Below are 72089 nucleotides of genomic sequence, written 5' to 3'. Positions count from 1 at the left end.
TCTAAAGAAGAAACACAAAAGGCCAACAAATAGGAAAAATGTTCAACATCTCTAGCAAATCAAGACTACACTAAGATTTCATCTCATTCCGGTCAGAATGGCAGTTAAAAAAAAAAAAAAAGAATACCTACTATAACTCGAGCCGGTGGCACACACCTGTAATGCCAGAGACTCAGGAAGCTGAGGCAGGGGAATCCAGAGTTCAAAGGTAGCCTTGGTAAAAGCGAGGCTCTAAGCAATTCAGTGAGACCCTGTCTCTAAATAAAATACAAAATAGGGCTGGGGAGCATACTCCATAGCTAAATATTCCTGAGTTCAATCCCCAGTACCCTAAAAACAAACAAACAAACAAACAAAAACAAAGAACAATAATAGATGCTGGTGACAATGTGGGAGGAAAGGTACACTCATACTGTTGGGAAAACTGCAAATTAGCGTAACCCTCTGGAAAGCAGTATGCAGATTCCTCAATAAAACTAGGAATGGACCTACCATATGACCCAGCTATCCCACTCCTCAGCATACATCTAAAATCAGCCTACTACAGTAATATAGTCACTTCAATGTTTATAATAGCACAATTCACAATAGCCAAATTATGGAACCAGCCCAACTGCCCATCAATGGAAGAATGGATTAAGAAAATGTGGTAAATATACATAGTGCAGTTTTACTCAGTCATAAAGAAGAATGAAATAATGGCATTTCCTGGTAAGTGGATGGAACTGGAGAATATCATGCTAAGTGAAATAAGTCAGACTCAGAAAATCAAAGGTCAAATATTTTCTCTCATCCGTGGAAGTTAGAGCAAAACAAAGAAAAAGCAGGGAGAGGAGGAGATTGGATAACATAAAAATATAAGAAAGGTCAGTGAAATAGAGGAAGGAGATCAAGAGGAAGAGAGGAGGGACTGGAAAGGGAAGGAAATGCAGAAGGAATTTAACAAAATCACTCATTGTGCACATCAAATATGCCACAGTGAATTCCACCTTTATGTATGGGTATCAAGCACTAATGAAAAATTAATAAATAGGCACAAGTCTGTGATGCCAGCAGCTCCAAAGGCTGAGGTAGGAAGATTATGAGTTCAAAGTCAGCTCAGCAAAAGCAAAGTTCTAAGCAACTCAGTGAGACCCTGTCTCTAAATAAAATACAAAATAGAACTGGGGATCTGGCTCAGTGGCTAAGTGTCCCTAAGTTGAATACCCAGTACGGTCCCCAAAATAAATAAATAAACAAATGAGTGAAAGGAAGATCAGTAGTCAAAGGAGAAGAGGGGGAGGGAGAATGGAAGAGAAAGTGGGAGCACCAGGAACTGAAATGTAGTAAATCAAATTCCATGCTTGTTTGATTTTGTCAAAATGAATCCAACTTGCTGGGCAGGGTGTTGCATGTCTGTAATCCCGGCAGTTCCAGAGGCTGAGGCAGGAGGATCAAAAGTTCAAAGCAAGCCTCAGCAATGGTGAGGTGCTAAAACAACTCAATGAGACTCTGTCTCTAAATAAAATACAAAATAGGCCTGGGAATGTGGCTCAGTAGCTGAGTGCCCATCAGTTCAATCCCCAGTAGCCCCCTCAAAAAAATGAGCCCAACTGCTATGTATGACTATAATGTTCTAATTTTAAAAAGTTATAAAAAAATACCATTACCACCTAACTCTGCTTTTGTACTGCTAGGTGTCTAGTCCCAAAGGTTTGAAAATTGGGACTCATAAAAAACACACACTGAGATGTTCATAGCAGCACAATTTGTGAGAGCCAGAAGATGGAACAACCCGCGTCTATCAATACATGAGTGGATAAACAAAATGTCATATATGCATACAATGGAGTACTATTTCTGCCACAAAAGGGAATGAAATAACTGATATTTGCTACAATGTGAATGAACTTGGAACACATTATGCTAAGGGAAAGAAGCCAGACACACAAGGTCACATATTGTATTACACAATTACATTTATGTGAAGCATCACAGACTGCTGGCTGCCAGGAGCTGAGGTCAGGTTTAGGGATGGACTGGCAAGACCCAGTGGAGAAGATGAAAATGTCTCAGAACGAGACAGAGGTAGCCATTACACAAAAGAATGAATGTACTAAATGCCTCACATGTTCCTTTTAAAATGGCCAATTCAAAAGAAAAAAAAAGCAAAAAGAAAATAAAGAAAAAGTGTGTCAAAATGGAAGTATAAGATGTAAGAGGACAAATAAATTCAAATATATAAGTAATTATAAGACAAATAAAATTTTTATTGGATACTCACTTTGACATAATTGTAAAAGCATGGAATGTAATCTGCTCTAATTCAGTCCCCACTATTTCCCTTCTCCCTCCCCTTCTCCTTCCCTCATTCCTTTATCTCTATTCTACTGATCTTTCTGATAATTACTTACAGTTTTTTTTTATTTGTGTCTTGTGGATGAACAAGATGGTGAGATTCACTCTGGTGTATTCATACATGTACACAGGGAAGTCAGATCAGATTCATTTCACTGTTCTGCCCTTATCCTATCCCTCATCCCTCCTCCTCAATCCCCTTCCTCTACTGCACTGATCTTTCTTCTATTTTGATGGAATTCACACACACACACACACACACACACACACACACAACTTTTTTTTTTCTTTCTGTTTTCCCTTTCTTTCTTTCACCTTGGACTAGCTTTTGTATACCAGAGAGAACATCAGACCTTTGCCTTTCAGAGTCTGGCTTATTTCCCTCAGCATGTAAATCTCCAGTTCCACCCATTTACCAGCAAATGCCATTATTTCATTCTTCTTTGTGGCTGAGTATTATCCCACTGTGTATATATACCACATTTTCTTTATCCATTCTTCTGTTGAAAGGCACCTTGGCAGGCTCCATAGCTTGACTCCTGTGAATTGTGCTGCTATAAACATCAATTAATTTTGCATTTAAAAGACTAAGATGCTCAAATGAGATTTTTTGCTTCAAATTAGTTCTGTGCTTTTTCAAGAGATCCATGACACAAAACCATAGTAGCAAAGTCTGGGGAAGAAATACACCACTTATACACAAGCCACTTAAAAGCAACTGTAGCTGAATATTAAATTATTTAGATTTAAATATTCAGATTAAAATATTTTGGAATTAAAACATTATTATTGATAAATCTACTGATTGCAGAAAAACAAAAGGAAAAATTCAATAGGAAAATTTAGCCATCACGAACCTCCATGCTCCTAAGAGCAGAATCTTAAAACATATAACCAAAAAGTTAGAATGAAACTGTCCAATCCTCGAACATGATAGGAAATTTTAGCATGTCTCTGTCAGAAACTAATAGATCAAGTAGAAAAAGACATGAATAAGAATAAAAATGATGCTTTAATGTCTATTTTAAGGTTAGCTTTCTCCCTGCACATTATTGTACACGGTAATGCATTTTGAAGGAAAATCAATAAAAATGCTTAGGAGTTTTTTTTAAAAAAAGAATAAAGAAATAAGAATAAAGAATAAAGAAAATAAGCTAGATCCAATATACGTGACTGTTAAATAATACATATTCTTGACAAGAACACATAACATACTTATGAAAGGTGGTCATATAGCAACCCACAAATCATGTCTGAAAAAATTTTCAACTACATGTTTGATTGCAAAGAAATTTTTAAAAATTTGGCAATAAAGACAGAGATCCTCTACACTGCTCCCCAAAGAACCTACATATCAGTAAATGTTAAGAAATAAATAGCAGAAATTGGAAAACATTTCAAAATGATGGGCATTAAAAACACAACTTATGAAATCCTGTGGGAGGCAATTGAGGTAGTACATGGTAACACACAGCACAGAGATGCCTGTTATTGTAGAGAGTGAAAAGTGAGGAGCAAGGCTTCCCAATCCAAAGATAGCAGGGCAAACCAAGAGAATAAAAAGGAAGGAAAACTAAATGCAAGATAAAAAGTTAATCTAATAATAAATAGATTAGGCAATCCTCAGAACTTGTTGTTTGAAGAGTCTAATAAAGAACAAAGCTTTGACAAAATTGATTATGAGAAAAGGAAAGTACAGTTAACAATGTGAAGAGTACAAGGGAAGAATAGAACCAAACATTAAAAGTAGAATGTCTTTGGTAAGAAGAGAAGAGTAGGAATGAGATAAAAATGATACACTTGAAAATCAACAAACTGGACTGTTTTCTAGAAGGATCACAGAGTCAATTCAAGAACATACAGAAAATCTGAAACTATCTGTACTCATTTTCAAAAGTCATTGCTGGACCTGGTGGCACACACCTGTGGTTCCAGCTACTTAGGAGGAGGCTGCAGTGGGGGCATCACCTGAGCCCTTGAATTTGAGACCAGCCTGGGCAACACAGTGAGACCTTTTCTCAAAAAAGTTAAAGTAAACAAAAGAAATCTGCACTTGTTTAAAAAATCATTAATTCAAAATTCACCCCCATTTCCCACACTAACACATGCAATATACACACAGTCTTACTGATATGTTTCACCAAGGAGAGGAAGGTCTCCTCAATTTGCATTCTGCATGTAGTGCATGTGGATGTTGGAACCCAGCAGCACCAGGACACCTGCCCACAGGGGAGGCAAGGTTCAGCTTCTTTGCACATAAGTTTTCTGACACTCATGAGAACCAAATGAATTAATATATCAAGTACATGCAGAGAATAGTGCTCAACTCACAGTAATTGCTACATGTCTACTGAGAAAATTCTAGTATAACCTCAATCACCAAAACCTAATATTTGTACACTTAAGTACAACATATGAAATAAAACCATAGACAACTGCACCAACCATGAGTCTGGAGAAAATCAAGACCAAGGAGCAGAGCAAGAATATTTTAACAAAGAGCTGAGCAATTCATAGTAAGCTCTTGCCTGGCATGTGTGGGGCCCTGAATCTGACCACCAGTACCATAAAATAAATAAGTAAGTAAACAAACAAAAATAACAGTAGAAAATCTAATCATATAATTGACACCACAATTTGGAGATTTTAAAATGTGAAATAATCTCCAAAGATGCAGAAAATAAATACCTGCATATGTTTCTAAAAAAAAAAAAGAAAGCTAGCAAGCTCAAGGGAGGTGAAATCTTTTTCTTACTTGAGATAGAGAGATAGATAGATGATAGATAGATAGATAAATAGATAGATAGATAGATAGATAGATAGATAGATAATAGATAGACAGTATATAGATATAGATATGTTCAAATATATATATTTGAATATTATCTATAAAATATTATCTACAAAACTGAGACACTACAAGCACCCCCCACTAGAGGAGGTAACAAGATAAGCATGCCAGCACCTAGGGTGCTCCATGTTATACAGGAAATACCCTTGAGGCAGTGCAAAAAGACAAGTAATCCTGATAGCCTTCAGGTCAGAATCCAACTTTTTCAACAGAGAATCAGATAAACAATCCAGGGACTAGAGTAGGCCAGAGAAGATTGATATCAACAGGAAATTGACAAATTGAGTCTCCCCTTCCCTTGAGCAGGCAGGCCATCTTTGAGAGTCTGTAAGGACCATAATATCTAGTGATCCTGGGCCCTTGAGACTCACCCCATCTCCACCCTGAGCACTGTGGAGGTGTCCTTTGGGGCAGATGTGTGGTGCTATTTCTCCTGCATTTCCAGCAGGGATTCTGCACAACTCTTGCATCTAAGTAACCCTCAGGAAGGCTTGGGTATCTGTAAGTCTTTCTGAGTAGCATTCCTGAAGGCAAGTGGATGGAAAAGGACTTTTATTAAAAAAAAAAAAAATCCAAGTTCTCCACAGAAGAAAAGATTTGTTTTTTCATTTCAATTTCCTGTTTCCATTGCTCTTTGACTTCCTATGGTGCCCCAGCCAAACCCCTCAAGGGTAAGACAAGGGACAGAGATGTGATAGATTTGGGGACTCTTGGAGGTCACTTGGAGGTGCTAGCATGACCTATGGTGTTAGAAATGAGGAAACTAAGTTCTGGGGAGCTGAAGGAAGTCTCCCAGTATCTGCTGGGTGGTCAGTCTGGTGGATGGGAGGTGTTCAGGACTCTGGAGGAGTTTCTTCCACCTCCCTCAGCTTCAATCCACAGTCATTTTTAAAATTGAGCCATGTAGAACATGAGACCTTGTTAGGGGCTAGGCCACAGAGCAGTCACTGTGAGCCTTAACCGTCACTAGGGACTTTAACAGAGTTCAGTTTGATACCCTCATTGCCAGTTCTTCAACTGCTGACTTTCGACATATTAAAGGAATCTTATTTTTTTTTTAATTCTCTCTTTCTTTGCTCTTAAGGATGTGGAAAACCTGACTATAATTGCCTGGTCTGATATTTCCTGTGAGAAAACTTACTGCTTGGATACTGTGAAAACAATCTGCCTTAAAAATTCAACCCAAATAAATGATCTTCCTGAAACTACTGAAAATCCCTAATTTTGAATTAGACTGCATACCCAAGTCTCTCATCCCAGGCCTTGATGATAAGGTTGACAAAGATAGAGATCACCAGATGAGGACAGATTTGGGGGTAGGGACCACTGATGGCCCTGCACCCTCCTGGAAAAACCATCAGTCCAGGTCATTGAACTAAAGAGATCACACACTGTACTCAGACTCCTGCACCATTGTTCTTCAGGAATGATGATTTATCAGCATAACTCTTTCCATATGGGTCCCTCTTGACAGGCCTTGGCACACACCCTTGACAAGAAGTATGAAGAGCCATAGAAAGATCCAAAACTATGTCCAACATTTCTCCTTCCTGTGTATCCAGTCCATGAGTCAGGCAGGCTTCTGGAACATTCCAGGAACAGAGAAGAAATTTACCCTAGTCTCAAATTCAGAAGGTTCCTTCAAGGGCACACAGTTTGCAAAACAAAATTGTACTAGGTATGACCTTCCCTCATACTATTCTCCCATTCTTTCAATTTGGCTCAGGGTCTCAGCATACGACTGTTATTTAATGAATGCTCTCTCTGGAAACCAAGGAGTACTCAGAGCACACCTGAGATGCAGCACATCCAGCTGGAAGGTTGGAAAGACAATCCAGACTGTAGAATCTAAGCCAGCAGCCCTGGACCTGGTGGGAGTAGGGCAAGGGGCAGAGCTTTCCCCAAGGCCCTCTGGGCGGGAGGCAAAGCCAGACAGAGGATTTTAGGCCGCAGACCCTCAGTGCAATTCATTTTCATGCATCCCAGTTTGAATGTTAGACATATTGGGTGCATTTTCTTTAAGACCCAAAATGCATTAGGAAAGGTCATTTGCTCTTCCCTGAGGCAGATACAATCCAGCAGGACTGTTTGGTCCTTCCAACCCATATCTCTCTCTGGGGCTGGAGTTTCCTGGGTGTGGCTGAGTTCAGCTCTACAAGGTGCCAGAGGAAGGAGTTGCTCAAAAGACAGTGAGAACATTTGGTGGGGTGGTATCATACCTGAGGAAAATGCCTTCTTGAGGGAAAAGTGGTTATATATGGAGCACATTCCTGGGATGGGGTCAAGTTCATGAAGGAACGAACCATCCTTCCACCTCAGTCAGGCAGTTCACCAAGCACAGTGGTGACCCCATCAGTTCCCTTCATCTTGGTCTCACTCTCCCTCTGCCCATTAGTATGGGCTGCCAGACTCAACAATGTCCACCCACCATAAGATGTTGGATGAACCCAAGGACCAGGGCCACTGATACAGATGTGACCCATGCCACACAGGTCCCATGCAACCAGGACCCAGACTGCACACTCAGTCAGCAGGACCACTGTGGCTGCCTCTGATTGGGGCTCCTGGGAAGGTTGGCCTTCCTCCCCAATGAAGTAAGAAATGGAATGTCTGTACCAGGGATAAAGCTCCCCATGCCTGCCTTCTTGAGGTTCATATGAGTGCCTGAGATGGAAAGGATTGCCTCTACAAACTTGGCCCTGTCCTAAGTAGTCAAAAGTTGTCCTTGAAGTTATGAAAGGAAAGATTCTGACAGGGTGCCCAAAAGACAGTAGGTAAGAGTTGCTGCCAGTCACCACATGGTCTGGAAAGCTGCATGGATAGATTTGCTTGGTTGGCTACCAGGAGGAACCACATTGGGGCACTGGTCTGCCCTTACTGTCCTGATACTCAGGGAAGAAAGCCACACCAAGGACAGAGGCCAACATTCTCCTAGTCCCATTCAAAATTCAACCCATCTAGATTCTATTTGGTTAAACAGACCAAAGGAAAATGCAAACAACTTCAAGGATGAAGTCTTTTCATTTCCAACTCATGAAACATTCCTCTTCATCAGCACTCGTTAAAGAACAGGACACGACCTCTTTGAAGCAGCACCATTGAAGCCAGAATTAAGGACAGGTAGTTAGTGTAGAAATAGGGAATTGGGTCGATTCGAGGAAATGAAGCATGAAGCCATCTGCCTCTGGAAGTTGGAGACTGCCCCTGGAAGAGTGGAATGTCAAGGATCTCCGGAGCCCATTGATTACCAAATTTACCTGCCTTTATCAAGAACTGCAAGCAAGGAGCTGCTAATTAATGCCCCCTGGGCCCTTATCTGCCTGAATCACCCTGGCCCTCCCCCTGCCCATGGTTTCTCAGTTAATGCAAAACCAGGCCTAGTCACTAGGCAGGAAGGAGAGATAAGGGGGGAGAGAACTGGAGAACAAAAGAGAATTTATTCTATAAAAGATGTAGGGTGCACTCACTTCTTGGGGACTTTTAGAACATCAGCCATGGCTCCCTTCTTCCTGCCAGGAGAAGTCTGTATTATTACCTTTAAATAAAACCTGGTTAATATGGTTGCCTTGGCGTGCTTCTCTAGTGTTCAATCTTCAACATTAGAAGGAGCAGAACTCATCACCGGTAAACGGCGGTATCACCATGTGGGTCCCATAGCCATCCAGAAAGAGGGGAGTGTCAGCCCCTTTGCTCTGAGAAAGGTCAAGATGCACACACTTACATACTTATTTCTTTGAAGCTCATAACTTTCCCCAAGTGGCCTTGAGCAACTGTACACCTACTCTGGGCTTCTACTTCCTTTTTTGTGATATCCTGGGGATTTTAAATATACTACAGTTTTGCCCTTAATATAGTAATTGTTTATCTGGAAAGCACCTTCTGCTTTCTCAAGTGCTTGCAAAGCACATTTCTAAATTTAATTCTCACAAATGTCCTGTGTGGCAAGCAGCACAGTGATGTTCTGGTCCTGTTCTTACAGATGAGGACACAGAGGTTGCTGTTCATGATGGTATGATGAAATTTTAAGAAAAAAAATTAAAAACCCCACTTGATCATGGTGCACTCTCTTTTTAATATATTTTTGTATGCAGTTTGCCAGTATTTTGTTAAGGATTTTTGCATCTATGTTCATCAGGGATATTGGTCTAAAATTTCTTTCTTTGATGTGTCTTTGTCTGGTTTTGGTATCAGAGTGATATTAGCCTCATAAAAATGCAGTAAAATGGTTCACAAAGCTTAATTGTTTCCCTTTTTTAAACGTTGGCCCTTTATTTCAAGATTGGTCTATTCCAACATTTTAAAATTTTATGAAATTGTCTTATTGTCCTTAATTTATCAGCAAATAATAACCTGAATTATATCTGATATACCATGAAAATAATGGGGCTCAAGCTTCAGGAACTCTCCTTTCCAAGACAATCGGGAAATGTGTTCATATGGTCTCATATTTTTGGAAAACTTGCAAAATTCTATATTCTTTCTTTTAAAGAGACCACCCTGATTGCATAAGTTTCAGGCCTACCATGTCTAAATCTGCCTCTGAAACTGACCTTAGGCCTCTTACAATTTTTAAATTAACTTATTCAAGAGGGTGAACGGCCTCTTGCCCATATGAGGATTCCCAGCTGCTTGGACAGATAGCTCATGGATGGAAGCCCAGCAGGTTGAAGGATCATCAAAAAGCTGGGACACAGCTGGGAACCCAACCATTCAAGGTGGAAATCAGTGCTGAAACTCCATGAGCCCTAAAGCAGGGGAACACAGGCCTGCAGAAAAAGGAGACTACTTTCTGTGCATCTGAAAAATACATGCACACTGTTGATTCTCTGACACTCACTGGCTCCTTAGAGGTCACAGATGCTCCTGTGTAACCAAGGAAGGAGCTACCATAACCACACTCTTCTGCTGTACCTGGTGTTCCTGAGGTTTTCTGGAGCCATCCCGTGTTTTACTCCATCACTTCACCCAGATTCCAGAACTTCATGACATATACTCTGACCTTGTTAAGTTTATGATCTTCACTCAGAGATAAGAGAGTCCATCAACAATTCATTTCCTCTAACTATTCCATGCATTTTCTGATTTTACCTTTTTTTGAAAACTGTGAAACCACAAGGAAAACTCAAGCAACAATATATATACAAATACAAATGCGGGCCTCACTTAAATGACAGTTGATATCTGCCTCGTCCATTGTCTCTCAACACACGTACCCCTGGTTTTTTGGGTTTGGTATTATGTTCTGCTGAACCACTTGAAAGCAAATTGCAAAATCATGACACACCACTGTTGCGCTCCCTGCCTGCAGAGAGACGAGACGCAAACCTGGTTCTTTTGAGCTCTTTATTTTGCGTGCTTACTTCCTCCTCCCTTCTCCTTCCGCAGCTCAATATATACAATCCTTTAACCAATCAGATACAAGTGCATGCGGGGAGAGCGTGGACAGGTACAGAGAGGCAATTAGGGCATACACTAGACATGCAGTGTTTACGAAGGAGCCTAACCAATCCGAACAACTTCCTCAAAGTGACGCTAGTTGTTGTCTCACAAGTCAGCTGCATGCAACCGCACTGGCAAGCTGCCAGGCGCCATCTTGGATACGCATCTAAGTAAGCCAAGCCAGCTATGCCACACCCAGGCAGCCAAGCCACACCTAGGGCCAGGGGTCCGCGGCGCCCCGACAGTTCCCCCTTTTTTCTTTTACAAGAAAAAGGCTCGGGACCGTGCCTGTCTTAGGCGGAGTGGTTGACCACCGTCCTTACCCTGTCATCGGATAACTGCAGAGCATGCTACAGCTCCTGTCTTAGGTTGGTATGGAGTCACCTCCTTCCTTACCTGTATGACTACCGGTCCAGCGTCGTGAGCCATACTTGTGGGGAACTGCCGACCTCTAGGGCGGCCATGGCCTGATGGAAGATGATGCGATCTCTATCTTGATCTTGGCGCATGCGCATGATAAAGCGTGTGAGGAAGACAACAGCAATAATCATCAACATACAAAAAGCTCCCATTCCTGCCCATTGCTTTACAAAACTGAAAGAAGAGGATAACCAACTTAGCACTTCAGACATTGGGGCTATATCAACTCTAGTAGCGTTAAGGCTAACAATTTGAGATCTAAGAATAGCAGTAAGATTATCAAATTTATAAGACCAGTTGGTACGTAGCTGAACAGATAAGATCCTAGACAAGTCTGCTGCATAACTAAAGTTATGGTAAGCTACAGGTGTAACGCACAGTCCCGTCAGATGATAAATACATCCCACCATTAACAGTTCTTGTAAGATATCCATCTGTTCCTGAAGCAAGTCCACTCGCTGGTTTACTAAAAGAATCCCTGCTTTTAAGTGTTGATCCACTGCTTGCTGAGTAGATAAGGCAGTAGCAGTCTGCTGAACCACATTATTGAGCATAGCTGCAGACTGCACTGACGTAGTTAAAGCTACAGCCGCTGCAGTGGCCGCTGCCGCTGATGCAACTACGGTGGTGATGACTGCTGCGGTGATTCCAAAATCTCTCTTATTTCTGGAAAGCAATACTGGCAATTCATCATCCATAACAGAGACTGGCATAGGCAAGAAGGTAGGAATACGCATAATGACAGCTTGGTAATATTTTGTTGCGTCCCAACACTGAGAAAGATAGCAATTAGTTCCAGAGCAGTTGAGGGTCGTGCCATTAGAAACATTAGTTAATAGGAACATAAAAGGAGGGTAGACACATACAGAAGTGGAATACAATGTTACAGTATTGTTACAAGCTATCTTATTGACCTGGGAAGGGCCTGTGCCCGTATAATCTGAAGTGTGATTCCAATAACAGGCCTTAAACGAACCTCCTTGCAGAGCAAACAAAGGCTGAAGATTAGTATATCCTGCTTGGGAGGTGAATAGAAACCAATTATCAAAAGGATTTATACTTTGGCAAAAACCAAAGTAGGCGAGGTTTTGGATAAAATTGTTTACAGATTGCTGGTATGTAAAGTTTGGGGTGAAATAAAATCCATGTTGAATAGGAGCTGCTCTTTCAGCATGTTGACAACCTGTCCAAACGGGAGGACTAGAAAATTTGGGATCACAAGGAGGGAAAATACGAGGTGTATGAAATCCAGTAGATGGCAGTTTTAGTCGCTTTGGAATCAATCCTTCAAGAAAGACAACTTGCCCTGAAGTAATAACCTTACTTGTCCCTGTAACTTTACCCTGGGTTATAGTCATACTCTCTTGGAAACCAATCCCTTTAGTAGGCTGTCTTAAAAATAACCCTTGCACTTCACGCTGTAATTGAATGTAAGGCCTAAGAGAAGTGTCATTAACAAATTTGTTATTGGTAGAGATATCAAAGCAGAGGGTACCTGGCAAAGAAAGGGTAGAAAAATTATAAGGTTCTTCCTTGGGATCCATGATGACAGTTGGCAATCCAGTCCTAGGTCCTGTAAAACAAAGGTGGGAGGGTAGAGGAGGTGTTAGTTAGCGGCAAAGGATATGGCCAAGCTTTAACTATTGCCCACAGGTCTCGAGTCTTCACCGGCGTCATTGTCATCATCAATAGGATGCTTATCAGCACGATGTTCTTCATCATTGCTTTGATGCACCAGTCTAGTCAACCTTTCAGGTATCCAGATCGGTGTTTGCTGATCCTGCGGGAAGACACAAACAGACCCTCGGACCCACCGAAGAACTGGATCTGGGCCTTTCCATGTTCCTGTGAGAATATCTTTCCATTTTACCCACACTTGAGTACTTGTGGGATTAGCATGCCTCTCTGCAGCCGTACTTTCAATCTTATCCACATTTAAAAAATTTAAAATGAAAAGTACTAAATTTAGTTTATCTTTAGGTGCTCTAAAGTCAGCACCTATTTCCCCTTTTTGTTTTATTAAACAATTTTTTAACGTTAAATGAGTGCATTCCACTATGCCTTGTCCTTGAGGATTATAGGGAATTCCTGTGATAAGCTGTATACCAAAATTTTGTGTAAATTGAAGGAAACTTTTGGATGTGTAAGCCGGCCCATTATCAGTTTTGATGATTTTTGGAACGCCCCAGGCTGCAAATGCTTGTAAACAATGTTGTATAACATCTTTAACCTTTTCACCAGTGTGAGCAGAAGCCATGATCACCCCTGAAGTGGTGTCTACTGAAACATGAACATACTTAAGGTTTCCAAATTCTGAAAAATGAGTAACATCCATTTGTCAAATATGATTAGGTAACAGTCCCCTGGGATTTACCCCAACAGACTGTACTGGCGATAGAGGAGCACAGTGTTGACATGTTTTAACAATCTGTCTGGCAAGATCCTTAGAAATATTAAACTTTCTTCTAAGAGTGGTAGAATTAACATGAAATTGAGAATGAAACAGCTTAGCTTGTTCTGTTACTGTAAAAGCAAAGATAGTTTTTGTAGCCTTATCAGCTTGAGCATTTGCTTTAGCAAGTGGTCCTGGCAGTCCAGAATGAGCTCTAATATGTCCTACATAAAAGGGATCCTTGCGGTCTAAAATTAAGGCACGCAAGGTTCGAAAATAAGGAGTAACTGCAGATCCATCAGGAATGTATGGCACAGTTTCTAAACAAGGCACTGATTGTACCACATAATAACTATCAGATAACAAATTAAAAGGCTGATTTACCATGATATTAAATGCTAAGACTACTGCAGCAAGTTCTACCACTTGAGCAGATGAAGGAGGAAGAATTATAGTTTTAATTTTATCACCAATTATCACTGCTCCCACTCCATTCTTAGATCCATCAGTGAATATAGTTTGACAATGAGGCAAAGGCTGTGTTTTAGTAACTTTTGGAAATATAATTGGAACATTTTTACAAAATTGTATCCAGGGATGTTTAGGATAATGGTTATCAAATGTTGCTGTAGTTGAGCAATACAAAACAGCCCAGTCATCATCATGTTGAATTAACCACTGAACTTGTAGTTTGGTATAGGGGATAATAATGACCTTAGGGTGGCCTCCAAATATAGTAATGCAGGCCTCTAACCCCTTATATATCAACTGAGCTATTGCTTTTGGAAATGTTTGTAATTGTTTTGTACGATGCTGGGAGATTAATACTCTGTAAAGGTCCTCCCTGCCACAGAATTCCATATGGACTATGTTGTTCTGAGATAATAATCAACATAAGAGGCTGGGATGGATCACACCTATCTGTGTAATCCGTTTGTAATCTTTGTTCCACTATAGCAATGGCTCTTTTTCCTTCTGAAGTAAGGACTCTTGGAGAGTTAAGATCAGGATCTCCCTTAAGTATATCAAATAAAGGCTTCAATTCTCCTGTGGTAAGCTTTAAATATGGTCTAACCCAATTAATATCCCCAAGAAGTTTTTGAAAATCATTTAAAGTTTTAAGTGCACCAGTTCTAATAGTTAGCTTTAAGGGCCTTACCATAGTAGCTGTAAGTTTGGTACCTAGATATTCTTGTGCTTCTCTCATTTGTAGTTTTTTTGGAGAAATATTTAAACTATACTGTTTTAAGGTGGAGATCAATATTTGCAAGGCATTTTCTAACAATTGTTTGTTTTTATGACAGATAAGGATATCATCCATATAATGATAAATCAATAAATCTGGAAAGTCATCTCTTATAGGTTTCAAAGCTTTGTCTACATATATCTGGCACAACGTAGGACTATTAGCCATGCCCTGTGGCAATACAGTCCATTCAAATCTTTGGTCAGGCTGTGCATGATTGAGAGAGGGTAAAGTAAACGCAAACCGCCAACAATCCCTTTTGTGTAACGGAATAGAGAAGAAGCAATCTTTCAAATCTAAAATAATGGTAGGCCAAATTTTTGGAAGAGCTGTAACTAGAGGCAATCCTCTTTGTATAGGACCCATGGGAAACATTTGAGCATTAATGGCTCTCAGGTCATGTAATAGTCTCCATTTACCAGATTTTTTTTTTATGACAAATATAGGGGTATTCCAAGGAGAAGTAGAGGGTTGTAAATGTCCTGCCTGAAATTGTTTTTTTACTAAATCATGAGCCGCTTGTAACTTTTTTGTAGTAAGGGGCCACTGTGGGATCCATTGTGGCTCATTATTTTTTCAAACTATTGGAATCGGTGTAACAACAGTGGCCCCTACGAAAAACCCAAACCCTGAAAGTTATTTTTTGGAGGAGGCAATGGCAAGGGCTGTAACAATCCCTGTTGTCCTTGTCCTAATCCTTGGCCTTTAGTATATTGTATTTTTTTCATCATATGTTGTACAGGCTCAGAATTAATATTTGTAGTTAATTTGGCATTCATTTGGGTGAGGACATCTCTTCCCCATAAAGAGATAGGTATTTTACAGACATATGGTTGAAAAATTTCTGAATGTCCTTCATTGTCTCTCCACGACAACGAAGCTGTACTTTGGCCAGGCGACTGAGCTACACCTAACCCTTGTAGGTTCTGACTAGCTGTAATTACTGGCCATCCTTTAGGCCAAACAGCCTCACTGATTATACTTTTATCAGCTCCTGTGTCTAATAGCCCTATGAAAGGTTTGTGCCCTACTATCAATTGCATGATAGGCCTGTCTTGAAGATCCATAGTAAAATTAGCCCAGGGTCCTCCAGTAGACCTGAATCCTTTAGCTCCTCTTATTGTCTCCTTACTAGGCCACTGGGAATGCTGACTAGGTAAAATTAACATCTGTGCTATCCTAACTCCCGGGGAAATGACTGTAATCCCATTAGGTGAAGAAATTATAGCCTTAACTTGTCCTTTAAAATCAGGGTCAATTACTCCTGGATGGACTATCAGACCTCTTAAAGTAGAGGAACTCCTACCTAAAAGCAACCCTACTGAATCTGTAGGAATATCACCTTCCCAGTCCGTGTCTATCATCTGAATTCCCACATCTGGTGTTAGTACAAGTCTGGAGGTGGCACAGACGTCCAATCCTGCACTTTCTGTGATTGTCCTTCTTTTTTGATTTTCATCCCTTTTTCTGTTGGCGGGTACCATTGATGCGGCATCTGCTGAATTACCCCGTATATTTGTTGCGGGCCCCGGGGTGGGCCCCTTACCCCGTTTTTTTGTAATTTGGGGTTTGGTGGCAATGGGTTTCCTTCTTTATCTCTTACAGAGTAACATTTTTTCGCCCAATGATTTCCCTTTTTACATTGGGGACAAATACCCGGGGCTGGATTGTGGCTAGGATTTTGCACAGGAGCTTTATAAGGACAAGTAGCCTTCAGATGACCCATGTGTCCACATACAAAACAGGAACCTAGAGGTCCTCTCTTAAACCCTTGCTTTCCTTGACCACCTAAAGCTAAGGCTGTAGTAAGCGCTGAGGTCTGTCTGTCAATTGCAGCCACAAATGCAGTACTCTGTCCAGTGGACTCATTAATATCCTTACAAACTCTTAGATAAGTGGATAAATCTTTAGATTTCCATGGTCTAATAGCTTCCTTACACCATTTATTAGCTTGTTCATAGGCTAACTGTTTTATCAAAGGCATTGCTTGGTCAGCGTCTCCAAAAATTCTTGAAGCTGTTTGAATTAATCTGTCTACAAAGTCTGCATAAGGCTCATTACTTTCCTGGGTCACCTTGGACAATTGTCCCTGTAAGTCTCCAGATCCTTGTAAGGTTTTTCATGCTTTGGTAGCAGCCACAGCAATTTGAGCAAACACTGCTGGATGGTAATTAAGCTGTGCCTGTAACCCTTCATATGGTCCTGTTCCCAATAACATATCTCTATCTATCTGTGGATTCCCTGCTGCTGCATTACGCCTTGCAGTATCCATGGAAAGCTCTTGCCAGGCTGTTTTCCACATAAGGTACTGTCCTCCTGATAAAGTGGCTCTAGCTAAATTAGCCCAATCTAAAGGTATGAGATTCTGAGACATCATAGTTTCTACCAGAGCCACTGTAAAGGCAGATTGAGGGCCATAAGTACTTACTGCCTCCTTTAATTGTTTTACAATTTTAAAGTCTAGTGGTTGATGGAAACGTTGATTTTGTACATCCTCAAACACCGGAAACATGGTGGGTGTATGAGATGCCCAGTCTAGGTGTCTGTTAGATTGCTCCCCATCCATAGAGTCCCTGGGAGGTGCATTAGGTATTAAAGGCACTAGGGGGCGCTCGGCCCGCGTGGTTAACTTTTCAAGAGTTTTTTTTAACTCCCCCCCTGACAGTTCCCCTTCTGACTCTTTTCCCTCATCTGAGTCATACTTCCCCTCCGAGTGGTGAGAACGCTCCTCTTTAATTTCTTCTAAAACCTGGCTTCCCTCTTCTAGGGGTCCCTTAATATTTCGTTTGTCTTTATGTTGTAAGCAAGATTTTATCAGAGACCAAATGGCCAGTGTTCCCACTGGTAATGTTTTTTGTCTATCTGCTATTCTTAAATCCTCTCCCAAATGCTCCCACTGAGGAATGTTTAATAAACCTTCATCTAAGAACCACGGAGAGACTTTTTCTATGGTATCCAGGAACATTCGAGCTGTTTTTGTTTTTAACGGTGTTCCATGGTTCTTTAACAGCTCTCTAAGAGGCTGCTGCATTCTATTTTTAGACAGTTCTGTTCCCATGATTAAAACTTGCAACACTAAGAGCTAACCCAATCACACGAACAAACCACACAATTGATGTAACAAAGAGATTTACTACACAGAAAATCTACCACCACTTCATACACACAGACAACACAAAACCCCTTGGCTAGTCACTGTTCTGTGAACCTTTATAACTAGTCGCTGCTCCGCGAACCTTTATAACTAGTCGCTGCTCCGCGAACCTTTATAACTAGTCGCTGCACCGCGAACTTTAACTAGTCGCTGTTCCGCGAACTTTTAAGGCCTTTTTACTGTTTAATTTACTTTATTAAATACTTACCTTATACTTACTCTAGAGTTATTTTTAGGGTTCCCGGGTTTCGGCGCCACCTGTTGCGCTCCCTGCCCGCAGAGAGACAAGACGCAAACCTGGTTCTTTTGAGCTCTTTATTTTGCGCGCTTACTTCCTCCTCCCTTCTCCTTCCGCAGCTCAATATATACAATCCTTTAATCAATCAGATACAAGTGCATGCGGGGAGAGCGTGGACAGGTACAGAGAGACAATTAGGGCATACACTAGACATGCAGTGTTTACGAAGGAGCCTAACCAATCCGAACAACTTCCTCAAAGTGACGCTAGTTGTTGTCTCACAAGTCAGCTGCATGCAACCGCACTGGCAAGCTGCCAGGCGCCATCTTGGATACGCATCTAAGTAAGCCAAGCCAGCTATGCCACACCCAGGCAGCCAAGCCACACCTAGGGCCAGGGGTCCGCGGCGCCCCGACACACCACCCCTGAATCCCTCAGCCCACATTCCCAAAGAATGAGGATATTCTCCTGCAAAATCTATGTGGGCTTTATTTGTATGACAACTCTTTTCAAGATCATGATCCTTGTCTAAGCTCTCCCAGATCCCTGCATCTGGGGCATGTGCCCTTTTGGAGTTATTTTCTTCAAAAAGAAGAATAATAAATCTGTTGTAATGTCTTTGTTAAATATTAAGTTGGCCAGATCTGCTTTTGTTTTGTGTGTACAGTGGATACTTTTAACTTCTCTTTTGTTATTTTGATACACTTCTGGGGAGCACTGACTTTTAAGGACCTCTGATCATCTATGTCCAGTCTAGAAAGCAACTTGAGGTTTGTTGGAGAGCTTGGCAGGGGACCAGGGTGGCTCTGGGTTGTAGAAGTCTGGGGAATGGATGAATCTTCTTGACATCTCTAGGACTGGCTCCCAGGCACCTCTCAAAATGCCATTGTAAGTTCATTTGTCCTCCAAACAGAAGCTTCTGGAATGTGAACAGAGTGTCACTGTTTTGTGAGGAGGTGGACCTGAAAAAAGGAAGTGACTATGAGCCTTGGAGCATAGCCTCCAGGCCTCCTATGGAGGCAGAGTACGGAATCTGCTTTCCAACCCTGATGTTTTCAGGGCCCTTTGTTGTCTTTTCTTCCCATTTCAAAGAATTCATATTTGGAGGAAGAGAGGTTCAATCAAGTGACTCAGGGTCCACAGGGAGCCACATCATCACTTATAGGAATGCCAGTCTCCTCTCAAAGACTCTCCATTTGGCCTGCCACTTCACAGAAGCCAACAAAGCCCTGGACCAGAGGCAGAAGCAGTGAGACCAGATAGAGGATCACACCTTAGTGTCTGAGGCAGGGCCAGCTCATTGTGCCAGCCCACATGACAGTAGAATGAATGTATACATTTTGATAGATCATACATAAATGGAGTGTAACTTCTCATTTTTCTGATTATACATATTGCAGGATCACATCAGTCATGCAGTCACACGTGTACATGAGGTAATAATGTCTGTTCCAGTCTACTGTCCTTCCTTCTCTTACAGCCCCTTCCCTCCTTTATACAAGAGTGTTTTGATTAACCAAGTAGCAAGGGGCAAAGGGATTAGTATTTATTAAAGTAACTATTGTGCCTATTGTGAGCCAAAAGCTTAGTGTATATTAGATTAGATTTATCTTTCCTCCACCCAGCCCTGCTTCCCATCCTGTGCTGGGATAGAACCCAGAGTCTCATGTATGTTCAGCAGTCTACACACCCAGCTACCATCCCACTCTTTAGATGAAGAAACAAACATGCAAGGATGTTTAAAAACAAATAGCCCAAGGTCACCCACATGGCAGAATTGGATTCAAACCCAAGCCTCTTCCATTCTAGATCCAAGGCCCTCTCAACTTTACCATACCAAGAATTACTGAACATCTTAAAGATGGTGAGATGAGTTTCAAAGTCTACCAATACAATAAGATGCAATGTTTTCCAAAGAGCAGTTCCCAACAACTTGACTTAAAAAAGCTTTGCTTAATTGAACTGAAATTCAAGTAACTCAAAATTCTGCTGAGCAGAATCCACTCTTTCACTGGAGATTTAAAAGGCACTCTGGGAACTCATCATGCCCCAGGCCCATCATTACAGAAAGGTGGCAGATAATGGATCCAGTATTGTTGGCACTGCCTGCTCACAGACCCCACCCCAGCACATACCCAAACTCTCCAGAGGATCTGCAGATGGAAGATTTCTATTCTTTGCTGTTGGCCTCCAGACCTTGGCTGGCAAACATCTCACCCTACCTAGTGGCCTCATAAATCTCCTTGATCAGGAGGTTGTGTGACCCAGAGTTGCAAAGCTCCTTAGAGAAGTCCTCTTGTTCCCTGGGTTCAGGCTGACTTTGAGGGCAAGACCCAAATATGGACTTTTCTTGGCCTCTGTATTTAATTTCAATCTCTAAGTTTGGTCTTAACCATCCAGCAAGCCAGTCTCAACAGTCATAAAATAAGAGTGCTAGGCTTTAATTTCAATGTCTATGACTTTACAGTTATTTACCCCTTTTATCTAATTGGGGTCTATATTATCTGTCCTATAGGTGATGGCTTATTCTTTCAAGTTAATTTATGGTCTTTGCTCTTGAAGCAATACTTCTACAAAATATTAATCAGGCAATAGTTAGAGTTTACAAGGAAAATACAAAATGGAATCACCAAGAGTAAAACATTCAGTTTGTGCAATAGCTATCTTGAATTTTGACTGAGTTATTCATTATATCTCCTGTGTGAGATCATAGTAATTTACAACAAACATCAAACTTTTGAACACAATTTAAAAGACTTAAAGTCTGGCTTACTTTGGAGCCATTCTAATGTGCAGCAGGGTTGTGAGGCAGAGTCTTATCTCAGGTAATGTGGGGCTTTTAGCTCTGTTCTCTGATGGAAATGCAGATCTAAAGAGTTATGTCAACAATATTTATATATGTGCAATGTTAGGTTCTTAAGTTACTGTAAGGTGGGCAGGAGCCAGAGAAGGGAGCTGATGAAACACTGGTTATTTAGCAAAAGAATTCTTTCCTGCCCAAGAGCTGTGTGCCTGAGATCAATGTACTGCCATAGCAGTTAGGCATCTTATGCCCCTGCACAGGAGCACTCCCAGGCACCAGGCATGCCACAGTCATGAGGTCAGAGACCCCAATCTCAGTCACTGTTGTCCCATTTTTGCGACTGTGCATTACACTCTTTCTTAAATGTCATTTTAAGAAGTTTCCATATATTGACTCCTGAGTCTATATGAACATTAGTTAACACAATTTAACATTATAAAATGCTTTCATGCTTAACCTTTAAACAAATCAGGCTCTCAATAACTTTTAGAAATACATTTCACAAATTTTACATATACCCTATTGATGACAGGTCCTATATAGAACATTAAATGATAGGTTTACCATTACAGACAAGTTTAATTTGAAGAATAGCAGCTTGATAAATTTTCTGCTCTAAAGGTTTGTATACCTGGAAAATATGAACATATTTAATATACAAAGAGTGACCATTCCACAATTACCAAATTTAACAAACACATTTGAGTAATCCCATACATGTCAGCTCTAATTCACTCATCTTACTGTAAAAAACCAAGATATCAGACAGGTGTGCCAACAGTATTTGCTGTCTCTTTCCTGTGGAAGAAAAGTCCTAGAAAAATTGATGTTAGACATTTTATAAGCATCAACATTTAATGAATTTGACCACCTAGAGACTTGTGAGCTAATTTTAAAGACATTTTGCTTTTATTAGTTTATTCAACTTTAATTGAAGCTTTTAAATCACGTGAATTAAAAGTATTTGGATCCATTTTTAAAATTTTAATTTTTATGCATGCTTATATTTAACACAAAAGTAAAGGCCTTGTAATGTTTATCTCCTTTGCAATGTAATAGATGTTCAAAAATACCTCTAGAGTTGGATAAAAAGAACTGATCAAAAATCATTAACCTAGGTATGTAGTATCAAAATTGTGAGCTCAAAAATATAGCATTTAAGAAAAACAAAAGTCCTAGAAGAAAAACGATAATGGTCATTAATTATAGCATGAGAAAATGGGAAAGAGAAGGACAGAGAGAAGAGGAAAAGGGAGAGATAAAGTGTTGTGTTGCAGCCCAGGAGAAATTAAAAATGGACACTTTTTTTCCTTGGGTTTGAGACTGGTCTCCCACTGAGTATTCTGGCTTCCTCCATTTACATTTCAATGTAAGCCTTGACTCAGATCTCAAAGGGGCTAACAGGTCATACTCCTTACTGGGACATACCACTGATGGTTAGGCTGGTTACTCCCTCCACACCAGGGTATGTGGGACCTCATGGCAGGAGGACTAGGCCAGGAAATGGAAGCAGAAACAGCTGAGTCGAAGTTGGAGGAGGTAGAGGAGGGATTAAGAGTGAGAGAAGGAGGTGTTCGAGTTTGCAGGAAGAGCATAGAAGCACAAGAAAAAAGAGACTTGAAGATAAGGAATCCCTTTCCATTTGCCTGCTCACTCACGGAAGCTGTGTGCCTTTACACAAATGAATTTTAATGGCTTTAAGCTGGGGGTCAGGCGAAGGGTTCCCAGGGTTGAATCAGCCAGATTGGAGGACCCAGGTCCCATGGTGGAGACTGATACAGCCAATCTGTGGCCAAGGTGTACGCAGCCATTTTGGATTTATTATCTAAAGGGTACTATGGCCAAATATAAGCCAGGAGTCAGGCAAAGGGTTGAATCTGCCGAAATGGAGGACCCAGATCCCATGGTGGAGACTGATACAGCCGAGTCTGTGGCCAGGGCGTCCTGAGACCAGAGTAGTCAACTGGAGATGAGAAGGCAGCAAATAGATTGTGTCATCACACAATCATCAATGTGGGGACAGGCAAAAGCCGAGAAGAGTTGAGGACCTGATATCAGGGTTTTCGAGTGCGAGATGAGCCTCAACCCTGAGAGAGAATCTCCACCATAAAATCAGGAATCCACATAGCAGATAAGACTGACTATAGGGGCCAGCCATAACTATAAAAGTTGTGACTGGGGGTACCCCCACCCCTCAGCAGCCTCGAGTGTCCCGGATAAATCGGCAAAGGGGAACCGGCCTAGAGGATTCACCAATCTGAAGTCTCGTGATGAATGTGGAGCAGAGCATCCGGGCAGAATGGAAGGTGAGGCTGTGTCCAGGGGACACTGGGGCTCAGATGGGGTTCCACTTGCTTAAGAGAGTGGAAGAACCCATCTGGAGTCGCGGCACCAATGTAAGGAATCCCACGGAAACCACGCCAGACACAGGAAATCACAGAAGGGAGTTTATTAAGCAAACAGAGTGTCTCCCCGCAGGGTAAGAGAGAAAATGAGAGGAAAAGAAAGGGAAAGAGAAAGGGTGTGCGCTAGAGAGAGAGTGGAAAGTGAGGAGGAGAAAGAAAGTGAGTCAGGGGGAGAGAAAAGCAAGAGAGAAAAGATGGCTGGGTAGCTACACTTAAGCAGTTGAATTCTACTGGGCTAACAGGGGACCAATAACGGAGAAGGATACTTGCAAGCTGATTGATGAACCAGTAGCTAGCTAGGATGTTCACAGACTGACAGTAGTTGGGAGGTGGGGAAATGGCTGCAACAGAAAGGGTGGGGAGAGCAGCTTTGTACATTACAATCTCTCCCCTTGCCTCTGCTAAGCTGGACTCTGGACGCCCCAATCTTCTTCCTGCTCTGACCACAACTGTTCCTTATCCCACATCAAGCACATGGGTCTCCCACTGCAGGACTTTAGCCATGGCGTCTTGATCAGCCACTCTTGGCAATGTCTGCCCCTCAAGTACTTCATCTATTAGCACCTCCCTAAGCCGCTTCTCTTCCAGCATCTCAACTGAGATTCCCTGAGACCTGTGGAAACAAAAGCTCCCCTGAAAGTGTTCAGTGATAAGCTCCTTATCTTCTTACTAATCCAACCAGAGTCTCACTTTCCCAATTCCCCATCCCTGGTGCAAGGAAGTCTATGGGCCATTCTCTAGGCCCACAGACTTCCTTGAACCCCATACACATCCTGTGGCTTCTCCTGAGACCCCTGCCTCATCAGTCCTCTGGCAGTAAGTTCAGAGCCAGCCTTCCTTCTAGGCTGGGTTCCTGCTGCCAGTCATCAGTCCCCAAATTAATATTTCTGAAGCAAGGATCTATAAGGTAAAAAAAACAACCATAGCATAACCCAAAATGTAGTGACCTTTCTATTTCTGTTGCTTACAGTAGAAAACTTGGTTCTGGAGACACCTGACCAGTCTGCCAATCTCTTCTCCTGGTCCTTATACACACACACACACACACACACACACACACACACAGATGTACAAGCTCCAAGTCTTTACTCTATTTCCCAGAGGCCTTCATCTCTAGGCAGGACTTGAAGATAGCAGACAAGGCTTCTTGAGCCAGGCTGCCTATATGAACTCACCTCGTTGAATATTCTGCACCTCAGTTTCCCAACCTGTCCAATAGATCCAATAACTAAATAGGATACTACATCTAAAGCTTATTTAACAGGGCCTGTATTGTAATGAGTACTCAATACAACTAAGAGCTTAACAATCCCTGAAGCAATCCAGACTCTCTGGCTGGTGCTCTGCCATATCCCAGTCACTTCTCTCCCCATGACACCAACTCTGTGGCATGCATTGGTATAGATGTCTCAGACTCTTATGGGCTCCCCAGTGCCATTTAAATAAGCAAGGGGCACTCTATAAATGCTTTGTTGAGTTGAACAAAATTAAATACCATGTGTTCAGACTGAGATCAAAAGCTATTTACTCTGTCAGGAAAAAGCCCCAATTCTGAGGACCCATGGTCACAAAACTGGCCTCAACAAGAAATTAAAGAAACCCCATGGCTTTATTAACTTCTTGTGGAATGAGCAGAGAATACAAAGTTGTATTTTCTGTAATGAGGCATGCACACAGAATCTAGCTTTGCAGAAAGTGGCCCTGGAAGACCATCTTTGTGACTTGAGAAACTTTGCCCTAAATGTCCCTGACAGAACTAAGCTTCACAAGCCATCTTTCCAAGGTGGTACCTTGAAAGTGAGTCACAGCAAAATTCCATCCCACCAACACCTTTTGGAGAAACCAGCTAGGAATCATGAGGAAAGGTGTCAATCCAGTAAGATGAAATAAGGTTCTGTAGGGGAAAGAATTCAGCTTCCTTTGCCCTGCCTCCCAGGGCATCCAGTTCATCTGTTACAATCAGGATGGAAACCAGGATACCTATCTCTTTCTTAAATCCCACAGCTCTTTTCCAATCCATGGAGGGAGCTATGAGTTTAGGTGCTTTCTCCCTGGTCCACCATAACTACACTTCATTAAAAAATGATGCAAAGGTAGCAGAACTCAATGCATACCCCCAAGAAGAGGGCTGAAGAAGAACAAGACAACTGCCTCAGTGTTCAGGGATGAGACCCTTGGGACTCTGACCAAATATTCTCCCTGCAAATCTCAGGTTTGGAGGAAGTAGAGAAGAGTCATGAGTATGTGCCAGAACCATCAAGATTTTTCACTGGCACCCAGTTGGCATATTCAAATACCACTCAGCCTTTGAGGCTCAGCTCAGCCTGCCTCACCCAGGAAACCATCTGCTCTAAGACCCTGTAGCACCTCAAGTAGCACTATCTATCTGGTGTCGGGACAGATACTGCTGCCATTTTTAGGTGACCATTCCTATTTGCTACATCATGAATCCTGCTCTTTTGTAAGCTCCTTGAGTGAGGGAAACGCTAAGCTATTAATTCATCTCCATCATTATTTTTTGGAACAATTCTGAGTCACATTGAAGAAGATAAGGTCACTGACCACTCACTCCCACACTCAGGGGCTGACAGTCCAACAGGAGGAACAAAGTAGCCTTGTCAACTCTCTGTAGTATGTCATGTGTTGAGAAGTAAGAGAAGGGGGATGTCCAAGCACAGGAACAGGGAAGTGATCAGGAAAAACTCCCTGAAGAAGGAAACATTCCAGATGACTTAAATGTGGGGCAAAACTCCCTGAAAAAGGGAACATTCCAGATGACTTAAATGTGGGGCATCACAGTTTGGTGTGTGGGTGGGTTGGTTGGTTGGCTTACTGGTTCACTGAATGGATAGATGGCAGTTTGGTTAGTTGTATTAGTTTGTTAAAAGACTGTATAAACAAGAAAGTGGATGAGTAAATTAAGAAATGCTAACAAGGATAAAGTTTCAACTGCTCCAATTCTATTAAAGAGAGCACCAGTTTAAGTTTTATGATACTGTCCCAGATAGATCACCACAGTTTCCCCTTCCACTCTCCTTGCTGAGGTGCATTCTCTCATTTGTTCATTAGTTGTTATTGTCAGGTTCAGGGTTATTGATGGGGAAGGACAAAGAAATGGAGACCCACTCCAGACCTTAGAAAATTCATGGAAGCAAAGATGATGTGAGTGGAGTAGAGTGAGGCCTGGGGAGGAGGCAAGGTGTGGCAGGGGTAGAAGAGGCGGCTTGGCTTCTTGGTCTCTCCTTGTGCTGGGGCCTGGCAAGCCTGGCTTCCATGCAAAGGTGGAGGCAGCCTTAATAGGAGACTCAGGTGCCATCTGTTGCTTTACTGTTGAGGAATATACTCCATCCATCCAGGAATTTCTACACTCTGGGCTTCAGGGATAATGGTGGGGCAGAGCAAGGCAGACCCAGTTGCCATCTTGGTTGACTTTGAAAGGCACAGGCCATCAACAGGTGCTTTTGTCTTGAAAGTTCATGTGTGACCTTGCCCTTCCAATTTCTTCTTCATTCTTTGGGCTCACCCCTCCCCATCCTTCACACAGACCCCTATCCTGCAGCCTCAGGGTTCTCTCCTTGTGCCTGGAATCCCTCTCAAAGCTATCTTTGTCTCATCCTCTGGGCATCACTTCAATATCACCTCCTTAAAGGAATCTTCTCTGATTCCCCAACCTGAGTTAGTGCATCTGCTGTAATCACTTGTCCAGCATCTAACTCCATTCCTCACCCATGAGAAAAGGACCAATATCCTTCTTGTTCACTGGGGTGTCTATGGCTCTTGGCCCAGCACATTGTAGGGACTCAGTGGGCAAATGGAACCACCTCCCAAACAGGGTTGCCAGCAGGCAGTTTCTGAGGCCCAGGACAAGGGCAGAGCTCAGCCTTCATCTGCTGGGCCCCATAATACCAGGTAAATACCAAGCAGACTGAGGGACTGAGGGCAATGCCTTAATTTATAGCATCTTCTGAAGCTTATCTGGACTATCACTCTCGAGGTCACCAGTCAATAAAAACCAAGCAATACCAAAAAAAAGTTTTATTTGGTCCAGGTACCCCAGTCCTTCCTTCCTGGGATACCCTTCTCCCCAAACTCCTCTGGACCCTGACTTCCTTCCAGGCATCTCCCAATCCATGGTGCAGAATCTTCTTTGACAAACTCCCTCCAGGGTCCCCTGGGCATGTTCACCCATCTCCCTTGTTCTTGGAGCTAAGCCTTCCTCCCGGGACCCACTGGTCCTTCAAGCCCAGATGTGAGTCATCTGCTTATCATGTGTTTGCGTGGATGTCAAGCATACCCTTCTTCAGAGTCTCACTCCATGGGTGTTTTTTTATGGGGTTTGGCTGCCTAGAAAAGTTGACAATTTCATCCATCAACTCCAGATGACTCCTACACTAATGCTGAATTTATAAAAGTGGTTACACAAAGTGCTGACAATATGCACGGTGTGTTTCTGAGTAACATGGTGATTCTATGGAGACTACCAACTGTGTGGAAGTCAGAAAAACATGTCAGTGTTTTCCCAGGTTTGGAAAGTTGGGGCTTTGACATTATGGAATTAACAGTTGTTGCACAAGGAACTTGCAAAGCATTTGGAGGAGTTGTTTGACAGGAATGAGCAGGTTCATATAAAAACCAGAACTGTTCCTTTCTCTCTCTCCCCCTCTCTCTTTCTTGAGAGAGTAAATCTGAATTCGCTCTCACTATCAACATTAATAATTTCCATTGGGAACTTCTGTCAGCTCCAGCAATGTTCCCCAAATTGTGTTCTGACCCTGCCCCTTTTCCAAAGGTGAACAGTAACATTGGCTAAAATTTAACCAGAGTACAGGCTCCTTAATGCCAATGATCTCATATCAACTGCAGGGCAAGTTAAGGGCTATGACAATCTCTGTTTCAAAAATAACTTGGTAGTTTGAAATAGTTGAAGACTCACAAGAAGTTGCAAAAAGAGCAAAGGGTCCTGATGTATCTCACTTTCAGTGTCCAAGTGGGATGGCCATAGCACATTGTCAATATTAGGAAATTGACTTAGGTACAGTGCCACACACATTATGCAGATTTTGTAAGTATGTATATGCACTCTATTTTTTAGAAAAAAAAATTGTTCTATGACATTTTATGTCATGTTTAGGTAAGAACAAATGTCACCATATCAGATTATAGAATTTTCTCATCTCCAAACCAAAATTGCCTTGGGCCACTTCATAATGAATTTACCTCCTTTCAACTCTAATACCTGAAAAGCAGTAATCTAATTCCTGTCACCATAATTTGATCACTTTAAGAAACTTATAGAAATGGAATCATCCATTATGTAGCCTTCAAGATAAATATTTCTCACTCAGCATAATACCCTTGAGATCCATCCAAGTGGTTGTCGTTGTCAATAGCTCATTCCTTTTTATGGCTGAGTAGTATTCCACTATATGAATGAACTACAGTCTGTCCAGTCACCAATTGAAGGACTGCTGGTTATTTCCAATTTGGAACTTTTACAAATAAGTTGCTATGAGTACTCATGTACATTTTTTTTTCTGTAATTACTTAAATTTAACAGATGAAATCAAAGAGGTAAAAGACATCAAGTAACTTAAACAATGTCACACTGCTAGCAATTTGAATCAAGATTTGAACCCAGGTGGTGATTCCAGACACTATGCTCTTAGCCATCTGTAAGACTGAATCTTGCTAGCTGTGCTGGCACCCACCAGTAATCCCAGTGGCTCAGGAGATTGAAACAGGAGGATTTCAAGTTCAAAGCCAGCCTCAGCAACTTAGCAAAACCCTAAACAACTCAGCAAGACACTGTCTCAAAAAAAAAAGACTAAAATTCTTTTAGTTAAAAATAATTAACCCTATAAAGTTAATTAACATGTCAGGAAGATGCATTGTGTTTATTGGAGGTTTTATGTTCCCACGAGAGTGTGCTACACATTCCTGGAGATGCTGCAAAATGATAGGATTGTAAGAATCAAAAGCTGCAGAGTGGAGGTCTAGCACTGGAGATGTTACATAGGGGTCTACACAGTGAGGTCTCTGCTCCCCCCCAGTTCCCTCCTGCCATGAAGATCCTGCTGATCAGGAATCATCTTACTATTCCCCTCAACCCCTGAAATTTCTTTTCTTTCTTTCTTTTTTTTTTTTTTTGCAGTGCTGGGGATTGAACCCAGGGCCTTGTGCTTGCGAGGCAAGCACTCTACCAACTGAGCTATATCCCCAGCCCTACCCCTGAAATTTCTATTCTGTGGTTCTTCTCACCTGGTCTCTCTCACTGGAATGCCCTTCCCTGTTTGTCCCCCAAGGTCCCTTCTATCATCAGATCCTTCCTTTGAGAGTCCTGGGTACCCTCTCCATCTAGTGATGTTCTCAGCCCCTTGCATATTTATCTATTCTGTAAAAAAGAGTCTATTTAAAGCTCCCCAAGGACTAGGGAGGTTCCAGGCACTGAGCTGAAGCAGGATCACAAATAAATATTCTGCAATCTCTAAGCCCAGCTATCAAGAAGGTCAGTCTGCAGGTGTAGACAGACACCATGAAGAGATGAATGGATGAAGATGCAGAGCCCAAAGCACGGGTCTTGGGGCATCAGAGACCATCGTGGATTGACTCTCCGGGCTTATATTCTGCCTGATACCCTGTGGGCTGAGGAGGCATGAAGAAGATTGATGATGCAGAGGAACATTCTCCATGGATTGGCTCCTGGAGGGGGCTGTAGCCCTCTGTGATCAGCTGGGGACCCTAAAGCCACAAGCTACTCCACTGAAGCTGGCTGCACCTGCACCCTATTTCTCTCAGCATCTGCAGTATAAACAGGGGGCCTGGAGGGAGGGATCAACCTCAAATGTGGGACCTCCTTCCCACCTTAGACCATAAAAAGCAGAGGCCCTGCACTCCTGGTGCTGCTCATCTCTCTCCAAGAATCTTTTCTGCTTCTGAGTTTGATTTCCTCCCTCCCATGGCCTCCTACTCCCCATAAAACTCAATCTCCTTTTGTTTTAAATTCAATTAAGGGCCACTAATTCCACCCACAAGGCCACACATTTAAAGTGTGGTCACTACCTTGGCTGGTGGACCTGGAAGCAGGGGTTTGGAGAGTACTCTGGGGACCCAGCCTAGGTGAATATAGGCTAGTGGGGCAGAAAAGGGATCCACAGGGCCTTTCAGACTTCTAGACATGAGAGGAGATGTCCTCCTCAAGCCTCAGTTTCCCCATCTATAAAATGAGCCCATGAGCCACTGGTATGGTATAAGGACTTTGTTTTGTTTTGTTTTGTACCAGGGATTGAATCCAGAGGTGCTTAACCCCTGAACCACACCCCCAGCTTCCCCCAACCCTTTAAAATTTAGAGACAGGTTCTACCTAAGTTGCTTAGGACCTTGCTAAGTTGGTGAATCTGGCTTTAAATTCATGACCCTTCAGCCTTAGACTCCTGAGACAGGGGGATTATAGTTGTGCAGCACTGTGCCTAACTCTGGTATGAGTTCTTAACCTTATGCTAACCCAAACCTTATGTTTTTTCAATGCCAATTTAAAGATAAATTATGCTAGCTGCATAGTTTGGAATACTTTCCAGAAGTGAACAATGACAGGGTGATCCGCAATCCTGCCTTGTAAAGATGACCAAAAGGTGTTCTTTAAGGAAACTTGCAAAAATTATGTGTGTGTGTGTGTGTGTGTGTGTGTGTGCATGTGCACATCCAGGATGCCTTACTCACAGACACCAAAACTCTGGATGCTCAAGTTCCTTATATAAAATGGCACAGTATACAACGTTTGCACATCTTCCCATGTCTTATTGTCATTATAATGATATCATAGGTTAGGTGATTTATGATGCCTAATACATGACAAGACAAAAGGCTTTTATATGTTCAGTATAGCCGATTTGTTTTTCCTTAGTCTTTTAACCTGAGGTTGGTTAAATCTACAGATCCAGGCTCCTTGGATAGGGAGATGCAACTGTGCATGAGAGTGTGCTCACATGTGTGAGGGTGTTTGTATTTTACTTAAGAAACAGACCAAGATTACAAGTAGGATCCAGATCCAGAGAAATAAAAATGACCTCTGGGTGTGAAACCTGAAAGCTGCATATCCTACTTTTAAATACTGGGATTTGGAGTTAAGAAGAGGGCAGTTAGGCACCTACTAGTTTCCCAATGAGTACGAATTACTTCAATAATTAAAATGTATATAAGCCTATAAAATGAAATAAATGCCTACTTGTAGTTGAGAATCTGAGTCTCACATGAAAGTGAAAAAGAATATTTAATTCCCACAGCTCACTGATAACCACCATTGACATTTTTATGAATTTCCTACCATCTTTTTCCTTACCCACATAGACATATATTTTTGGAATAAAGTTGGAATTAAGCTTTGAGAAATTGTGTTGCCTGCTCTTTCATTCAACATTTTCACATATGAATTTACCCAGGTCATTAAAATTTACTCCATCATCATGCTAAGAGTTTCTGTGATGGGTGGCTGCCTGATTTTTTCTCTAATGTTGTGCATATGATTGGTGAACTGGTTTGACTGACAGGCCCATCCTGCCCAGGACCCAACACAGCAACCCTATTCCTTATTGTATTGAATAGGATCTTAGTATCCTGAATATAGTAGGTGATCAATAAATATTTGCAAAACAAATGAGTAAACAGAAGAGATAAAAATGAATGTAAATGGTTTTAAACAGGCACAAAACAGAGACTGCTATGAAAACTGCCCCCCTAGGTCAAGGTCATTGGCTGCCTCTAACTTTTCACCTTTGGTAAACACAGTGGTGGATATCCCGGCCTGACACACCTGCACATAGCCAGGACTCCATATCCTCTCCCCAAACTTCTTATATCTTCTCTGATGTTCTGATCCACTCCAGGGAGGAAAATCAGGTCTTCACCCCTGAGCTTGGCTTTAAACACAGTCCAAACAAATTGCCCCACAGGTCCCCAGAGGGGAGTGTCATGTTACCCACATAAGCAGTTTTGATGGAAGTTGGGAAATCACAGGACTGGGAAAGACTAAGCTTCCCTAAGTGATCACTGTGCAGGGAGAGAGAGCTCCCCAGGTGCTTTGGGGGGATTCTAGAAGCCCATCCTTCAAGCTCCAGATTTACGGACTCCCATAGTGCAGTAGACAGGTTGGGGGTGCCATGTGGAATATCTTTGACTCTGACATGAAAACACATAAAAAGATTTCACTTAAGGGAACTGTGTTCAGATCCTATTGCACCACTTCCTGAGGGACTTTGGGCTCTGTGAGCCTCAGTTTATCATCCTTAAAATAGCGATTAAAGCAGAAGCCACTTCACAGGACATTTTAAAGCACATGGAACACAGCATGGCGTCTGGCACAGGAGGGACATGATCAAAGAGGGACATTACTCCAGCCTCTCTGGAGCCTTTCCAATCAAATATAGGCCCCTCCTTTGCTTGGAATGTAAGGCCAACTACATTTCACATCTATTATGTCCTTGTGGAAATGTAGTCACATCATCAGAATGTCCCTAGAGACTCTGCCTTGGCTATGGACTTCTGGACATTTCCTTGGATGATTTGGGGGAAGACATAAGGCACCTGGGATGGAACACCGACATGGTGAGTAGCCCAGTTGATGACAGGTGACAGAAGCAGGGATCCAAAGGATCTCTGGTGAATGGAGAATGGGCCTGAGCTAGGAAGGTTAAGTGGAACAGAGAACCTAAAATCTGAGTTAGGTCCAAAAATTTCTCTCCAAGAATCACAGTTCACTTTAGTAATAATTTGCAGCATGAATCTTTGTCCTGGTAACCATAGCTCACAGTGTCACACCAGAGTCAAGAGCTAAAGGGGTTTACATGCATGTCCTCTTCATGGAGTATCTTGCAGAATAAGTGATCTAAGCTCCAAGCTTATAAACATGGCAACCTAGAGCCATAAGAGAAAAGATGACCAAAACAGGTACAGACTAAATGTTAACAAAGCTGAACAACACAGGACAATGTAGAAAGTATAAGAAGCGAGACAAAAGATATTAGTGACCTTATTGCCTAGGAAAAGGGAAGAAGAAGCTTTGAAAATATACAAATGGGTCTCTCAGAAAAGTGAGGAAATGCATTTGTTTATATAGATAGTATGGAGAGCAAAACAAAAACTGGGCAAGGCTCAGGATCATGCTTTTTTTCATTGGCACATATCTTATCCAGAGAGCCTGACATTTAATCTAAGGGGAAGAATTAATGCCTGTGGGGGCCAAGAATAGAAAGGTCATTTGAGTCTTCAGAAGGATGAGGAAATGACAAAGTTTTTCAGCATCAAAGGGGCAATCGTGGAGAAAAAGAAAGGTGAAGTATATACAGTAGCTAGATGCGCATCCAACAGGAACATCAGAGAAACTATTCCTGCATATACAAAGCAGGAGACTGGATTATTGGTTTTTCAAGGCCACTTCCAACCCTGTATACTCAAGGAGAGGAACTGTAACCTCCATAGTTTTTACTCACCCCTCCACATCAATGACAAAACACTAGGCATGGCACAGAGCAGGTTCCTCATAACTACTGGTCGAATGAATGAATAATTGAACAAATGAAAAATAAATGAAAGAAATATCTGATTCTAAAGGCAAACAAAAGAGAATGGTCTACTTCATTCTTTGGCAATAGCTAAATTCACTAATTGTGAATAATAAACAAGGCTACTTTCAAATATCAGGAAAGTAGTCTTGCAATAGTTGCACATCTTGGCTTGGAAATCAACTCTGAGTTAAATCACACCCAAGGATCCTGCAAGATTCTCTGGGTAGGTAAGTGAAAATGCATTGCAGATTAACTGACCATCAAAAGTAAATGTGACTGGTAGTGATAATCTACTCTGATGCTCATGACAACTCAGAAAGCAGAAATTAACCATGACCATAAACCCACTTTTTGTAGTTATAAACATGAAATCATGTCACTAGTTACACAGGATTTATTTGTATAATTGTCAGAAAGAAAACACACACACACACACATACACACAATTTCTTTTAGAACACCTCCAAAATGTGATAATATTCTGATTGATCTGGTAAATCAAGTTGTTTACAATTAGGGTTAAGCAGTTTTCTTTTCTCTTGAGATACCAAATGCTTAACAAAGAATATCTGGACAGACCTTTAAATTAAAATTTCTTAAAATACAAACAACTTTCATTCACTAGGCTATCAACTGTCTGGCACCATATTTGTATCAATTTCCTAGAAGAATGAAGGTTCTTTCAAAATATATCTGTCATTTATCCACAGTAGCTGATCAAACCTGCCACTGAAAAATGTTCTGAACACGCTACTTGCAGTACGAGCATGGTTTATTTCTGTCAGAGACTGCTTGAGTGTGAAAGAAACTCATTAAAAATCTTGTTGTGATTTTACATTGTTAAAAAGCAAAAGGAAAAATCCAAGAAGGAAAGAAAGGAAGAAAGAAGCTTAATGGACTGATACCCTGAGCCTACAGACTCTCATATGGTGATTTTCTCTCTTGGTCTTCTTTAGAAAGCAATTAAAGAACACAATTACTTCAGGGAATATGGCATACACTGGTTGTTTGGGGAAATCAAATGCATTAAAACAATTTTCTTTTATGCTATTATCATGGACAGTTAATGAATGAGGTCAGAATATTGTACTATAAGACAATGATGGAAAATAAACAATAGTATTATTTACTTCAATCTTAAAATGAGGTTTATGGCACAAGAAACTTCTATGTAGTCTTCACTATCATTGGGTTGGCTCTTTAAAAACAACACAATGGTGTTGAGAACTTTATTGGAAGAGGAATGACTAAAATCCCCATATCCTTTGAACCATATGTCCCTTTCTTTCTGGAAATTTCAAAACTAGGACTTTAGATATGCAGGTTTTGTTTGGCTTCACAACATCTCTAAGTGCAGATCAGAATGATGCCCAATTCCCATCACAAGTGTGGACAGAATGTTTCAAAGTGAGAACCTCAGTAGTACAGTGAACTCTATGAATGAATGGCATGACCTGCAGCAAGTCCTAAATAAGGTCAGCATCTAAACTGAAGCCATCGAAAGAAGCACCCTACAATGGAGCAATGGACTCTCACCCACTGGGCCTTGGTGATGCACAAAAGTTTGGTACCTTAAACTTTAAGATGCAGAAGAAGGTGGAACCAGTAGGGTACACATCCATTTATCTTTCTTGTTTTTCTCACCACAGCCTATTTCCTTGAATATAGATTATCAATTTCCAATACCTTTACCACATAGCCCCATCCTATTCCTATGTATCCTTGAACACTAATAGCTTTACTTGTTGGAGTAGGAGAAAACAACAAGATTTCAGGTCAAGACTTGGTTCTGCCACTTACCAGTTATGTAACAATGGCAAAGGCCCATGGAAAAGTCCTGTTTTCCCCTTTATAAAGCAGGGGTAATACCAGCCTCAAAAGGTGTTGGGAAAATGATTTATATTACAATGAGCCATAAACTATAAAATATTAATCAATCCTAGTTATTGTCATCCATTTTGCTGTTTCCTTTGCTCTCTGAACCTATTATTATGTCCTATTATGACCTATTATTATTATTATTATTTGCCTTTCATCATTCAGGTAATCCCTATTTTTTATCTCTTACTGAATTGAATGACACAGCACAAAGTCCTAAACTGAACTCTGGTTCTACCTCTGGTGTGACTTTACACAAACAACTCAACATCTCCAAGTCTTGATTCCTCAACTTCAGGATAAAGGCCAAGGTCTAGGTTATTAGACCTCAAATATACTTCCTGCAACCAAGAAACTCCATTGCTCTAGCCATCTCCCAAATAAATAACTGTTTCCTAAAATACAGATCAGGAAAAATAGAAATAAATTTAAATGAAATATATAGATTTAGAAAGAAAACACTGTGATTCTAAGACTGCTGATGATTTATAGTATGATCACTTTTTTGTGGTAGGAATACCAATTTTTAATTGGTTCTTTTTAGTTACACATGATAGAACTCACTTTGATATAATTATACAAGCATGGAATGTATGTTAATACCCCCCCCTTTTTTTTTACAAAAAAATCTCAATTATCCTAATAGGTTAATGAATTTTACTTTAGATGACTAATTACAAGAATAATGAATATCTATTCTAAGTCCCCTTGATAATCTCCACACACTCTAAGACATGTGGACTTGATGTCTTCTAATTATACTTGTCATCTGTTTGGACTCTAGATCCCTAAACCTTACCCTGAGCCAATTCTTATTTGAGTGTTACATGGTCCTTTTGGGTGTTACATGGTTTTGAAATATGTGTCATTGTCTCTAAGGAATGTTTTTGTTTTGTTATTGTTGTTTTATTCTCTGCCTCCTCCCATACACACTGGAGATATCCCTTCTGTTTCCTTAGGAAGATAAAATTAGTATTCTTAATTTAGCATTAATGACAGAGGTATGAAATTGTGACAATGCATAAAACATGATAAATTTAACATACAATAGCTAACAGAGTGAAAATAATTACATTTTACAGTGCTTATGTGATTTTGTTTGTGTGTGTAAAAATGTTCCCAATAATCAATCTCTCTCTTCCCATCTTCTCCTCTGTCTCCTTCTCTTCTCCCCTCCTCTCCACTTCCCCCTGCTTTCCCTTTCCTTAAACTTATCCTCCCTTATTCACCTTCCTTTAACACCAGTTCTAAAACTGGGCTGAAACACATTTGCTGTCATGTGTGTGTGTGTGATATTTATAAAATACTTAACTTGTATAATTATAAGTGGGCTAATTCATTGAATGGATATAAGAATTATAAATATATAAGACAAGACGTTAGTACATGTAAACATTCAAAACTGATATTAATGGTTCTGAAAGGTGATATGCTGTAATTCAGTAATAGTAGAGACCTTTGATATACCACTTTTAATGATGGACAGATGATCTAGAGAGAAACATAAAGTACACTTTTTACAGAATAATTAACATAACAGCAGGGGAATATACATTCAAGTGCCCCTAGAACATTCTGAAGTACAGATTACATGTTAGAACACAAAACAAGTATTAATCAATTTAAGAAAATTGAAATGATGTTGAGTATCTTTTCTGAGTAAATGATATTGAAACTAGAGATTAACAAAAGAAGGAGTCTTGGAAAATTCACAAATATGTGGAAATTAAACAACATGAACTGGGAAATGAAAAATAAAATGAAAAAATTAAAGTGGAAAATTGAAAATATGTTTAAACAAGGATAACTCAAAACACAATATTTGAAAACTTTATATATAGTACAATCACTTTGTAAAAGAATTACTAGCAAGAAACACCTATCTCAAAAACAAAGGTCAGAAGTGGTGGGACAGTGGTACACTTCTGTAATACCAGAAGCTCAGGAGGCTGAGATAGGAGAACCACAAGTTCAAAGCCAGCCTTAAGCAACTTAATGATGCCCTGTTTGAAAAGAAAGGACTGCAGATGTCAGTAGCTAAATGTCCTGGGTTCAATCCCTCGTACCAGAAAAGCAAATAAAAAGGAAAACCCCAAATAACCTAATGTTATACTTCAAGGAAAAAGACAAATAAAAACAAATCAAGTACAAAAGAAAGTGATAGGCGGCAGCTCTGGGGTGGGCGCACGCAGAGATGCTCTGGGGGGCGGCGGCGGTGACCCTGTGGGCTGAGGTGGTGAGGACAGCGCAGGCCCGCGGGCTTCTCTCCTGAGTCAGCCACTCGGGCTGAGCAGCTCCGCCGCGGTCCCTTCAGCCTCAGCCCCTTCAACCTCTGGGCCGGGCCCGCCACCGCTTCTGTCCGCAGAAGCCAGGGAGCCCCTGCCTGGGCCCTTAGCCTTCCCTTCGGGGGAGGGTCCGGGCGGGGGACCCAAGCCGCTGCCCTTCTCGCAGGTCTCCGAGCCCCATTTCCTGCTTTTACAGTTTTTTGGGGGAGGAATGGGTGGGTCTGGATGAATTGCCCCGGGGTCCTCCATGAGGTGAACCGGGAGGTCATGTCCTTTTAGAGGGTCCCCGCGGGCCGGGTTGGGAAGGGATTGTCTTTGAATGGTTGGGGGACTTCCTGAGCCTGGCAGGACCATGACCTGAACTGTGTGGGCAGGACGTGTCAGAAGCCCAAAAGCCAGCTCACCTGAGCCGCCTCTTCCCCGGCCAGCATGGCATCTGAAGAAGCCCACCTCATGAAATTGAGAATCTGATCAATAAAATGTGGCTTGGGGTCCCATCTCAGGATAAGATGGAAATTCGTAGCTGCCTACCCAAACTCCTTTTGGCTCACCATAAAACCTTACCTTACTTTATCTGGAACAAACTCTGCAAAGTTACTGTTGATATAGGATGTCAAGATTGGCCCATGTTCTACCATGACTTTTTTACTAACATTTTACAGTTGATCCAGTCCCCTCTGACAGCCCCTCTTGGGCTGATCATGTTGAAGACTACTTCGGAAGAGCTAGCTTGTCCCAGTGAAGATCTCAGGGTGGCTCGGTAGGAGGAGTTGCGGAAGCTTCTGCTGGACCAGATGCCGAAGGTGCTTGGGCTTCTGACAGGTATCTTGGAGACTGTCTGGGACAAACACAGTGTTACTGCTGCCACTCCATCACCATCCCCAACCTCAGGAGAAAGTGGTGACTTACTGAGTAACCTATTGCAAAGTCCTAGTTCAGCCAAACTGCTGAATCAGCCAATTCCCATCCTCATGCAGAGAGTGAGTATATTTGTTCCCTGGCCTTGGAGTGCCTGACCCACCTCTTCAGTTGGATTCCTCTGTCTGTCAGCCTCACCCCGTCCCTCCTCACCACCATCTTCCACTTCGCACACTTTGGCTGTGACATCTGGGCCAGAAAGATGGCATCAGTGAATGGCAGCAGCTAGAACTGTGTCTTGGGTCAGGAACGTGGCCAGCTTGTGATCCTGTCCATGTCCGGCATCAATGAACTCATGTCCAAGAACTGTGTGCCTATGGAATTTGAGGAGTATTTACTGTGTGTGTTCCAGCAGACTTTCTACCTCCTGCAGAAAATCACCAAGGATAACAATGCCCACACAGTGAAGAGCAGGCTAGAAGAGCTTGATGAGAGGGTAATGAAAACAGGTTGTGTCCTGAGAAAGGTCCTTGGCCAGTTACCACGCTGTGCTGCATAGTGTCTGTAATCCCCTTTGGTTTCAGAATGTGGGGCTCCTGGTGAGGAACAGAAAGGTAAGGTGTGTACCAGTAAGTTCAAGATGAGCTGGAAGGCCTAGGGTGGTTCAGGGAAATGAGTTGATGTGAAAAGTGATGGTAGTTGTGTAGGTTTGTTGTTTTTCTTTCCCCGTCCATTTCCGTCTTCCCTTCCACTGCTCTTTCTCCTCTTCCTAACTATTTGCCTGCCGGTCTGAGTTGGTACAGGAACTGAGACCACTGCTCCTGTGTAGGCCAAGAACAGAAGAGGTCCATGGAGGTACAGCAGTCACAGTCCCCCTTCCTCACTTGGTGTTGCTTGTCAGTTTTTACTATTTGACTTTTTCCAAGTGAACATCTTGCAGTGTAAATGTATAGGATTGTTGTTACTGTGAGTTTACACAAAAGACGTGTCCAACAAAAGATAGGAGAGATATTAATGTAGGTCCAAGTTAATGTGGCACACACCTATTTTTCTTTCTTATGTTTCTCTGGGATGGAGACTAAAATTGCGCAGGCCCATTTTTCTTAAAGTACTTTAGAATACATCTTTTTTTTGTGGTGCTGGGGATTGAATCCAGAGGGCCTTGTGTTTTCGAGGACAGCACTCTATCAACTGAGCAATATCCCCAACCCCCTTAAAGTACTTTAAAAGATGACTTCATCGCAGTAGACAGAGGCAGTGATCATTATTTCCTTTGCAGATGATGTCATTTATGTATCTTATGATTTGCATTAACATGATGGAAACATTATGAATAATCTTGAACAACCGTGTTGACTGTTCAGAAACATCCAAGTTGATAATTTTATTGAATTAGAAAATATTGATAACTTGCCTGAAAATAAAAGTTATTAATATCTTAATCAGTTTTCTTTGGACTGTCTGTTGTTATTAAGTTATGCAGAGTTAAGCTATTTTCTTTTTCTTAGAATAACTCGCAGAATAGAAAGGCAACTGCCTAAAGTTAAGAAAGTTTTATGCTTTTTGAATTGGACAATTTTAATTGTTTCTAAAGTTTAAAAAATTGAGGTTTCAAGATGGCAGAATAGAGGGTGGCTGCATTTCATGTTGCTCCAGGACACAGGATTCAAAAGAGGAGATAGTGAGAGACTTGGGACCAACTCAAAGTCGCCGGGTGAGTCTCTCCCGCTGGGGAGGCGTCCCGGATGGTGCGGTAGTCCCGGAATGCAGGGAACTTTGTGAAGTAGAGTTGCCCGGTGAGACGCCCCTCCGCCTGCTGGAGCGATAAACACGGACAACTGGGAACATCGTAGAGGTGGCTGCTCAGCACAGCTCTGGGACTTGGAGCAACCACTGGGGCTCCGGGTGGCTGCCTGAGGAGGAGCTGCGTGGCGAGTTGTTTGGACTCAGAGCGACCACTTCTGAATACCGGGGGGCTGCCTGAAGGAAGAGGAGGAAAGGGGCGGGTCGCTTGGTCTAGGAGTGACAGCATCAGAGCTACAGGCGGTTGCCAGAGGAGGAGGCCAATGGTGAGTTGTTTGGACTCAAAGCGACCGCTCCTGAACACCGGTGGCCTGCCTGGAGGAGGAGCGCAGTGGGTCACTTGGTCTCCGAGCGACCACTCCTGAACACCCGGGGGGCTACCCCGAGGAGGAGGAGGAACAGGGCGGGTCACTTGGACTCGGAGTGACTGCCTAGGGCTACGGGCGGTTGGCGGGAGGAGACACGAAGTGAGTTGCTTGGACTCCTAGTGACTGCGTTGGAACACTGGGTGGCTGTCCGGAGGAAGAGGTGTGTGGCGGGTCTCTGGGTCTCGGAGCTATTGTACGGGGCTCCAGGTGGCGGCTCAGAGGAGGGGCCGCATAGCCAGGTGATTAGGTGCAGAGTAGGGTCCCAGGACCTAGGCGGCTTCTTGGTGGAAGAGACGCACAGAGACATGCCTAGGGGCGGAGCGAAGTTTCCAGGACTGCGGGCAGGTTCTCTGAGGAGAGGCAGCCTAAGGAGACTCATTGCGAAGGGTGAGGCTCCCAGGCCCAGGAGGTAGGTCCGGGCCCCTGGGAATGTTGCAGAGGAAGGCAGCCAAGCCCAGGTGGTAGTTGTAGATTGAGGGGAACCTCTAGGAGGGGAACTGACCAGCGAGACCTCCCCTCCAGGTGAGTCTTCCCTGCCGGGTGAGGTTTTCCCACAAGGACGGTAAAACCAGAGACACAGGCACAAACAGGCCTTGCCTCAGCCCGCAGCCTAATTCTCCTTTGGATGACCATTGGTCAACAAGTGGAGGCACCTCTGCCCACTATCAGGGAATATACTCCACCTGAGGGTCACCACCCCTAGAGAGGCAGCTTCCTTGTGGAACACCGCATTATCAACTTCCTCCAAGACTTCAGGCTACTGAAGGATAAGAGGGGATATACTAGCAATCTTCAGGGACATTATAAGTCAATAGAGGAAATCTGCAATATCTTAATGACCCACTGATTCCTGAACAATTTGAGAAAACAAGGGAAGAAAATGCCCCAAACAAATCTAGATGTTACATCAATAAAATCCAACGACAGCATGGCAGAAGAAATGACAGAAAGGGAGTTCAGAATGTACATAATTAAAATGATCAGGGAAGCAAATGATGAGATGAAAGAGCAAATGCAGGCATTGAATGAGGAGATGAAAGAACAAATGCAGGCATTGAATGATAGCACCAATCGACAGTTAAAAGAGCAAATACAGGAAGCAAAAGATCATTTTGATAAAGAGTTAGAGATATTGAAAAAAAACCAAACAGAAATCCTTGAAATGAAGGAGACAATAAACCAAATTAAGAACTCTATAGAAAGCATAACCAATAGGATAGAACACCTGGAAGACAGAACCTCAGATATTGAAGACAAAATATTTAACCTTGAAAACAAAGTTGAACAAACAGAGAAGATGGTAAGAAATCATGAACAGAATCTCCAAGAACTATGGGATATCATGAAAAGGGCAAATTTGAGAATTATTGGGATTGAGGAAGGCTTAGAGAAACAAACCAAAGGAATAAAAATTGATGCATAAGATTATTTTGGTTTGGTTCATTGTAAACAAGCTTTGTGTGGCATTTCCTTTGTATAAATACAGAAACTCATGGTATGGTACATATTTTTTTTTGTGACTTGATAATTTTCCATATGAACACAGAGGTTTTAGTATTCACACAATTTCATGACCTTTCTAGTTTTGGTTAAGAAAGTCTGTCTGTCTCCATATGTTAATAAAATGTAGCTGCTTGTACCAACAAAAAAAAAAAAAGAAAGTGATAAATATCAGAGTAGAAACTAATGATATATACTAGAAGAAAACATAATGTAAATTAAATTGAATTAATTTTGTGAAAACTCACAAAGCTTCAGCAAAACTTGTAAAAGAGAGGACACAAATAAATGAAATTATACATAAAATGGATACTTTACAAGTGATTATACAGACATAAAAAAGAATTGCAAGATACTACTATATTACACCCAAACAAATTAGAAAACTTAGAAGCACTTGATAAACGCCCTGACAAATATAATCTAAGAGATTTCAGTTAATAAAAATATGAGGAAATTGATTTAGTCATAAATAATCTCCCATCAAAAAAGTACAAGGTGTTATGACTATTGCTTAACTCTACTGAACACCCTAAGAAGAATTAATTGTAATTATTGCAAACTCTTCCAAAAACTGAAGAAAAGGACATACTTCAAAACTCATTTGATCAAACCAGCATTATCCTGATGCCAAAGATAATGAAAAAAGAAATAAAAATTAAAGTTCAATATCCCTCATGAATGTAGATGAAACATTGTCAATAAGACATTAGCAAACTAAATTTAACATGATATTAATGGAATTATTCTCCATGTTCAAGTGGGATTTTTCCCAGTGAAATCAGAATTGTTCAACAGATGTGATTGATACATGTGACATAGCACATTAACAAATGAATGACAAAACTGTGCAATCATTTCTTGATAAACACAGAAAAACATTAAATGAAATTCAACATCATTTCCTTATAAAACTTGATACAATAAGTGGAAAAGAAAAGTATCTCCATACAGTAAAAGACACATAAGACAAACCCAAAGAAAATATCAAATTCTAAGTAGGGGGGATTAAATTTTTTTCTAAGATCAGGAACAAGATAATTATATCAACTCTCACCACTTCTATTCAATTACAAGAAGTCTTAGTCAAGTACCTTTCAAGAGAAGGAAAGAAAGGAGACTCACCTCAAAAAGGAAGGAAGAAGGCAAAACGTTTCTTGACAGACAACATAATCTTTTATAGACAAAACACAAATCCTTACCAACAAAATTGACAGAAATAATAAATGGACTCAGTAGAGTTGTAGGATATAAAAATCACTAGCATTTCTATACCCTAAAAATCTACCATCAGAAAAAAATCAAGAAAACAACCCTGCTTACAACAATACCAACAGTGCTGGCGATATAGCACATCACGTACAGTGCCTGTCTCGCATGCAGGAGGCCCAGGTTGGAGTCCCCAGCTTTGCAGGATTGTGGTAATAGCAAACAACAATACCAACAAAATAATAAGGGTAATTAGCAATAAAATTAACCAAGGTGGTGAAATATCTGAGCACTGAAAACTATAAAACATGTTAGAAAGCAGTTATAAGAAAATACAAGAAGGAGAAACATCCTGTGGTCATGAATTAGAAGAACCAGTAAAATTTAAAGTTCTGTGCTTCCCAAAGTGTTTTAAAGAGTCAATGCAATTTCTTCCAAAAAAATGACATTTTTTAAGGAAAACAGAAAATTCAATCTTAAATTGTATATGAAACAAGACCAAAAGTAGTCAAAATAGCCTTGAACAAAATATATATATAAAGCTGCAGGCATCATACTCCCTGACTTCAAAATACACCAGAGTGATATAGTAACCAAAACAGCATGGTACTGGCATAAAAATAGATACCAAGACAAATGGAACAGAAAGTCCAGAAATAAGTCAAGTTATTTACTGTCATTTGATTTTCAGTAAAAGTACCAAAAATACAACAGGGAAAGAATAGTCTCTTCAATAAATGGTGTTGGGACACTTGGATAACCACATGGAGAAGAATGAATTTAGGCCTTGTCTATCACAATATGTGAAAAGAATTCACAGTGGAATAAAATTTTAAATAAAAGATCTGAACTATGAAACTACTAAAGAAAAAGATAGTGGAAATTCTCCATGATGTTGGTTTTGGCAATAATTTTTTTGATAAGACCTGGAATTATGAAACGACTAAAGAGAACATAGAGGAAACACTTCAGAACATTGGAATGGGCAAGATACGGGCAAGGAAGCAAAAGTAAAATTAGACGAATGAGATTCCATCAAACTGAAAAGCTTCTGCTCTGGGAAGAAAACAATTGACAGAATAAAGAGAAACCCAATAGAATGGAAATGAATATGTGAAGAATATACATCTGGTAAGATGTTAATATAAAATATTTCTTATGAAGTATATGAGAAAATCTAATAACAATTTCATATGAAAAATTATTTTAAAAAGAGCAAAGAATTAGAACAGATACATCTCCAAAGAAGAGATAAAAATGAAAAAAAATTATATGAAAAAATGATCAATATCCCTAATCATAAAAATAATAAAAATTAAAATTACAATATATGCTCTTACACCATTAGAATGGCTGTTATAAAAAAGATAAAAGATAAGTTTCAGAGAGGAAATGGAGAAAAGAGAACTCTATATATGCTATAGATAAAAATGTAAGTTAGTACAGTCATATGAAAAACATTGTGGACCTTTCTTGTAAAATTAAAAATAAAGAGGCCATATGATCACATATTCAGCAATACCCCATGGAATTAATTGATCCATGTATCTATCTATCTACCTACCTATGAATATCTCATGTAATTTGAAGATATGTATATTTCCATGTTTACTACACCGTGATTCAAAATACTCAAGACTTGGATGAAACCAAATTATCCACCAATGGAAGAATGAGTAAAGAAAGTGTGGTACATATACAAAATGGATTTCTATTTGACTTTTTTTTTCTTTTTACAGAAGTCTTGTCATTTGTGACAACATAGATGAATCAGGAGGGCCTATGTTATGTGAAACAAGACTTGCACAGAAATACAAATATTCACAATCTTATTTACATATGAAATTTAAAAATTTGAACTCTGAGGTAGAAAATGGAATGATGGTTCCCAAGACCTGGGGTCAGGGAGTGGGAGGATTAGTTAGATGTTAGTCAAAAGATACAACTTTGCAATTATACAAGAGGAATAATTTGAAGAAGTAGGTCTATTTTATAACATTGTGACTAAATAAAATGTATTACATTCTTGTAAATTGCTAACTGGGGATTTTCCAGAAAATTGGGCTTTGTTAGCTTCATTGTTCATTTGCCTCTTTTATGCAATTAACTTATTCATTTTATTATGGTCCATCTTCTTTACCAGAATGTAAATGCCAGATGATAAAGAGAATTTAATTTTCTCCCACTTTTGTATTCTCAAAGACTAGAACAGTATATTGTACAGAATAGATACTCATAAATGTTAGTTGGAATGATGAATGAATGTAGTAAACAATGGAAAGTATGTAGATGAAGAGAAAGAATTCAATGAGGGTAGATATTAGCACAATTCAGGATTTTGTATCCAAAGCAGATCATACAGAAAATCATTATACTTTTTAAGTTCTTTCATAATTTTATTTTACTTTCTGAGCCTTGTCTTTTACTTTTGTAAAACTAAGAGAATTGCATTAATTCCTAAGTCCATTTTTAGTACTATCTGTCATTTCTCAATTCTTTGTTCTACCACCTCGCAGTTATAAGTCTTCATTTGGTGAAATGATTCTCCAGTGGTAAATCACTTTAAAATACACTTAAGTATTTTTAGGGCATTGCAATAAAATTAGAAGGTATGCATGCAGTTAAGTGTATCTAAAACAATAGCAATAAATGCCTAGAACTTGTGGAGTCTTCAACAAATGGTAGTTAATTGCAAATCTTACTGACTGAACACATGAGTCAAGTACATTCCTGCAGTGTTTGATGCTAATCTTATAATGAAGTTTAAAAAAATCAGTGATAGGGTCTAAAGCCCATCCATACAAAATAGAATTGCAGGAAGGTTTTCCTAAAAGATAGGGAGGAAGTAAAAAGAAGATCAGTTTGCTTCAGGTATGATAACTCATTTCATTTCCTGAAGGAGACAATTACATAGTAAAAGTTAATTTTATACACTGATTTATTTTCATGCAAGAAGACTCAATTCATTGAAAAGTAGACAGGAAGAGAAAAAAATGATCAGAACAACTTATCTTTCCTTTGTCCCAGAAGTATTGAATATCAGGAAAACTTCAGAGCATTTGTTATTGTTGTTGTTGTTTGCATATGAAATAGTCTGGAAAAGACTTAGGAGTAGGGAAATTCAGAAAATATTCAGGCAGCCGGGAGCGCGGCGATCGCGCTTCCAGCACACATTGCGCGGTCGCCCCGCAGGCCCTTGTCAGGTCTCCTTGGCCGCTAAGCAGGCGCAGTGCTGCGTTGAGCGGCCTGCAGTCTCCGCGCATCCCAGGAAGACTTTCCAACATGAGCAGCAAAGAAGTAGGCCCGGGGGCTTCAGGAAGGGGAAGCACGACACCTTCCCGCAAGGCCAGCAGAGTGAGGGCAAGGACGTGAGCTAGTCTTCGTCCATGATGGTCGCCTTCAAGGTGTTTCAGCAGGAGCTGGACGCACAGCACTACAAGTATGAGAGGCTGGTGAAGCTTAGCCGCGACATAACCGTGGAGAGTAAGAGGACCATTGTTCTCCTGCACAGGATCATGAGTGCTCCTGATATGGAAGAAATATTGACTGAAGCAGAAGTTCAATTAGATAGTGTCAGACAAAAAATATTGCATAGCTCAGGAGCTGTCAGGAGAAGACATGCATCAGTTCCACTGAGCCATCACCACAGGACTGCAGGAATACTTGGAAGCTGTCTCTTTTCAACATTTCATCAAAACACGGTCCTTAATCAGTATGGATGAAATTAATAAACAGTTGGTGTTTACAACAGAAGACAGTGGGAAAGAAAACAAGACTCCCTCCTCTGATGCACAAGATAAGCAACTTGTCACCTGGAAGCTGAAAGTAACACCTGTGGATTACCTTCTGGGCTTGGTTGATTTAACTGGAGAATTGATGTGAATGTGCATTAACAGTGTAGGGAATGGGGACATCAACACCCCCTTTGATGTGAGCCAGTTTTTGCACCAGGTTTACAATGGGTTCTCCTTCATTGTCAACTCCGGGCCTTACAAGGTCTCCAAGAAGCTGTACACCCTGAAATAGAGTCTGGCCAAAGTGGAGAACGCTTGTTAACGTCTGAAAGTCCAGGGCTCCGAGATCCCAAAGCACATACTGGCAGATGTGTTCTCAGTTAAGACAGAAATGCCTGATCAGGAAGAGGGCATTTCCTAGAGCAGCATCCATGGCTGTCATCGGAGAGAGACCAATTTCTGAGACTGTCACCTGTCATTTCATTTGACTTTGTTGTGACATTTAAGTAGAAGTGTTTTCAGTTGTATGTCTTATAAGTTATATGCAAACTGTACATACAGTTATCAGATGAGTCACTCCTTTTATTTACCAAAGTGGGCTACATGTGTACAGTGCATGTATGCCTGTTTGAGGTCTCTGCTGGTTGACTTTTACCTTTTATCTGTGCTATATGAACACGCTTTGTATTGCTTTTTCTGCTGTACTTCTTTTAATTTGCTTGGTGTGAATTTTGCAGTGATAATTTTTAGTGGAAGCAATTTAAGTTGGTGGTTTGGTTTAGATAGAAGAGATTATTTAGTTTAACTTCTGGAACTGAACTTCTGTGTCAGTTGTTTGGCAGCGTTGTGCCACACTCCCAAAATTGACTTAATTCATGGAACAAGAATTAAAAATTAATAAGCTTTCAACATTTTTAAATTATAAGTTTTGAGGTACTATAGTGAGAATTCATATAAAGCTCTGACTAATTTTAGGCCATTTTGAGCTTACAGCCTTCCAGAAATAATTGACAAATGCCCAGATATTAGTTTCTTCACTTTTTTTTGTTTTGTTTTGTTTTCTGCAATGCTGGGGATGGAACCGAGGTCTCATGCATGACAGGCAAGCCTCCACCACTGAGCTGCATCCCCAGCTCCTCTTCACTTTTTCTTTTATTGTAGAAGATCTGATGGGGAATTGCAGCTAACATTGTAATGTTTTCAATGGTTAAGGTGAATTAGGTATGTGTACATAACCAAAAAGCTTTCAGTGACAATTTAGCAGGATTTTCCCCCTTGCCATTATATTAGGCATGCTTGAAGGCTTTCCTTTTCTAGCATCTATCAGAAATTACATTTAAGTAATTGCAATGAAATATTGAAATACTGAGTTAATCCAAACCTTTATAGTTCTCCTGTAGCACTGGTAAGGTTGCCAAAGAAGATGCACTGTGTAAGTTGGGCATAAGACAGCTGTGAATGCAGTTGAGAATAGCAGTGAGGTCTCTGGTGCTCCTCAAGTTGGAACTGCCCCTGTGGGTGAAGTGATGGAGCACAAAGCCATTCTTCCCAGGCGCATTGGCTTGAGATCCAGATTCTGGATTTTGTTTTTGGAAAGGGTAGCTCCACTGATTAGAGCTGATCCTTTGATAGTGTAACCTTTCAAACAGTAATACCTAAGAGAAGTGAACCATGACCCATGCAGAGGGTGGGTGTGTGCGCTGGGTGGTCCCTGCACTGAGGCTCTGCTGGATTGGAATCAGCCCTACTACACACTGCTTGTTACTTCTACCACTTGAATTTGAATAAAAGTAAAATAGTAATGGATTGATGAATGTTTTACAGATGTTTGAAACAAGTCTTTTGAATAAAATAAGAAAGTTAAGCTAAAAAAAAAAGAAAATATTCAGTAGGAGTTTTACTGCAACATGACATTAGCCCTAACCACAAATTAAGTACTGTTTTGATGTTTCATTAGTAGATGAATTCTAGATTAAAACCATCATTCATTAATTTCATTCAGACAGTTTTAAATAACATCAACTCTTCAGTATTTGTCTTTATGGGACAAATAAACATTTCTATAATAAATTCAATAATTTTCATTGACTTCATTTAAATAATAATTATTTAGTTAAAATAAGTATAAATTTGAGGTACTCTCTTATTGATATAATATTTCTGATATCTAATGAATAGAGTGGTCAATACATTTTCTTTAGGCTTCATAAATGTGCTGGTAAAATTTGAGGTACTGGCATGAAATAAGAGACTATATAAAGAGTATTATGACCAGATACACTGTTCATATGCCAAAAATAAAGGCAGAGACATTATATATCTATCAAGACCTTCATTGGAATTTCTGTAGTTCCCATAATCTCTCTCAAATATTATTAGTTTTTGATTTTGTTTTGTTTTAAACTATAAGTTAATTGTTTTTTCCTTGTTTTCATTGCTAGGGATCAAAACCTGGACTCATTATTTTAAGCAGGCACCCCTCCACTGAGCTACATCCCCAGCCCTAATTAAACACAGAAAAATAAATGCTTAACAAATACAAGAAAATAAGATCTGAAAGCAACCAGCAATAGGTACACTTATATCTGACAAAACAGACTTTAAGGCAAAACCAGATAAGATAAAGGTCACTACATATCAATCAAAGGAATAGTTCACAAAGAAGATATAATGACAATTAGTACAAATGCATCAAAGCCTGGAACATCCAATATTTAAAAACAAACAGTATTGGACATAAAGGGATATAAGTCATTATAAAATAATAGTGTGTGACTTCAAAACTCCACTCTTGCAAACAGATCAATCATCTGGGCAAAATGTCAATGAAGAAACATCAGAGTTAAATTATACTACAGACTAAGAGGACTTAATATATATCTACACAATATTCCATTCTCAAACTGAATATACATTCTTTCCAATATCACACAGAATTTTTTCTACATATTAGGGCATAAGTAATTGAAATAATTTTTGCATCTTATCAGATCACAGTAAGATGAAACTAAAATTCAACAGCAAGATAAATTTCAGAAATTATACAAATACATGGAGATTCAACAATATGTTTTTGTTTGAACAAGGAGTCATCCAAGAAATTGTGGGGGAAATTTTAAAAATCCTAGAATCAAATGAAAATGGAAACAACATACCAGAATATATTGGATAGAACAAAAACAACACTACAGGGGAAGTTCAGAGCAATAAGTGCTAACATTAAAAAGAGAGAGAGATTAGAGAGTGAGAGATATCAAATAATCTAATAATTTATCTCAATCTCTCAGAATAATAAGAACAAAATAAATCCAATATTTTAGTCAGCTTTAACTACCATGATGAAAAGACCAGAAAGGAACAATTTAAGGAAGAAAAGCTTATTTTGGAGCTCATGGTTTCAGAGGCTTTAGCATAAGTGGTTGACTCCTTTGCTCTTGTCCCAAGGTGAGACAGAATATCATGCAGAACAATGTGGTGGAGGAAAGTGGCTGAAAGCTTTGCACCAGGAAGGGGAGAAAGGGGAGAGGAAGAGAGAAAGAGAGGGGAGGGGAGGGGGGAGACACACACACACACACACGGAGAGGAAGGGAGGAGGGACACTTACTTCACAATAGACAAAATATTTATCGCAAAGGCATGCCTCAGTGACCTACCTCCTTCACTCATACCCTACCTGGCTACAATTACCACCCAGTTGATCCCTCTCAGAGGATTAATGCACTAATTAGGTTAAGGCATTCATAAGCTCATCCTATCACATATAAGCTTTCTTGTGTTGTCTCACTCATGATATTTGGAGGTACATCTCATATCTAAAGCCTAACATAATATCAGAAACAAAGAAAATAAAAACGATGATATAATTAAAAATAATAGACTAAAAGAATAAAGAATCAATTAAACAAAGAGTTGTTTCTATGGAAATATAATATTTGCAAACCTTTAGCTAAGCTAACCAAAAGAAAAAAAAGTGAAGATCCAAATAATTAAGAGATGAAAAATAAGGTAAAATAGATACCACTGAAACTCCCAGTTTTGTTAGAAAATATTCTAAAAAAATGTATGCCAACCAGGCATGGTGACAAATGTCCATAATCCTGGAGGCTTGGGTAGGACACTACAGAAGTTCAAAGACAGCCTAAGCAAAAGTGAGGTACTAAGCAACTCAGTAAGACCCTTCTCTAAATAAAATACTAAATAGGGATGGGGATGTGGTTCATTGATTGAGTACCCCTGAGTTCATGTATGGATGTGGAAAATTAGTATTTGTGGACACACATGACCTATAAAACTTAAACAAAGAGGTGATACAAAACACAAATAGATCAATAAAATGTAACGAGATTGAAGCAGTAATAAAAAGTGTCCCAACAGAGAAAAGCACAGGGTCAGATGGATTCACTGCTAAGTTTTACTAGACCTTTAAAGCATTGAAACCAGTGCTCCTCAAACTATTCCACAAAGTAGAAAGTGAAGGAGCTATCCAAAAATCATTTAGTGAAGTCACCTAACAAAACCTGATAATGGACAACAATGAAAAAAGAAAAAAACAAAAGAAAATAAAAACAAGAAAACCATGGATAAAGTTAGGTGTAAGTCTTCAATAAAATACTTACAGATTGAATTCAAGAGCACATTAAAAAGAGGATGTACCATAATCCAGTTGGTTTCATTACACAGAAGCAAGCATGGTTCAACTTAAGCAAAGTGATAAAGGTTATACAACTCCTAAGTAGAATCAAGTATGAAAGAGATCACATGATCATTCCAATAGATACAGAAAAAGACTTTGATAAAATTTAACATCCCCCATGATAAAAGTACATGAATAAATGTCATGAAAGGTTCATACCAAACATAATAAAAACTGTTTGGTTTGTAACTAACTCTTAGGCATCATCATAGTGAATTTGGAAAAACTGAAAGAATTTCCTTTATAATCAGAAAAATATTCAAAGGTGAGCACTCTCACCATTCTCTTTCAATATAGTTCTTAAAAATTTAGGCAGAACACTTAGTCAAGAGAAAACCATAAAGCAGATACAAATAGAAATGGAGAAAGTTAATTTATCCCTCTTGGTGGTGATGTGGTTATACTTAGAGAATATTAAAGACTGCACAAAAGACTATAGAACTAATTTTCTGCAAATTAATAAATTTGCTGAGAAGAAAATCAGCAAATCAATCTCATTCATGATAGTCTCAAAAGTAAAATAAAATACATAAGAACAAACCATACTAAAAAGGTGAAAGACCCCTAAAATAAAATTCCAAAACAGTGAAGAAGATACTAGAAGGTCTTCATGGATGGATATGGAAAATTAATATTGCTAAATTGTACTACTACACAAGGCGATCCACAGATTCAGTGCAAGTTTCATCAAAGTGTCAATGAATTTCTTCACAGTACTAGAAAAAATACTAAACTCCTAAATTTCACAAAAGGTCATACAATACTTTTTTCTTCATTTTGTTTTATTTATAGGTGGACACAATGCATTTATTTTATTTTTATGTGATGATGAGGATTTAACCCAGGGCCTCATGCATGCTAGTCAAACTCTCTAACACTGAGCCACAACCCCCTGCCTAACATATTTAAGTAACCAAGCAATATCAAAAATAAACAGGCAAAGTTGGAGGCATCACTACACCTGATGTGAAAACATTCTACAGAGCCATTTTAACAACTTAGCATGCTAATGACATAAAAATAGGCAATAAGATCAGTGGAACAGAATAGAACGCCCCAAAATAAATCCATGCACCTAAAACTACTTCTCAATATAGGTACCAAAATCACAAATTGGAGAAAAAATAGCCTCCCTGACAAATGGTGCTGGAAGACTGCAAAGGAAGCAATCAGGAGAGTGAAGAGATCATCATGAGAATGAGAGACAATCTTCACCAGTTATTCATCCATTGGTTTAGTATGTGGAATGTAAAAAAGGAACTAAAAAAAGTTAACAACAACGACAAATAAAACAAGTACACAACAAAAACACCAACACATTTCTCAAAAGAAGAAATATAAATGGCCAAGAAACATAAAAATAATCCTCAAATCTTTAGCCATCAAGGAAATTCAAATAAAAATTACCAGGAGATTCCATCTGTGAAATCAAAGGAGATAATATATATAAAGCATGAGTGTGTAATAACTATTAGAATTTGTTTCTACTTAATAGGGAGTGCATTGCTTTAGAGTCTCATGAAATATTCTTTCTCCCCTACCTACTCTGGGAGTTCCAGGAGTTGTCCAGGATTTACTTCTGTGGCATAAGTAGGAGATATTAATAATGAACAGAGGTTTGAAATGCTTCTTTCAGTCCTTTTTCATACATAGGAGAGTGCTGCTTCTATTATTATGCTCAAAAGGAGACAATAGCTAACTTCTATTTTTATAGCCCAGCAATTCTCAATCTGAATAAATCAAATGGGAAATTTTAAAAATGCCTGTCACTGGGCTACAACCCAGACCATATGATTTCTGAGGGTGTGGCCCTGGCACCTGACATTTGAAAAGCATTCTGGACGTTTCTAATGTCCATCAGAGACTGAGAATGACCAAGGAATACTTTCTATTAGAAATTTTATTGCTTAACTAGAGAATTATTCTAAATACTTCTAATAAATTATAAGTTTACTCATTTCAGATAGGTCTCCCCCCCTCTCTCTCTGTCTCTCTTTAATGAGGTATTTTAGAAAACTTAATATCAATGAATTATTATACTAATTTCACTAGTTTTTGAACAACTATTTTTCATTTCAATAAATTTGTCTTTTCCTGACATGTTCTGCTCAATATTGACTCTGCAAGTTATTGAAGTGTTCTAGAGAGAGATAACAGGTATTGAACTTCAGATCACTTTTAGACAATATGTATTAAACCATTTATCAAATGTACTAAACTGTTCTTACTATGAGTATATGAGTGGTGACACAACTACATCAATATTCATAGATGCTCAATTCAGAAGAGCTAGATTGTGGAATCAACCTCAATACCCTTCAATTGATGAATGGATAAAGAAATTGTGGTATATGTACACATTGGAATATAACTCAGTCATAAAGAGGAATAAAATTATGGCATTTGCTGGTAAATGGATGGAGCTGGAGAATATCATGCTAAGTGAAAGAAGCCAAGTCAAAAAAACCAAAGGCCAAATGTTTTTTCTGATAAGTGGATGATGATACATAAAGAGAGGGTGTAGGGGGGCAAGAGAAGAATGGAGAAACCGATGGTGTAGAGGAAAATGGGGCAAAAGGGTGGAGGAAGGAAAGAGAGTAGACTGAGACAGATATTATTACCCTATGTACATATATGATTACACTAATGGTGTCAATCTACATTGTATAAACCATAGAAATGAAAAGTTGTACTCTATTTGTATACAATGAATCAAAATGTAGTCTGTAAAAAAAAGAAAAAAGAAAAAAGATTAGTGCCCTTATTAAATGACCCAAGAAAACAAGCTGGCAGTTTCTGCCACATAAGGACACATTTAGAAGGTCCGAGCCATGAACCAGAAAGAAGACTCGCATCAAAAAATGAAGCTGCCAGTTCACTGATCTTGTGCTCTTCAGCAGTGTGAGAAACACATTTCTCACTTTATAGACTACCCAACATGTGATATTTTGCCATATAATCCAAAATAAAATAACACAATGTGCACTAGAGTCAACACTGTGAATTGCATAGTGAAGAAAAAAAGTAAAAGCAAAAGGGAATTAATTCCAAGGAGCAAGTTAGTGTAGATTACTGAAGTCATGGTAACAATAACAATCTATATAAATTACCAATGGTGTGCTGAGACAATCTCAGATCAAAGTCAGGGATTAGGAAATTAACAGACTCAAGTTTACTTAAGACGGCAAAAAAAAGAGAAAAACAGATGTGTATGTGTGTGTGTAGCACTTTGCATATATTGGAGCTATTCCTACTATTAATTTACACATCTGACCTAAAGCTGTGGCCAAGAGATGTTTTCCATTACCCCATTGACCATAAAGTTGTGATGAAATGATTTAGTTTAAACACTCCTGGGGTATAACATGAATGACTGCTTTCAAAAATAAGGAGCACTGTAATTATTCCCTATAAAGATGTAAAGGCAAAAAAAGTGATGTGTTATTAATTTTATTTCTCAAGCAGTAGTTCACAAGAAGAATATAGGTGTGAATTGCAAAGGAAAGGTTATAAGGAGACATCAATTATTTTTCACACTTAGTCTAACTTCATTAGAGTAGTCTTAGAAGACAGATGATCATTAATTTTTCAGTCAAAAATTTGTTGATAACATTGTTTCCTTTGTTATTGCCAGAAATGTCTCATGCATCCCATCTTCTTTTACCACTGTCAGTGCAGTGTTTTCTTCTCTCCATAGGAGTAACTCTACAAGTAAGCACATTTGTATTTCCGTTTTTCTGTCATGATTTATTATCTCAGTGTTCCTATGACCATATACAGGATTTTATATAATTATTTGCATAAAGGAACTATCAATATGTCTATATGTATATCATTTGTGAATATATTTGTTAATTGTGTATGCAAAAGTGACATCTGATAAATAATTCAGTCAAGTCTGATTCTGTGGGGTTGTGGAGAATTTCAGATGATGGCATTACTCATAAGAGAATTTACAAATTCTGTGGTGATAGAGTACTTTGTAGTCTGGACCACTTGTGGGTGGATCATGTAGTTGAATACACAGTTGGGCTCTCTCTGTCCAGTGCTAAAGCATCTCCTTAGCTCAGTTGGGACACTTGACTATCAAAAGATTTTTGATAATTTTATTTAGTTTTTAAAATACTAAGATAGTTAGTAGGAAAACAATTCTAGGGCTCATTAGATTTGTGTTCTAATTGTTGCTTTCCCGTTTTCTCAGCAACTCTGAGCAGTTTATCAGATGTCAGTGAAACAATACCTCATATAAACTAATTGTGCTAGATGACCTATAAATATATGCATATAGTTCTATAAGATGATATTACCACCAGTGACTATAAATGTGACATTGAGAAAATTATAGGGTATCCCTGAACCTCAATTTCCTCACCTGTGTAATGACAAGAGTCAGTAATCTAAAAACTATTGATCAGAATGTGCAAAAGTAGTGCAGAAAAAAATCATGTAAGACTTGCAATAAATGATCAAACTCATATAGACAACATAGTCCTTGGTATGTAAAAGTTACTAAATAAATATTGTTAATTCCATTTCCTTATAAGGAGTACAATAGGAATAGAATGCATATATCCTTAAAGAAAAAGTATATATAACAATAAAACCAAAATCTTGCTATGTAATTCTAAGAAATTAGAGGCATTTTATTGCACAAATTTCATCATCAAAATTACAGAGCAGTGAAAGCAAGAATAATAAAGAATTATGAATGATTAATCATACACAACTTGTATATCAAAAACAATATGAATTTTTAGGATGTGACTGAATTTCTAATTCAATCAAAACTTCAGGATCAGAGTTGTTAAAAAAAAGAGCTTATTATTCATGAATATTTGCAGGAATCATTCCTTGGGATCCTCAGATCCATCATAAGGATTATTACTGTAATAATTTTTATTAATTATCATGTGCTACTACCACAGGTGAAAAGTGTCCTTCCTAAGACACTCCATCTCTAATGAGGAGACTCTCCCATTCTATGTCAATGAATTGACAGTAATAAGTTCCAAAGTCTAAGAATTCTATGCATTGAAACAGCTAATATCTTACAGAGAAGAATGCATCTGCTATTGGACAAGATTATAGGATTTTATTTTATTTTAATATAAAATAAATAATACATGCAGGCATATTGGATTAATTCAAAGTTGACAGTCAACTTGACCTTCTCCTATTCCTAGCATCTTAAAACAGATCTTAAGAAATTACTTTCTAAGTATTTATTTTCTTTTATATATACTGTCACTTTTTGAGGGTCCATTTATTTTTTTCAACTACTTTTTTTTTTAACAAAAAAGTTAATTTGCACATCAAACACCATGACCTAACTTTCATGAATTGCTTATGCCACCCCATCTTATTTCTCATATTCCTTAATGCAGTATCATAGCTACTATTATTTGGCATAGTAAACAACATTCCTAATGCTAAAAACAAGTGAACAGGGGCTGGGGAGATAGCTCAGTCAGTAGAGTGCTTGCATTGCAAGCACAAGTGCCTGGATTCGTATCCCCAGCACTGAAAAAAAAAAAAATTTTGAATTCTTTCTTAAATATCACTTTAAGTACTTTATCCAACAAATATGAAAAATACTTCTAGAGGATGCAGATTAAAATACATTATTGCATTTCATTGAAAGGAATATGATTAGATTTGCCAAAACTAGTCTTTTCTTTAATCCTATTTTCTAAACACTTTGAGATTTTCCCTTATTGACATAGGACGGAATTATAAGGCTAGACCTTGAGAGAGATCTTTGCTCCTCTATACCAATGGAGCAAGTGAGACAACAGCTTTTATGCTTTTTAGAGCAACTCTTGTGTTTGGAGATAAAAAAGTAGATTGGCCATTTAATAAATTATAAGATGTCTGTTTTATTTTGCTTAACATGCTTCCAATTTTCATTTTTTCTGCAAATAACATAATTTTATTCTTTTTTATGACTAAATAAAATTCCATTGTGTATATATACCTCATTTTCTTTATCCATTCATTTTTCCGTGGCATTTAGGCTGGTTAAATAGCTTGACTAATGTGAATTTCACTGTTATAAAACATGTGTATACACATATAGCTATAATAGACTGACTAATTCTTTTGAATAAAGCTCATGTTTTTTCTCAAATATGAAAACCAGAGATAAAAGAGTAAAATTGGGGTGGAGGAGATTCTCATAAAAATAGAAGGGAATCAGTATATAAAAAAGAGACCAAATGAAGAGATGAGGGAAGGGAAAGTTAAGATAGTGTAACATAAAACTGGATAAATTATGTGAATGTACAAGTACTTCTCAATGAATCCCACTATTTACAGTTAAAATGCACAAATAAAATTTAAGACTAAAGTGAACCTATTCACAAAATAATAAATATCCAAAAACATTATCAAGTATTATATTCATGTTACTATAATAACATGTACCAAAATAAATAAACTAACAAATTAAATTTTATGATATAAATACCTATTATAAGTTTGGGGCTTTTTTGTTTGAATAAACTTTTTTATTCAAACCTGCCAATATTACTGTCTTAAATCAGATGGTAGTGTCCTCTATTCCTTAATATAGTGGTGCCCAATAGTTATTTTTCTTCATGGTTTTACATTTCTGTACTTACACAGAGCTCATTAAACTATTTATTTTATTCACTTTTGTTTTTGCACTGGGACTTGAACTCAGGGGTACTTTATCACTGAGTTACATCACCCATCTTTTCATTTTTTAAATTTTGAGACAGGGTATCACTATTGTTGATTGGTCTACATGTTGCTGTGACTGACCCTGAATTTGCAATTCTCCTGCTTTAGCTTTCCAAGTTGCTAGAATTATAGGTGTCACTACATCCAGCTTTTATTTACAAATTATTCCTACAAAACACCAGTCCAAAACCATGTAAAAGAATTATTTAATCCCCAAGTGAAAGTCAAATTACTCATTCATGTCTACGTTTAAAACAACAACATCTACAAACCTATGTCAATATGCCCTGTTGAATTTTAAAATGTTTCTGATCTATCCAACTAAAATCCCAGGAACTGGGAAACTGCTTATATATCACTTGTATTATTGCATTATTTCTATGGTTGATATGAAAATAGGCTAATCTAGGTGAGCTTAAGAGCAGAGAGTTGTCTACTTGCAGAAGTCAGAAAGGTTTCAACCATGTAAGGGCAGGAGTGCACACAACCTTAGAGGTTTTGAAGAGTGACAAGAAATAAGGATTATGAGCATTCTAAGGAATCTAAGAGCAGCCACCATCTGAGAACCAGGAAAGAAAAAGGAAGTTCAGTCCTACCAGTAGTAGAAACTGAATTTAGCTAGCAACTTTTCTAAGCTCAGAAGCAGATTTTTCTTTTTTTCTCAAGTGTCTTTAGCTAAAAGCATGAACTTGCTGTTTCCTTGATTTTGACCTAGCAGTACTACAGTGAGAGAACTCAGTTGAGCACATTTAAAAGTCTGTTTCACTTAACTGTGAGATAATAAATTAGTGTTGGTTGAAATTGTTAGTGTTGGTAAGTTTCATTTTACAGCAACAGAAAACTAATTCTAAATCAGTTTTCTCAAGATTTTTAAAGCAGATCATTTTTCATATGAAACTTATGTATAAAGTTAATATATATAACTCGTATCAGCCAGATTTTAACAGATTAAAAAGGTACTTAACTCCACAAAATGACACAGACCCTTTTTCCCATATGGTACCATCAGTAAATCTTCAGAAATCTAGTAGAAGACTTGAAGATGAGAATATATTTGAGTACTTAATAAAAAATCAAAAATTAGAGTCTCATATAAAAAGTTTATTCTGGTTGCTCCTAGTTTAGGACACAAGTTGCTTAATTAGCCACTTGGATTTACCAAAGTCTAGAAGTTTTTTTATCTCTATCTTAACTAACAGCTCTAGAAGCCAAATTCTCACAACTGCTATTTGCACTACTCATTGTAAACATAAAATATGATTCTTCCAGCTCTGAACTTCCTTTTGGCTCAAATTGAAAGAAAACCTAAAAGGAAGCAGGTAATGGCATGTATCCCACACTTGTAATGATTTCTTGGTAAGCTTAAGAGCATGCATAAATACTACCTTCCCATACACTTCTTAAAATCCATGAGATATTCTGTAGCAGGGAAAAGGATTCTTTAAATAAAAGATCCTTAAGGGAGAAAAAGGGCAGTTTGTGATGCAAACATGAAATGTATTTCTCATTTTAATAGATGTTTTCATCTGTAATTTATGTCAAACAACTGAACACAAAATATTCTCTTAATAATCAAGAGAGTGCAATTGATTGTGTGTATATATGCACACATCAACTATTCTGGAAGTACCTATGCAGTTATGTACCTATGTAAAGGTATATTTGATGTGTTTGTATATAATTTCTTCATAGTAATTCACATGAGTTCTCTTAAATTTCAAGTATTACTTGTACATATTATTCTTATAAAAAGCTCTATGACAGTTTAATTTGTTTTTAGTATGTCTATTATCTTCTTAAAATATAATCTCTTTATTATTTTTCTAGCTTCATTATTAGAAGTATATCCAGTTCCTTGCATATGACCAGCACTCAATAGTAACTGTTGAATACATATGTCCAAATACTAAATAAAACATATTCCGTGAGATGACAAAGTAAACTTCCAATTCCTCCAAACTTTAAAAGCATTCATTCAGTACAATGCATTCATTCAGATTTCATTAAATCTGGAATCTCATTTGGTTTTGATTTTATAGACCTATTTATGATGTTGATGTAATGATTCAAGAGGAGATATGTTTCTGCAGTGGTAGGTAGGTGTGGAAATAAAAAGTCTGAATATTGAAGACATACTTTCTGCTACAAGTGCTGGAGAAGCAAACATTTGTGATCATCACACAAAGTCATGTAGTTTTCAATTTTGGTTCAGATTATATTTTACATTATGTAACTGTAGGCCATGCAGAAGTGGGATGGTAATATTACCTATGGAACACAGTTGTTAAAACTGAATGAGTTAAGATGTGTGTGTTTGTGTTTGTGATGTATAGATCCACACACATGCACCTAAGCTGGACTTGCAGGCCTGTATTAAGGTTTTGTTGTTGTTATCAATCATGATTTTAACATGGTTTTGAAAATTCTTGAAAACCTTTTGTTTTTATGTTTTATTCTTCAGAAAAATCTCTGGTTCCTAGGTTTGTTGTTGTTTCAGCCTACACTCATCTGCAACAAAATGATCCTTGTTTTAAGGCCCATACATTAAATTTGAAATTCTTCACTTACTAATGGATTAATCTTCAATTTATTTTATCCTTCAATATAATCTACCTTATGCTGGGTGCCTCCTTTCAATAATAACAACTAAAAAAAGTTGTGATTAATTTCAGTTTACCAGTTCAAAACAAGATGATTCAAAATATTACCCACTAATAGGTGGAGGGCTTTTGCAATATAAGGTAAATTACATTCAAAAAAAACCAAAACATTTGAAATTAGGGTAGTCTATATTAGTAAGGTGGGTCCCACTGTTAACTCTGCTTTGAAACCTGGGAGGGCAGCAGCAAGTGCACAATAAGGAAAAAAATACAGATGAAAAAATTTACAGTATCCTGAGAAGTACGTTTCAAACATTCACTAAAAAAAGTAGACATTTCCCCTATTGCAAACTTACATGGTTCATGTGAATAGTACACTGCACAGCACTCAGAGATTCAAGAGATATGGAGTTTCTTTTTCGTTAAACCTGTGGCTATCCATAAACTGCCAATATTTCTTCAACCTTGACAAACATTCCCAGTCCTGAAAAATACAAGAAGAATGATAAGAGGTGCTATTTATTTTTTCATGAACTCAGAGCCTCCTTTACTTTAAATATTTCAAAATAGGTTCCTGAAAAATTGCACATGCATGCACACACACACACACACACACACACACACATGCCCTACATATAAATACTAACATATTTCATACCTTTTTCTAATGACATGTAAAATTGTAAATGCAGAAATTATAACATGGAAGGCAAACAAGGTACATACCAATTAATTCCTTCTACTTTAATTGAACATCATTTTTTCAGTCAGTCCTTGTATTTATAAACTCTATCTTAAAAATATTCCATTTCTTTTCAATAAAAATAAATTTAAAAAATAGTGATAATGGATTTGCCAAGTAATTAAATATACCATATAGGGTAATGACTGCTATTTAGATAAACTCATTAGTTAAAAGAAGCCAAGAAGACTACAGGATGAATTCACAGGGTATTTTCTGAACTGATTTCTTCTACTTAAAATAAGATTAGAAAAAAATATAGCCCTATGTTTAGATTATGAATAACATAATGAAAATATAGAACATTCTTCTTCAGTATCTTCACCTGCATATATTTTTTCCTCAAAGCTTCCTGTATACATTACTGTATTCATTACTTCCTGTATACATTACATTCAACATAGAAATACTAGTGAAATTTAATAAAAAGTTAAGAAAAGCCAAAAACAATAAATTAACTTTTTAATTTGATCCTTGTATAATTTATGAAGCATATTTTTGAAAGGACATTCCAGAGTTTATTTATTTTTATGTGGTGCTGAAAATTGAACCCAGTACCTCACACATGCTAGGGAAGTGCTCTACTATGTAACTACAACCACAGTCCTGCCTGTGTCTATTTTTCAAATTATTTTATTTTGAATAACTAACATGTATGACGTTATATATAAAGAAAATATAATCTCATCTATATTGATATATATGAATAAGTATATGTACCTTGCTAAAAGGTTCTGGTAGTGAAAGTAGTTTCCTGCTTGTAGTGGTGGGTGGGTTCCAAGTAAATGGCAGTTTCTGCCTGCTGATTTTCCAGCAGAAGGCAGAAGCTCATGACCAATTTTCTTTTGCAGGGTTCTTGCTCTCTGAATCCAAAAGACAAAACCTCCTGCAGAACACTGGACAGCAGCTTCCAGCTTGAATGGGCGGCAGCTAACAGGATTTATATACCTTGTGGGTAAATGCTATTGGTTCACATTTATGCTAATAAGAGTTTGGAAAAGTAGCAACGCCATTGGTCCAAATTTCTCTGCCACCATACTCCCTTAGGGGAAAACAGAAGTGAGGGAAGAGCAAGAGCACGTGACCTAACCAACAGCGCATTTCCTTTTTACATACCGCCATTAGCAGAGGAGTGGAGGCCAGAGCGAGGAAGTAAAAGCTGCTGCCCTCACCACCCTGCGGCTGTCGCCACCGCCTCTGGGACGCCACCGCTGCATTCTCTGCCTCCAGCACACTGCTCCTGGAGCACAGGAGCCGCTGCCGCAGAGTCCAGGGTACTGGAGCCTCCACTGGTGCAGCTGCATCCAGGGCGCCAGAGCCTCAGCAGCCACCGTCGTGAGGTCCCAAGTGAAGGAGCCAACTCCACCGCTGACGCTGCCTCCTAGCACTTCTAAAAAGGAGGTAGGTGCTAAGAACCCCTCCGGTAGGGTGCATGCGCCTTGTGTGGGGGACAGCAGCGTCTAGAGAGGTTCTCTTTGGTGACGGGAGCCAGCACTTCAGAGACAGGTTCACCCAGGTTGGTGGTCTACTGCCTGAGGGCTAGAGGTGTGACCCATGAGTTTGGGGTTAGTGGGACTAGAAGTAAGGGGGTACTTCTTGTGTCTTTAAGCTGTTTGCAGGACTGGATTTGTTGTGAGGGTCCTCCCTGTGTGCAGCCTACCTTGAGGTGTCTGTGTGGGTGGGACCCCAGTGGGTGGGACCTCATTTTGTGGAGGAACAGGTGTGTGGGTCTAAGTGAGGGGATCTTAAAGGACTGACAAAGTCCTGGGTTGAGGCAGGTCTGTTGGGTGGGAGCTATTTTGAAAGGGACTGGCAAAGGAGGCCCAGTTGTCAGTAAGGGAGAGAGGTTCAGTTTTGGTACATAAGACTCCCTCCTGCACGCCTCACATTTTCAGTCATTGGAGTCACCTCCAGGAGCCAGGAGGCTCATTCAGTGAGGGTTCTTGGTTAGAGTTTGTGGACTGCTCTCTTGGCAGGCAGAGTCTCCTCACCCCTTCCCTCCCCACACAGGAGGATGACAGACAGGTTGTGTGTCCAACCAAGTTTTATTCTGTGAGGCAGGAGATGAGAAGATGAGGCCGGTCTTGCAGGGGAAGCTGATTTTAGTTCTGTGAACTGGGGCTGTTGAGAGTGATCTGCATAGCTGCCCAGTGGAGTGTGTTTCAGGAAATGAGCCTTCCAACCCAGGATGGAGAGGTGCAGCAGTCCAAGAAGGCTGGAGTTACATGCTGTTTCCATGGGAACTGCATGGTTTGACTTTTAACCCAGTCTTTCTTCATGAACAAGGGCAATAGCTTGCCTATACCCCAAAGTCGTGTTGCCAGACAATATACAGACCACCAATTAAATTTGAATTTCAGAAAAAGTGAATACATTTTTAGTATGTGTTGCTAAATATGGCAACTCTACCCCAGGACACATTTGGAAATATCTGGAATATTTTGGTTGCCACAGTTGGGATTGCCTCTGGCATCCAGCAGGAAGAGACCAGGCATGGGGCTCACAACATCCTGTACTGCCCAAGACTCTTCCTACCTGAACCACATTATCAACAGGGAGTATGCAGATGAGAATGGATACTGTCCCTTTTCCAAATGCTGCGGACCAAAAGTATTTTGGATATTTTTAGAATTTGGAATATTGCTAATAGAAAATGAGATATCTTAGGGATGGGTCCCAGATCTACATTTGAAATTCATTTTATGATTCATTTGCACATTAGTCCCATAACCCGAAGGTTACTTTATAAGGTATCTTAGTGAACCTACATTTTGATGTGAACTAACACATGAGGTCAGATATGGAATAGTCCATGCATGGAATCACAGTAACTTCAGAAAGATGCAGAATTTGAATTTTTGGATTAGAAATGCTCAAACTATTCTGGCAAAGTTGGAAAGGTTGCTGTCACCTGATGCGTGTCCCCCCACGCCCACCATGCTAGTCTGATGTGAACATTGTCTTGACTAACTCAGTATCAATGCTTTTAAATTGTTTCATATGCATGTTCGGAGTTCAGAGGAAACATGGGGGCTGTGATTGCTTAGCTGTGTTGTCTGAGACAAACTTCATGATCCTACCTCAGTGTCTTACCTGTAAAGTGACTTGGCCATCTGTGAGGATGGACTCTGTGCTAATGTTAGCATTGCCTACTTCCTTCCAGCTCATGTAAGGGTTACATGGTGTTGGGCACTGCGACAAGAGATTCCAAGCCAGATGTCCTTCATTGCCCACCACAGCCCCATGAAGAGAATCATCATCTCCTTTATTTGATATGTGAGGAACCAAAGGGATAGAGATATTAAGCAACCTGCTTTGAGGTCACACCTGGAGCAGTAAGGATTCAAGCACCATTTTTCCAGGCTTGTGTGACCCTGGCATAGAGAGGGCAGCAGGAGGGAGCTTTGAACTTTGGACTTGCAACCAGAAACATGGCTTGTGGTCAGGTACATGCAGAGAAACAAATTAGTCAGAAAGTTTCATTTATCCCAGTCTGCAGGACTGTGAAAACCAGGCTGCAGCATTTGTACTCACCTCACCAGGTAGCGGGTGGTTATAGGTGTGTGAGTATGGTAGGATTTGCTTAGAGCTGTACTTCAGGATGTCTCAGCTGATAGCAAGAACAGGGTGGACATTGTCTGCTGGATGTCTGAGGGAATGTCATTTGAGCACAGACATGAAGTAGTCATCTGCATTTAGGGTGTTCCTGGCAGAAGGATCAGCATTTGCAAAGTCCTTGAGTTGGGACCAGAGAATATCAAGGAGGTCCCTGAAACCAGAGCAGAGTGATGGAGAGTGATGATGAGGTCAGAGAAAGGATGGGGTCCATCATGCAGAGCCTTGTGACCACTGAAGTCTTTGGCTCTGGGGGAGTTTGGGGCAGGAGAGGAGAGGAAATGCAAGTAGTGGGGAGTGAACAAGGAAGCCATGTCATCAGGCAAGAGAAGAAACTTGTGCCTTTTCTTTGCAGAGGTTTGATTCTGGCTGAGAACTCTGGGCCCCCCACTCACCACCATGTAGAGGAGGTGCCACAGAGTGCTTATCCATTGAATGGGTGAAGAACTTCCAAGTGGGACATTTCTGACCCCCCTGATGCCTGTAGGATTGACTCAGATCAGTGTGTGTGCTTTGTGTTTGTGGGCTCATGAGGGCAGAAATTCTCCTCATGAATAATGCAGACCCATGTGCTTAATGCATATTAAGGCTTTTTCTGTGTTCTGGCAGCACAGGTCCTGAGAGCTTTAGATAGTGATGTGCATATGTGGCAGACTTGATTGCCATGGTTCTCAGTGGTGAGGGTGGCAGGAGGGGCCTAGCTTTCTTGCTTGCTTTTGTCTCCTCTTCCATCCAGCTGAGTCTCCTGGGGTGAGACCTGAGTCTCCTGAGGCTCATGGGGTGCTGTAGGAGCTGGTGGGAGGATTTTGTCAGGGGTTAGTAGATAGGAAAGGTCATATTTGTTGCCACTGTAACTCACAATGACTAAGGCTGCAGAAGAGTGATGGGATTTGAATGGGCTTGACTCCTGTTCCCAGATCTGTCCCTAAGAACCATGTGACTCTGAGCAGCTCCCTAATAGCCTCCTGTTTCTGTTTTCTAAGCAGAGGTGGTTTCAGAACTGCAGGAGTCTGAGTGCCTCAGCTCATCTGAATGGCTGGCACCATCTTCTGTGACCAGGCCCTTCCTTTTTCCTGTATGTGTAATTTGCCAGGTCTGTATTTAAGACTTAATAAATCTCAGTAGCTGATAAGACTTTGAGAGTCTTATTCCCATCCAGGTAAACGAGGGCTCAGCTAAAGCATCTTAAGGGATTATAGGCTTTTAAAAAACGACACACAGTCAAATACCAAGCCCATTCTGATGATAATCTCATTTAACTATGCCCATTCCCTGTTCAGTGAATAAAAATTTTCTCTTGTGGATTAGGACATTCAGGCACAGAGATGGCAGTACCTAGGCTGGAGTTGTAGCTCACTGGTGGAATGCTTGCCTCACATATATGAGGCACTGGGTTGTATCCTCAGCACCACATAAAAATTAATAAAATACAAGTATTGTGTTCATCTACACATAAATATTTAAAAAAAATTACTCTCCAATTCAATTGCAGTTCTAGCCTTTCTATATTTGTAATTTCTTCAACATTGACAAACCTGGCTCCCATTATTTACAAGTATTGGCTTATTTGTTCAATTGTATGTATCTGTTGTGTAATGACTAGATCAAACTAATTGACACACCCATTACCTCACACACTTCCTATTTTTCTTTTTTTTGTGGTAAGAACCCTTAAAATTTCTCTTAGCAATTTTCAAGTATACAATATGTTGTCATTAACTGTAGTTATCCTGATATGCAGTAGGTCTCTTGAACTTATTTCTCTGAATTGCAAATCATCTCCCCAACCCCTCCTAACCTCCTATTTCCTAGAAATGATCATTTTATTTTCTACTTCTGAGTTCAACTTTCTTATGTACATATATATAACTTTTTTATATACATATATATATAAATTATATATTTTAAGATAGGGTTGTTTCCTTGCTCATGAGTTGTTTGAATTCCTTATATGTGTCTGTCTGTTCATTATATTGATTCTTCTTCTGCTGTTCTGAAGAGCTGTTAATTTGATGCAATCTCATTTGAATTTTTTTTGCTTTTGTTGTTTATGCTTTGAGGTTCATATTCCAAAAAAATCTTTGCCCATATCAGTGTCATACACCTTTATCCTTTCTTTTTCTTGTAATAGTTTTGCACTTTCAAATCTTATATTTAACTCTTCAATGTATATTGAGATGATTTTTGTATATGGCCTTAATTTCATACTTTTGCATGTTCAATTTTCCTAGCACTATTTATTGAAGAGACTATGCTCTCCCTATTGTGGCATCTTTGTTGAAGATCAGTGGATCATAAATATATTCATTTTGGGACTCTTTATTCTGTTCCATGTGTCTTTCTACAGCAGTTCTGTGCAGTGATCTTGGTTATAATATTCTTTCTTTTGACACTTTTCCAGTCTAAATTGCCATCCTCCAATCTAGAGGTTGCCATATGCTTGATGGACATTTTCTATCCTGGGGTTTCCTTTCTCTGTCACCTTGGAAAATTCCTTACACTTCTCTTGTACTGGTTCTGCTTATAATATCCATGTCATCCTCTTTCTTAGTTTATTGTATTGTCTTGTCAAAGCACACACATTAGTAGCTATCAACAAAAGCACATGAAATTTTCAGTTTTTGCTCCAATTTTATTTCCATTTATCCTGAAAATCTCCTTTTGGTGTTTCCTGTCATTTCTGCTGGTGATGAATTTTCTCCTTTATATGAAAGTATTTCCAGTTTGCCTTTGGTCCTGAAGGATATTTTTGTTGGATATAGAATTCAGTGTCCTCTGATTGGAGGATGTCATTTTCCTTTGATGCTTTAGATTTGTGGTTTTCAGTAGTTTACTAATGATGTGTTTAGTTTTTATTCAAAGTTTGTCTTTTTTGTGTTCACTCAGCTTGCTGAATCTATGTTTATGTGTTTTACATGGATGTTTTCATTTATTATTTCATTAATTTGGAGGGACCTATCCACTTCTTATGTTTTGCAACTTCAATTAGCCTTACGTTTGACCTTTTGATATTGACTGTAGAACCATTGTGCTCAGTCCATTTGTTCAGTCTTTTTTCTGTTTTTCAGTTTGTATAGTTTGTGCTGATTAAGTTCAACTCACTGACATTTAATCTTTTATGTCTATTTAGCTATGAAGATTACCTACTGACTCTTGAAGTTCAGATAATGTATTTATCAGCTTTAAAATTCTCATTTTTAAAGTGAATTTTTCTTTGACATTTCTTATCTTTTCAGTTGTTTCAGGTTTCTTGTCTTTACCTCAGTGAGTGTAGTTATCATAGCTGATTTAAAGTCTTTTCTCTGATAATTCTAATATCAGAGATATTTTGAGGTTGGGAGGTTGGGATGTGTTAATTTTTCCCTTTAGAATGGGTTACATTTTTAGGATCTTTTTTGTATTTCAAATGATTTTAGATTGTTTCTTTTTTTTTTATTTTTTAAGAGGACCTTGCTGTGTTGCTCAAGCTGACTTCAAACTGCTGGACTCAATTGAGTCTTCTGTGTAGACATAAATTCTTCTGAGGAATCCTGACCTTTTTTATTGCACAGACAATTGTCTTTAGACCTTTCCTGAAGCTCAGAATGGAAGTTTTATTCTCTGTAAAAGAGGGACAAACTCTCACTTCAAAATTTTAAGCCATTATGATGCTGCTCTGTGTCTTACACAGCAAAAGAGTTAAGTTTCAGTTTGAGACTTGTACAATGTTCATAGGAATTAGAGGATACCTTTTTTTCAGCATTCACCTGTCCTTAATTGCCACTAGCATTCATCTATGGTTGATCAAACTCTTTCCCTCTTTTTTATCAAGGGAATCTGTGGAATTTATATGGATGTTTTAGCAGCCTACCCTGCATCACTCCTATGATGATGGCCAGTCTTTGGGGCAAAATATTCACTTCTGTCCCGTTCCCAAAACAAAAACACAAACAGTGGAAAACCATCCGAGTAATAGTCACTTCAGTTTTCTCCTCCCAACACTCTGTCTTCCATTTGTTTACCCTTCAGGACCTACATGTAGTTGTTTCTGTTTCTTCCAAAGTTTACACTTGTAACCCAACTTACTTTTAAGTCATTTTTCAGACTTTGAAGCCATGCATGGTCTCTCCCAACCTAACATTTTCATCAGAAATTCATCTAGTATGGTACTGAAAATTGTTTTAGTAAAAAATGAGAATAAAACTGTAGGTTATATTACAGAGTTGCAGTGAGGAATTCTGCAGGGTTTTGAAAAGGTACTTCCTAAAATATCTTCTGTGTTTTGGGTGAAACATGGATGGAATAAGGGACTTTTTAAACTTTTGTCATCTCTATGCTGTACTGTTGCAACAACCTGAATTCAGACAGTGCTAATCAAGTTGGAAATGGAGGAATATATTTAGAAACATTATGAAAGTAGAATAGTCCCAATTTGGCCATAGGTTTATTAATGGAGGAAAGAGATAAGATGACTACTGCTTACTGCCTAGGAATGATAATGATGTCATTAATCTGGATACAGTGTATAGGTGGACAGCACAGTTTAAGGGAAATTATAAACTGAATTAGAAACATGTTGCATTCAAAATTCTGGACAGTATTATTCAGCATAAAGTATGAAAGTTAAAGAGGAACTTTGGAGAACAGGTCTAGAAATGCAGATTTAACTCTTTAGCAGAGAAACAATATGAGTCTTATGAATAGACCCTTGAAAATGGTAGAAACCTCAGAGGTAAACCTATGAAAGAGGGTGAATCAGCAGGAAATCTGAGAATTTTGGAGAAATTTAGAAGAGCCAGGAGACTGAGGTATATCAGAGGCCAAAAGTGAGAAGTTTGTAGTCTGAAGAATTTGTCAGTGGTGTCTTTCATACCCATAAAAAAATCCAGCAAGCAAAGAGATGTAATCCTCCATCTAAGATCATGCCCACTTTAGTAATGAGGCTCTTCCTCCAAAGCAGCAGTACCAAAAATTTAATTTTGTTATAGATATTAATGCAAAAGTCATATTCCAAGGCAGAGTAAAGAAGATGTAATGGAGGAAATAGAGGTGTTGAGTCTAGACCACATTTTAAAACTTCCTCTGGAAGGGGAATGAGAGCAATGGAATGGTAGCTGGTGGCTTAGAGGCATAAGGGGAGCAGGGTCAGAATCTTAGTTTGGGTATTATTAGAAAGGCAACTCTGGAGAGAATAATGAGTTTGGTGGTAAAGTTTTATATAGTAGATAGATAAAAATAAAATTTTAATTTTAGAATGTGAGGTTATAAATATTTAAGAGCATTTCTGTCTGTAATATAAGAAGGAAAGAGGGTAAGTATGGAGAAGTTTTTTCAGGGAGAAAAGTGAGTCTACATTGAAGGAAATTGGGGAATTAAGACATTGAGATTGAGTGTAGAGTGAGGTTGCTATTTCTGCACTCATTTATGGAATAGAAAATAGTTGGAAATAAATCTTGCATCAAACAACAAATAGAAAAGCCATCTCCCCCTCACCTACCAAATTATTTGAAGATATTTGAGAAGCAACAAGAGTATGAATTTCTAGAAGAAAAATAAAAGTTTAGGGAAACAAGACCAGTATTTGCAGCTGTTTTTCCCTAGTGGATCTCTGCCAATTTTTGGAAGATCTTCTGAAAAACTGAGCAATGCATTTGATAACCCCTTAGAGTTAGAGTGATAGTGGATAGAACTCAGGAACCTGTAATGTGGTCTTCATGAATTACTCCAGTTTAGAACTGAGGGGCCACATCTAGAAGCAAGGGTGAATTTGTAGAGATCAAAAGTGTGTAATTGAGTCCCAGGCAGGGTTGAGGGAGAAGTAATATTTGTTAAGAGAATGACTGAAAACATTTCTAAACTGATGAAAATTATCAAGTAACAGATTCAAGAAGCCTTCTTACCACCACACAGGAGAAAAAAATCTACCCATACTTTTATACTGTGGTACATCTACAGAAAACCAAGGATAAAGAGAAAAATCTCTAAAGTTGCCAGGGGAGAGGAAAAAGTATACTTTCAGGAAATTAACAATTAGACTCATGATTGACTTCTCATCAGAAACAGTGGATGCTGTAAGACAATGGAATGAAAACTTCAAAGTACTGAGAAAATATAATCCACAGACTAGAATTCTAAAACCTGAGAAAATATACTATTAGAATGAGAATGTCCTTTTTCCTAGACTCTCCTCTGTTGCACCCTACACCCTCTTAGCAATTTCATCTGTTCTTGAACACTCTGAGTATCTGTATGCAAATGACTGTTTAATTTCTGTCAGTTATG

General features: G+C 39.3%; 1 pseudogene; it reads left to right on the top strand.

Moving 5' to 3' along the window:
* The first annotated feature begins 38798 nt into the window (after positions 1 to 38798).
* Positions 38799 to 47897, top strand: LOC124969922 (translin-associated protein X-like; annotated as a pseudogene).
* The last annotated feature ends 24192 nt before the right edge of the window (positions 47898 to 72089 follow it).

The sequence above is a fragment of the Sciurus carolinensis genome, chromosome 18, assembly GCF_902686445.1.
Source record: "Sciurus carolinensis chromosome 18, mSciCar1.2, whole genome shotgun sequence".
NCBI classification, from domain to species: domain Eukaryota; kingdom Metazoa; phylum Chordata; class Mammalia; order Rodentia; family Sciuridae; genus Sciurus; species Sciurus carolinensis.
Note: the sequence above shows the minus strand (reverse complement) of the source record. Positions and strands in the feature narration are given on the sequence as shown.